The 60,230-nt window shown below is 40.1% G+C and overlaps 3 protein-coding genes and 3 long non-coding RNA genes across 11 annotated transcripts; 3 read left to right on the top strand and 3 right to left on the bottom strand.

Moving 5' to 3' along the window:
* Nucleotides 1–16,086: 16,086 nt before the first annotated feature.
* On the top strand, nucleotides 16,087–16,958 carry LOC124273521. The gene is made up of 2 exons (XR_006897671.1): nucleotides 16,087–16,212; nucleotides 16,720–16,958. It is a non-coding gene; the product is annotated as an uncharacterized LOC124273521 (long non-coding RNA).
* A 4,018-nt stretch (nucleotides 16,959–20,976) lies between these two features.
* LOC124273520 lies at nucleotides 20,977–22,896 on the top strand. Its single transcript, XR_006897670.1, has 2 exons — nucleotides 20,977–21,086; nucleotides 22,608–22,896. It is a non-coding gene; the product is annotated as an uncharacterized LOC124273520 (long non-coding RNA).
* Nucleotides 22,897–24,012: 1,116 nt separating this feature from the next.
* LOC124273522 lies at nucleotides 24,013–24,992 on the top strand. Its single transcript, XR_006897672.1, has 2 exons — nucleotides 24,013–24,830; nucleotides 24,901–24,992. It is a non-coding gene; the product is annotated as an uncharacterized LOC124273522 (long non-coding RNA).
* Nucleotides 24,426–35,704, bottom strand: LOC124273518 (tumor necrosis factor receptor superfamily member 5-like). 5 transcript variants are annotated; one of them, XM_046708803.1, is made up of 9 exons: nucleotides 35,357–35,415; nucleotides 31,755–31,946; nucleotides 30,351–30,717; nucleotides 29,616–29,777; nucleotides 28,979–29,153; nucleotides 27,020–27,078; nucleotides 26,846–26,989; nucleotides 26,023–26,109; nucleotides 24,426–25,893 (listed from the first exon to the last, which is right to left on the bottom strand). In XM_046708803.1, exons 1-9 carry the CDS (start codon nucleotides 35,369–35,371, stop codon nucleotides 25,640–25,642), a joined length of 1,455 nt encoding a protein of 484 aa, XP_046564759.1. In that variant the 5' UTR covers nucleotides 35,372–35,415; the 3' UTR covers nucleotides 24,426–25,639. The 5 variants fall into 5 exon arrangements, with proteins under 5 accessions (XP_046564759.1, XP_046564760.1, XP_046564757.1 ...); XM_046708804.1 differs by having other exon boundaries at nucleotides 26,846–26,996; nucleotides 27,054–27,078; XM_046708801.1 differs by lacking the exon at nucleotides 35,357–35,415 and adding an exon at nucleotides 35,600–35,704 and having other exon boundaries at nucleotides 26,846–27,078.
* A 1,207-nt stretch (nucleotides 35,705–36,911) lies between these two features.
* On the bottom strand, nucleotides 36,912–44,381 carry LOC124273519 (tumor necrosis factor receptor superfamily member 25-like). Its single transcript, XM_046708805.1, has 8 exons — nucleotides 44,236–44,381; nucleotides 42,171–42,301; nucleotides 41,091–41,442; nucleotides 40,168–40,326; nucleotides 39,130–39,301; nucleotides 38,848–38,954; nucleotides 38,158–38,244; nucleotides 36,912–37,716 (listed from the first exon to the last, which is right to left on the bottom strand). The coding sequence occupies exons 2-8, from the start codon at nucleotides 42,288–42,290 to the stop codon at nucleotides 37,418–37,420; spliced, it is 1,296 nt and encodes a 431-aa protein (XP_046564761.1). The 5' UTR covers nucleotides 42,291–42,301; nucleotides 44,236–44,381; the 3' UTR covers nucleotides 36,912–37,417.
* Nucleotides 44,382–45,151: 770 nt separating this feature from the next.
* Nucleotides 45,152–51,676, bottom strand: LOC124273517 (tumor necrosis factor receptor superfamily member 5-like). 2 transcript variants are annotated; one of them, XM_046708799.1, is made up of 8 exons: nucleotides 51,430–51,676; nucleotides 50,276–50,636; nucleotides 49,455–49,616; nucleotides 48,521–48,710; nucleotides 47,904–48,034; nucleotides 47,488–47,571; nucleotides 46,677–46,943; nucleotides 45,152–46,421 (listed from the first exon to the last, which is right to left on the bottom strand). In XM_046708799.1, exons 1-7 carry the CDS (start codon nucleotides 51,514–51,516, stop codon nucleotides 46,678–46,680), a joined length of 1,281 nt encoding a protein of 426 aa, XP_046564755.1. In that variant the 5' UTR covers nucleotides 51,517–51,676; the 3' UTR covers nucleotides 45,152–46,421; nucleotide 46,677. The 2 variants fall into 2 exon arrangements, with proteins under 2 accessions (XP_046564755.1, XP_046564754.1); XM_046708798.1 differs by having other exon boundaries at nucleotides 45,152–46,943.
* Between the last annotated feature and the right edge of the window lie 8,554 nt (nucleotides 51,677–60,230).

Here is a 60,230-nt window from a genome sequence, read left to right as displayed (position 1 = left end):
TACGGAATTTAACTTCCTGTGGTATCCATATCATTTTAACTGTAAGAGTCATCGAACTATGTAAGTCTACATAAACGACAAACACATAAATATATACATACCAAAACAATATATCAGCTATGAAAAAACTAGCAAGTAATTAAAAGGTAAATCAAAACTCTTTAGATGTCATTTTATTTTTCAAACGCACATTTTCGTTTGTTCTGAAAGGTTAACGTTATTGAAGACTTTCGACCACACACTATAGTTGAAATATATCTACTGTTTAGTTACACAGAGATATATGGTATTAAAGCAATAATTCGTCGTTGAATTCCTTATATTTTTTTCGCATTTGCCATGTAAATTTGTAAAAAAATTGTAGTAATGAGATAAATTGAAACGCTGCCCATGGACCTTAAAATTAATTCACAATATTGATTATCCCTTACCAAAGGAATAACGTACTTCGCAGTTGCATTTACTTTTCATCATGTAAAGGCAAGAAATGTCAGTTATATATGTGAATGTTCAAGCCAACAGGTGATTTGAATGTTTCATACATTGTGTGTCTTAGTACCTTAGTATCTAGTGTAACGGGACTTTGAACATTAGTAAATATCCTGAGTTAAATTCATCAATGCATGCTGTTGTTCATTAGAATTGGTCCGGTAATTAAGAGTACAGAAAGACTGCAAACTTGTATTCATCCAGTCTCCATCACAAAAATACCATATCTGCAAAACAATGTTTGCGCATGACGTCACTTCCGATGTCTGACTTTCACAAAATGGCGTATCCACTGTCAACAGTGTCTGATATGTTCTGGGGAAGATATACATACATAATAGTAATGGAAGTTTTGAGACTATGCATGCTTATTGTTATTTGTTTCTTATCCATCTGTGTTCAGTTGTAACCATAATTGTTTGAAATAAAGTCTGATCTCGTTGATGATGATTTTGTTCCTTCAGAACAGAAACTTTCGAAATTTTAATTATATTTCATCAAATCATTGTAATATATGTATTTTTTTCTAATTGATAAGTCACGCAGAAGATCCAGGTTCTATTCCTTGCATGGGTAAAATGTGTGAAGTCATTGTGTCCCCGCTGTGATATTGCAGGAATATTGTTAAAAGCGGCGTAAAGCCATATTGATAAGATAATGTTTCCAGTAAAGAAATTTCAAGGGATAGATTTCCCACAACAGGAGCAAAAGATACCCATGTCAAGTCGAAATGTGCATTGTGTACATTTACAAACAAGAGCCCCTTTTCTGAGCCACACGCTCGTTTGTCTACCTGATGTATTCCACCCTGCATGTTATTGGCAGAAAATATACACACGAATGACGAATTTGTGGAACGTGATTTTGCAACCGCAATCAAATACAATCGTAAGTTCACTTCGGGCAGTGGATAAAGCCTTATTTTACCTGGGCTCGATTTCTCGAAGGTGGAATTCACTGTCAGTGGTTTCAGTTCAGCGTTATACATTGTATTCTATCAACTATTTCATGTAGCTGAAAGCAACTTATGTACCTTTTGTCAATGTGAGGTTGAAACAATCTCCCACTTGTCTTAGTATTGTGAACATGTGCAAGCGCAACATGAAATAGGACCTACACCCATTGTGTTTGGAATGAGAACAAATGTATATACTGATGATGTGTTTGATTTAATATTGTTGTTAGCTAAATTCTCCATATATAAATGTAAGATTTAAAAACTACTCTTAGTTTTAAACATTTTGGATGTTATTTACAATATTTACATTATTTATTGAAAAGAATATATCCTAGAGTAAAAGTGAACAAGATAAGTTTATAAAATATGGATGTTATATTATGATTTTGCAAATTTTGAATGACTTTCTGAATTCCTTCTTCTTGTTCCCTAATGAAGAAAAAATATAGTCTGAATGAACGTGAACTTAGACAAACTTACTGTAATTGTTTGAAACGTGTAAGTGTGATTGGTGAGTGAACGTGTCCTGGGGTCATGTGTTGTTGTTTTGTGCTTTGTTAGAAAGAAATCCTGTTTTTCTGTTGTCAAAGTTTACTTGCCCTCGAGTCCCCTGGATCTATTGCCTTTTATTGTAACAGGGTAAACAGGAAATAAAAATTGTCAATTATAAAGAAAGAAAACAGTGTCAAACCCACCTGTGGTGTCCTCGATATGGACTGCTGGAATATTGCAAAAAAGCGACGACCATACCCACTCACTCACTCACTACGCCGTACGAGTAATATTTTCGAAATACTTCTAAATGTTTTTTATGGTGTTCTCGGACGTTTCGGATTAACATTTTGTGTCATTCATTTGCTTAACATTTACGCATTTTAACTCGGAATTATGGCTGTATTCCATTTTCTTCCTCACCAGTTGAACATAAAGCTGTTTAATAACATTCAGCTTTATTGCGTATGGTGTAATAACATCACGTGAAGGCGTGACGAGTTTTCGACAAGCTGCTCACTCGAATGAAGGCGTTGGATGCACATTGCAAATAATGTACACTGCTCTCTGGATCCTGACGCAAACCTGACGTACGTAGATTTATAATTGTTAACAGTAAGTCAGTCGGGTTTTAATACGCTGGCAGCAGTTTTCCAGCTGTATCGTGGTGGGGAACACCTGACATGGTCTTAACACATTGTATCCATGTGGGGAACCGAGCTCGGGCCTTTGACGTGATGAGCACACGCTTTTAAGACTCGGCTACCACTGTCCCTGTTAAAAAATCTAGCAAAGTCTACTCAGTTTATAGCTTTAACCCATTGAATTCCTTGAATATGTGACAGAATGTACAGATCCACTGTAACAGGACAAGAACAGTGCCGGTATTTTCGCCCAGTGATATTTCGCCAATATGTTTCTAAAACCTTTATGAATTGTATTTACATGTTATGTTCATCATGTTAGTACTCACCATTTTGAGGGAAACAAGCGCAATTTTCCTTGTGCAAATGTTAGGAAACCCGTTACAGAGGTGTTGCGGCCAATGCGACTCCGAGTAACGACCAGCAGTTTCTGCGCGTGATGTATTGGTTTTACAGGAGCCCACTATGTTTCTGATAAAGGATAATTCATTCCCTGCGTGCAGACACGTTGTGGGTATACTAAATCGTGTAGGTTACATGAAGACGGCCAAATAGTACGGTGAGACTCCAATGTATTGATATGGCAGATACCGTATCTCACGACGCAAAGCCTCAACGAGAACAAGAAACAACAACGAACGCTCTCGTGTGTATTTATTTTAAAGGTCACATGCAACATAAAACACAACTTTGCAGATTCTGATACCTTTCGGTATGGACTTACCGAAACAAATCATAAAAAAATGCAAATTCAACTTATAAAGTTAAAAAAATGACGCGATGAAAAAAAAAACCGCGCGAAATCAGAGTTCAAACGATTCACTAATTTTCCCCCGACTTTTCTGGGGAAAACTGGTTTCAACAGCTGGGCTGCGCTCATAGCACGTGCGCAGTGAAATAGGTTCGCGCAACTTGGAAGCGGGCTGTCCGGTGAATACTCGGTGAAGGCTTTGGTGTGAGCTATTTTCATAATGTTTTGTTGATATCTCACAGGCGCAAGCATTTTATATGTTATGACAGTAAATAAACTGTTTATATAATTTCATTTGTCTATTTCACCACACGTTCTTCTTACCGAGTCACTTTCTCAGTTCGATACTTAAAAACAATGTCATTATTTAGCGTTGACAGAATTTCTAACTGTGATATAGATATGTCGTTGTCACAGACAAAACTCAATGTCTTGTTTTATTGACACCTGTGTGTCTGCCTGCCTGTCTACTAATGACAATATTCAATACACAACTGCGATCACTGACCACATGCAATTTGAACTTAACACCAATCAGGCTATACACCATAAACAAAACGCATTGATTTATGGCCCGAGTTCGGTCTCTGTCACATTATGTAATTACACAGACAGGCAGGTGTGATACTTGAACACATGACATGTTATGATGTATGTTGATTGCAAAATGATATACACAAAAAATGAGCATGTATTTACAAAACCCAACATCTCTATATATACACACACAGGGCATCTGCAAATGAACCAGCCGTTACACTTGAGTGCACACTCACCCGCTCTGACTGGGTTCGGTATCCCGGCTGCTTCGTTTCTTTGGAATTAAACCCAAGTACACAATATTGCACTTTTGATTTGCGATTGTACGCTTATAATTTTGTTTATATGTTTTTTCATAACCAGTAATGTATATTATGTCATGAATAAGTGATAATTGTATTTTAGTTCTGTTTGATTTTTTTGTTGCATGTGACCTTTAAGTTATACCATTATACATTGTGTATAAGTAATACTGACTACACCCTTTTATGTGTGTCTTACTAGTTTCTCACAACTCTGTATAGAGTGGCTCATTGCATTTTCAAAAAATTATGTAATAAGCTAGCTGTCTCTCGAGCTTTTAAACGCATGCTAAATAAATGTGTCTAATGTCTGAAAGCAGAATTTCGAATGAGCGTCACACACGTGATAATGTGCGTTCGGACCGGGATAACTTTAGCGGGCATTTGTAGAATTCAAGTGGTGGACAAAAGAAATATAATATACTCTCCCCTAAAAGAAACGCATAGGTGCATTTTCACGAATTTAATCTGCTAACTTTAAAGTGAGATAACACATGTAATTCAGGATCAGTCGCAGTTCACAGTATAAAAAAATCATTTGTCTGTTAACATGCATAGCTTGTAAAACGTTGAAAAAGTGATGGTGACCGTTCCCAATTTGGGCGATGTCTTCATATCTGTGGTGGCCACCATGAGCCCCAAAAACTACTTTGTATCGTCTCGGCATGGTCAGAATAAGTCTTTGAATTTGTCCCTATGGAATTCTGGCCCATTCCTGTTGCAATTACTAAGACAGTTGATCTAACGGCTCGGGCCGAGGTCTTCCCACAAATGCTCGATGGGGTAGAGGTTGGGCGATTCGGAAGGTCGTGGAAGCACGGTCATGTTCTCATTCTGAAGATACCGAAAAGCAATTCCTCAGAACTACACCTGCATATTGCGAACCACTTCTTCTCATTTATGACGTCTAAAAAACGGTTTTTGGTTGACCCTAATGATGCAACCACGGGCAAGGTTAACATGAAACGTATCGTAAACATGCCCACACAATCACTATCTTATAATAAACGACTACCTCTCAACATTTTTATCATGTGAGCTAGCTTTTGTAAATCGAGAACATTAGACATACAATTTGTGTAATGTTTGTGTCGCTTTTCTTGTGGCATAATAGGCTGAACCGTAATGGATCGCCACAATGGTTATGCTTAGAAATGCAGTCTATTAAAATCTGTTGAAATGCAGTCTATTAAGAAATGTTAAAGAAATCGTGGTCACCTAGCCCAATCAGTGGGACACGCAACAAACTTCGTCGATGGCCCAAAGTATTAACAGGGCCTGTCGTGTAGAATCTCTCAGCAACAGTAGAAGTGTCAGCCACAAAATCAGTATGACACCGTCCACCCTCCAGAAAATCTTGTCGCTTTGGAACTAGCCACAGAATGTCCAGGTTACTGACAACAAACAAGGTTTACCCCAACTGCTTGTCTTACACAGTCCACGTCTAAGATATGAGGACGTGGGTGACAAGTATCCAGATTGAGATTAACAGTATCAACTACATGAGAATGGTGCAAACTGTAAATGTATTGTACATAAACAAATGGGCAGGGTTCAAAGCACGAGCTTGAACATGAACCTTGGAAAGTTATAAACTTTTGATATACAGTCAATTCCCGATGAGTCGAATGCCGGTGTCTCGAATATTATGCATAACACGAAGTACCTGTCGGTCCCGACCATTCCCTGCTATTTTTGTCATCATTTGATTTCCGGTTACACGAATTCGTCTCATAAATACACACGATGACTCGAAATTGAAATTTGGTCCCTTGAGATTCAAACAATAGTAATATTGTATACATAAGCCGAAGTCAGGCAATGAAAAGTTAATTGGTGATCCAACTACATGTAACTGATCCAATTAACAAACCAGCGCGGCACGCACCTTTCCGCTATTGTCGGGTGAGTTCAAAAGGAAGTTTAGTGATTTTACGGAAACCTGTCACAACGACGACTCGTCTGATGATGAAGACGAGACACACCCTGCCGTCAAATCCCCACCATCAGTATCGGAAGCGATAAAGTTCTGTGAAGGACTGGAGGAATTTCTCGAGTCGGTTCCAGGTACAAACAACGAACATTTTTCCCACTTGGCAAGCGTCCGTGAATTTGTGGATAAATGTATGGGAAATACATAGTACATAGTGTAACTGAAATATTACTATATTATGGTTAAAGAGAGCAGATATATATTTCCTTTAGATGAACATTTTATAAATATGTAGCTGATATAACAATAAGTGTGGTTAAGTCATCAGAGCAAACAGCAAAGGGCGACAATGGCTAGTGACTTCATGCAACAGCCATTCTCTCTCAACTCTGATCGATCAGGTACTGTAATTAATACGTTCTTTTGTAATTTGGTCGAATAAATACATAACTAAGACTGTTAGTGGTTGAACCCTCGGAGAGCGTTGAATTAGCGAAAAATATGGTCCTCCGAAGAGGGAATTAAGACCACATCATTTAATGTTTGTTGATCATGCTTCGCCAAAATTCGTCAACAGCCGAGGATATGTTGCGTTCCTTTCTGAGACAATACAAACTCCTCTTTCACTAAACCTGCCATGATGATGAAATGAAGCACTTTCAACATCATATATATATATGTTTCAAATTTATTAACTAACTGCTCCCTTCTCTACGAAATCTCAACTCTGCTAAATCTCTACTACTCTTCTGTTCCTCCAAAGTTCTTGGACTATTCAGTTACACCTATAAAGTACATTACAAGAAAAACAGTCAGGTGATCAGGATCATTATCGGTTGTTTCAGATCAGTGTACATCCTGGGCTATCATATTACCTAAAAAGTGGAGATGAGGAGTTGTTGTTTTAACAGTGTGTGGTAGTATTGAGATGTGGCTGTTTTGGGATGTGGAAGTTTTGGCATAGAACCGAGGGGATGATAGAAATCCGGATAGAGACCATACAGGTAGCAAAAGTAACGTAAGTCCCCATTGTCCCTAGCATGGTGATCTACCTTCAGTTGCTGGCGATCTATAGCCCGTTTTTATATTGTGTTGTTTTGAAATATTTTAGCATTTTACACTGAACTCAAACTAGTTTTTATTCATGTATGATAATCTTAATGATAATCGTTATGATGATAAAAAGTATATAATGGTCTATATATTTATTCTTAGTACATACTAGTACCTTTTTTGTCGTCGCGATATAGCAGAAATATTGCCGATGTGACGTAAAATTTTAAGTCACTCACTTGCACATTTTGTTTCCCGAAGTTTGTGATGCATTTATTGCAGATTTTGCGTTTTTGGTGAGTGCCAAGATATAAAGTCAAACAATATGGGGATCGTGAGGCTGGAACATAGCAAAACAAATTTGCTCGAGGTTGACAGATAATATGTAGAAAAACAAAACATAAAAACAGCTGCATTTGTATCATATTCTAGGTGATTCTACGTTTTGAATGCCACTCGTAGATATAGTATGACCAGAAATTATTGCGAATTTTAGGAATATGTTTCATTGGATTTCTAGTATAAACAACCTTGACCAGCTCTCAAGTGCTCCGTTTCATTCAAGAGAGACAACTCCGTTAATCCTTTTTCATTAGTTTGTGAAGAGTTATCCTCCTTTGTTTACTTGCTTGCAGACGACATTTTCAGTGATCCTTAGTATGGATGATTTAGAGAAGAAGAAGTTGATTTTAGGACATCAGATCAGCTAAAGTGATTTCAAGTAGAACAGGCATCCTTTTGTCCACTGTTTATCGTGTTTTGAAAAATATTGCAAATGGATATGGCGTTGAGCATCAGGGAGGCTCAGGTAGGCCCAGAAAAATTGACTGTCGTTGACAGGAGGCGGCTTGGGATTCGTGTTTCTAAAAACAAACGAAGGAGTTCAGAAAACGTACGGCTGCATGTGATTGATAGAGGAACTGTGGCTGTCTGTAAGGAGACAATTAGAACTCAGCTGCATGCAGTGGGTTGGCAGAAAAGTGGAGGAATTCCATCACCGATCATGAAACCTGAACAAAAGGAGCGAAGGTTGAACTGGTGCTTACAGCATAGAAATTTTAACTGGGACAATGTGATTTTCTCAGGTGAAAGTTTTCTGTGTCTGTTTCCTAATACACTGAAATTCTGGACCAAACAAACTGAAAAACCTTTGTATCAGCGCCCAAAGTACTGTCCAAAATTTAACGCCAGGGTTGGCATATTTGTGTTAGGGGCAACGCCCCTCTGTGTATTTGAAGGGAATATGAACAATGAGCGGTACACAGATATTCTCGAGGGACATTTACTGCCATCTGCTCACGTGTTCTATGGAAATGTTTGGATTTACCAGCAGGTCAACGACCCAAAACATCGTTCAAAGCATTCACAGGCCTGGTTTCGGACCCAAAATATGAGATTATTAGATTGGCCAAGCTATAGCCCTGACCTAAATCCAATGGAAAATGTTTGGGGACTAATGACGGAAAGTGTCAATAAGCAAAATCTGACAAATACTGCTGAAATGAAAGAAGAGGTGGTCCGATATTAGGACAGCATGGACCACGACTTTCTAAATTCTTTGATCAGTAGTATGCCCCGCCGCATTGAAGCCTGCATTGCTGCCCATAGTGACTTGACAAACTACTAGCTGTTCACCTGTCTTTGAATCTGGAGTTATGTTCTGCTAATATTCACATTTAATATGGGAGTAATGAGTGAAAAAAAGAAAAAAAATTACAATCTTAAATTCTCAATAATTTCTGGTTGTACTGTATACCCATTAGAACACCACACCATCCCTAACTCTACACGCATTAGTGTGTTAGATATATCCGTTAGAATCTCCCCTCTGTATATGTTTACGTATCAAAACCTCAACAGATATTTGCCAGAAAAAACATGATACAGAAGACAGTTGGAGATCTTATATTATATAATCAGGACGAATATCATTTTTCATCATATAGCTAAGAGCACCCTTGATACTACGGTTGTTATATTTTCCATAAGTATTTATCAATATGAAGGCAGCCAAATTCATCTGGTGTCCGCACATCGTGCCAACGCACCTGGGTACTACTTTTAAGCAAAATTTGTTAATTCTTTCTTGAGTTATCGCGCTAACAATTTTATATTTACAAAACCCTCAGAATTTGTTGCAAGGTATTTCAAGGTAACTAAATTCAACTGGTGTTGGTGAATCTCGCCACGACACCTTGGTACCAAATTTGAACAAAATCCCCAATAAACTTATATGATGTTTGAAATGCGTCGCGTATTAGACGAACACACGCGTATTTACGAATGATTAAAACTGTTGTGACAATTTACGTAAATATGTATTACATTTTACCGCAACTAAAATTATTTCAATTTTCGCTAATTTGCATCACAATTTGAGTATTACAATTTACGTCAAATTTTATTACACTTTACGTATTTATTACAATTTACGTCAAAGGTTATTACAATTTGCTGCAAGTATTACAATTTACGTTTTATTACAAGTTACGTCGTAACAAAAGGGCCTTCTTGAGTTAAAATGCAGTAAATTAGAAAAAACAACAACATGCGACCCCTGAAGACCCCATAATAACAGTGTTAGAATCGACGAGTCGCATCTCTTGCCATAAAGAACTTGCCAATCCATAACAAAGTCTTCTCTTCCTGAAAACAGCACAGGTACAGTTCAAGTTCATTTAAGAAACATGGAGCAGGGCGGTCAAAAAACCCACTTACATAATTTTCCCAAAAATGTTGGATTTTCTTCTTTTTCAGAAAAAAATTAACGTCTGCTTTCACAGGAAAGGAGATGATTATTTGAATCGGAATTTATAGAGGATACTAAACGACTTACCGTGCAATACCATTTTTTAAACGAGTTTATGATTTGATACTAAATCTTTCACGAGTTTGATAAAAATGCTATTTCAGTATTCTGTTTATTACTCTCAACATAAGTTGATAGAAACTGCCTACAGTGTGATGATTCTCACATCAATTTTCTGCGAGTCAAGCAAGCCCTAATGCCATTGCGACAGAGGCATTAGTATTGTGACGTCTTAACTGTAACTATTATGACGTCATATGTCGAGCGGTATTACACTGGTGTAATATTGCCATTAAAATATTATACTGCAGTATCTTCCACGGGCGAGTAATAAAAAGTGTTATTAATGTTGTTCCTGTATGTATTTCTTGTGTGACACTATGATCTCCATGTTTTCGTGTATGAAACTGGCGTTACTATAGACAAGCCCCATAATGGTTTGGTTTGGTTTGTTGTTTTACGCCGCACTCAGCAATATTCCAGCTGTATGACGGCGGTCTGTAAATAATCGAGTCTGGACCAAACAATCCAGTGATCAACAGCATGAACATCGATCTACGCCGTTAGGATACGATGACTTGTCAACCAAGTCAGCGAGCCTGACCACCCGATCCCGTTAGACGCCTCTTACGACAAGCATGGGTTACTGAAGATCAATTCTAATCCGGACCATCAGGGTTGCTCAGCATGTTACACCTAGACCTAATCGGGCAAACCAGGATTCCAATCTATACTCCCCATCAAAAGTGTAGACTCATTAGTGTAAATGTAGCCACGTACTTCAGTCAACTGTTCTGAACTAGATTTTGTAAAATATTCCATACAGTTTAGAGGTACTGTTTATACATGAGCTGATGTATTGTAAAATTAATTCGTGACGTTGAAAAGGTTATTGTCATGTGTTCAATAAAATGGGTGAAACTCGGTGAAAAATAGACGATTTTTATCCAACCTTTACACCTAAACGCAGCTGTTCACATGCACGATATTTGCACATGCTTTTCAGCAGTTTGATGCATGATCCTCGTGCAATTAATGTGCATACGTTTTGCAGGTTTTTCCCAATTTATTGGAAAAATTCATCTTCTTTGTAACCATATGTACATACATAACATATAGTGAATGATTTAAGCGAGGTTAAACTTTTGATGGGTAAAAATTCTTCAAAGGCTTTTAGAAGTTGGTGTAGTAATACAAGACAAATCTTATGGATTATCCACCTGACGAAGGGCAAGAACAAAGCCCAGAAACGTTGTGTAAAATAAATCAAGAAGTTGTTATCCATAAGATAAGATCTTGTATTTTGATGGGTAGTATATAATCACAACGTAACAGCAACACGATGAATGTTAACTGTTAGTGAGAGGCTGTTCGGTATTAATTTCACTGTGAAATATTAACTTTCCATTTTTCTTCACAAATTATATATTTATGATTAACGGAATTGCATGTTAATTTAATGCTTCAATTCTTCGTGTAAAGTTCATGGACAATTTATTCTTTTCGAATTTAAAAGCACTTTAACAGGAGGGTTGCTTGTGTTGACGTTCTGTAATGAAACAAAAGAAAACAGAAGAATTATATTTATCACCAAGATACCTGACGGCGGCAAGCAGTCTTGACATGTTCTAAATACACCGCTCAGGTCCACATAAGTTTAACACTGGTCGCGGAGACTAGATGTGTCGACGAGCTCGGCTCCTGTCCTTTCTGTTCATCAAGCATTGAATGGGTACCCGTTAGGATACGATGGTACAGCTGCTGTTAATTGCCAGCTCCTCACATGTAAACTGGGGTGTATAACCGAGAAGTGCAACCGAGTGCACACTGGGCTCTTGACCAAGATACAGAGAATCTCAGCCGAATGTCTTTTGATGTCAAACATATCACCACGAGTTGATAAAGTTACAAATATCCGAGGAATGCCGGGAATATATTTAATTTTATCAACGTGTGTTGATATATTTGATATCAGAAGACACGAGAGTGAAATTGTATTTATCATCAAAAATCACTCTTCATTAGTTTCCAGTGAAAAATTTACATCTCTGAACACTGTACTGGCATTATACTTGCAGTGCGGAGATGGCATAGCGTTGTGACGTCATCAAGTTCATGACGTCATAGCATTGTCGGGGCATTGAACAAAATCTACCGTCAAAATTATATCTCCCATGAGATATCGTTTGATCTCACACAAGCAATATCTCATGTGGAACACAGTTTTGGATGATAAAAATCATATTTATGCATTCTGTAGGTTTCGCTGTCCAGATCCACACGTACACACACAACACACATATTGTGACACACACACACAAACAGACATCCTGGTCCAGTTTTCATGCTTTTCGAAAAGAACATTGAAACTATTCGCACATCTTGTCCTTCAATTTGGATTCAAATACTTACAAGACACTCAGTTTCCAATGTCAGAGTGAATGCAACAGGCTGCTTCCGGCAGGGGCCCACAGATTTGTACCGTGAGACCCCTACACTGGACCATGGAGGTGTCAATGCAAGTCCCAGGGAGGGACAGGCATTCCTCAGTGTCTGGAACTAGAGGACACGACAGTGGTAACCATGGATATTACAGACAACAATTAATTCCCTGGAGCCATGCTTATCGTTTGTTAGTTTGTTTCACATGGTATTCTGCAGTGCTCAAATATACAGCCCTTTCTACATCTAGAAGAAATCTGTGCTAAAAAGAGCAGAGTCGATTGTACAATTGTGACTATATCATGAGTATATATTTGTTTCAGTAGTACTACAGCTGTACGATGTTGTTTGTAAACAAATCGAATTTTCGACATTAACACTCAACCCCAAAATTGTATGGAAACAGCGCAAAACGCATTCGACTGTGTTGATTTTATGATTTTTTTCGGCGTTATACATGCAGTCCGTTATAGAAAAAAAGAAAAGAATGATATCATAAGCAACAGCCAACATAACACGGTGTGTGTGTGTGTGTGTGGGGGTAGCCTAGTGGTTAAAGCCTTCGTTCTTTACGCTGAAGACCCGGGTTCGATTCCCCACATGGGCACAATGTGTAACCCGCCGTAATATTGTTGAAGCATTCCTAATGGCGGCGTAAAACCATACGCACTCACTCACTCACACAATACGACGAGGTACACATTCGACCCGCCACTGACCCAGGTCACGGGATTCTCTAAGTCTTCCACACCATAATTATTACTTGCTTGGGCGGTAAAATGGTCAGAAAACGCCCAACTAATATTTTTTTGTAATTGTTAAGCGGCGATCGCATTCACCCATGGTTAATAATTTATATATGTTTGAACACAATACATTTAATTGTTTTTATCAGTAAGACTTAATAAGAATAGTCTGTTAGTGTTCATTTATCACTTCTGCACCTGTTGCACTGGTGAGGCGTTAATAACCCTCGTCATGTCTCCCTCCGCTGATACCAGTAGCAGATTTATGCCCCAGAAGAGAGCACTGTCCAAAATGTATAGATCCTTAATGTCTATGTATGAACTGATATGTACATTTGAGCAAAAACAATCCATTGCAAAATAAACTCACTTAGTCGACGTGAAGAAAACCCATCAGCGCAGATCCCGGTACAAACAACAATCAACACTAAAGTTGACACTGATACCATCTTGCACGCAGTACAACACAATGGCCGACAGCAATGGAGCCTAATCAGATAAGACCCTCTCAAAAGAACACACGAAGACACTTGGTTGTCAGATATAAGCTGCCTGTTCTAATTCATTCCACATGTGAAAACCTTTTCACAATATTGAAGGAGATTTAAATGTTGAATAGAATTTGAACCAGTGACACCATGAGCTACATGTATACACATACAAATATGTAACGCAACACCTATGATGTTAACTCCATGTAGCCATTTATATTCCTATTATAATTATTTTTGTTAGTATGATTATTCTTACCTGATGCAATTTAGAAATGATCGTGCTACGAATGGCGAGCATTACATGCAATACGTGTACCGTCATTAAGCTACTATCAAGTTTCAGTAAACTGTTCATACAGCTCGATAACTTGGAAAGTCAATTAACTTGTTGATAAGCATATATGGGGCCACATCAAATGACAAAAGTTCAGAGATGGCAAGTTATTGCTATGCGGAATGCTTGTCTATTATGTCATTGAGGGCAATTGGAAAAGATGTTAGTTCTCACCCTTCGACTACGGGGGGGCGGTGGGGTAGCCTAGTGGTTAAAGCGTTGGCTCGTCACGCCGAAGACCCGGGTTCGAATCCCCACATGGGTACAATGTGTGAAGCCCATTTCTGGTGTCCCCCGCCGTGATGTTGCTGGAATATTGCTAAAAGCGGCGTAAAAACCAAACTCAGTCAGCCAGTCGACTACCGACCGTCAGGCCAGAAAACATCAGCAAACTTATAAACGTCAGCATTCTGATGGACCGCGAGTGACAGCATGTTATGGAGGATGCACCCGTTCTCAAAGTAGTTCATATCAAGTGGCGTGTTCAAAACAGCGGAGCTCCACATCGTCGTTTATCCAACAGAACGTTCCAAAATCGCCTAAAATCGGGCGGGTATAGCGGCAGACGACCTATCAGACGTCCGTTGTTATCTCCAGAGCACAAAGCATCACGGCCATCTTTGGGTCAATCTCGACGTCAGTGTAATTTGACGTCAGGGGAAGGGTGCACAGGTTGGACGAAAGTCGGTTTCTTTCGTACACAGCTATAATGGCCGACCTGGTAGTTGGGGAAACGCTGTATCTGCACAACGGAATATCTTGGAGCAAGTGCCGTTTGGTGGGGGTTCATTGATGGTGTAAGGGATTCTCACATTACTGTTAACTTGACCTTGTGAGGATCAGACAAAATCTGAATGGACAACGGCTCATCAATGACGTCACAAACAGGCCTGTTGTACCACATTTGGATGTTTATCCTCTGAACGCAAGTTCAGCCAAGGTACGATAATCCTGGGTCACATCGTCTTACGTCAAGAGACGGTAACAACTCGACCGTTCTGGCCGGGGAGTCTGTATCTCAATCCTATAGAACATATGTGAGACATTATGGGTCGCACAATACGCCAGAGAGATCCTCCAGTACAGCATCTTGATGCATTGCGACAAGCCCATACTGGTCGTACGTGGTGATCAGTCTCGCTGACTTGGTTGATGTGTGACATCTTATCTCAGTGGCTTAGCTATATGCTCATGATGTCAATCACTGGATTGTCTGGTCCCGATTCAATCTTTCACAAACTGTCGACATACAGTTGGAATATTGCGAGGTTAAACAAACAGACCAAGTAGTATGGTCAAGGTTCATCATGGATTAGCCCAAGGTCAGTAAAGGAGATCAAAGAGCATTTGCGGTGATAAAAATTATAATAATAATAATAATAATAATATTAGAGATCATTTGTAATGACTCCACAACACTTGGCCATGATCTAAGCGCAAACACAAGACAGTCAATAGCGAAGAAAAAAGAAATTTCTTTAGATGAGATTTAACACAATTCATCAGTAATTAATTCGGTAATTCATCACTGTAAACATTTCTTGTACGATGGCATGCAACAAACAAATCAACTGGTTTTCCTACAGATTTCCGTTTGTCGTTTAGCATGCATCAACAGAATCACCTGTCCAAACTACGGGGTTCCCATATACGCCTTTTACGACAAGCATGTGTTGTGAAAATCAAATCTAAACCGGATCAAGGTTCTGTGAAGACTGACTGACTGAGTTTGGTTTTACGCCGCTTTTAGCATTATTCCAGCAACATCACGGCGGGGGACACCAGAAATGGGCTTCACACATTGTACCCATGTGGGGATTCGAACCCGGGTCTTCGGCGTGACGGGTAGCTTTAACCACTAGGCTACCCCACCGCCCGTTCTGTGAAGAAGGTCCTCTGGAAATCTCAATTTTATTGTAACGGTTTCATCTCCATCCGTCATTCATCGTTTCTTCACTGTCTATCCCACATGACACACTTTTCACTATGGAGTATGGATCCAGCTGTAATATTGTTGTATTGTCGCACGTGATGATCCAAAAGAAAGACATCGATTAAAACGACCGTCGTATCGCCTGGTTCTTGAAGGAGTGTCGTCAGATACGAGATTAGAGCCAAGACAACATACATAGACACAAGCATGGCGTTTTCAACCACCTATGGAGCTGTCCTTCTATATTTTTGTATGACACTGTACTTTTCCCTGGTTACAAGTTACACACAATGTAAGTAACTCCATATTCTTCAATAATCTTTACACGTACATGTATATGGAAACCTTTGTCAAGAAGTCATCACGTAAAACAAATTTGTAACGCTAAAAACTAAAAATGACAAGCACACGACCAAAGTTTCGATTGGGAATTTTATACTTAGTACAGAGGAAAAGTCAAACATCGCAGCGGAATGCATCACTGGGACTAGTCTTTTGGTCCTGTTTCAAATACGGTTTCATTTGGTTTAGCAAAATTGAATCATATACATATACATTTATTAGAATATACTTTTGCTTCTTGGTGAAAGGGGGCGGTGGGGTAGCCTAGTGGCCTAGAGCGTTCGCTCGTCACGCCAAAGACCCGGGTTCGATTCCCCACATGGGCACAATGTGTGAGGCCCATTTCTGGTGTCCCCCGCCGTGATATTGCGGGAATATTGCTAAAAGCGGCGTAAAACTACACTCACTCACTCACTCAGCGGACGGTTGAAGTTGATGTTCGAATCCCATGTTCCAGACGTGACCACTGATGCATGTAAAGCTCTCAATGGAAACTGTGTGGACAGTCGGTTGGTCAGATGTGCCGGACTGGACTTTAACATCTGTGGGTCTGAACCGTATGCTGCTTGCTGCCCAGGAATAGCCATTGGCTAGCGGGATACATCAGAATGATGCGAACTCTTGTCTTTCCTGCTGAGTAGATGTGGTTATCATCATAATGATGTATGGAGTCAAACAATAAAGTATACATTCTCCTGCTAATGTTGTAACTTCATTGCCTAATCCGGGCTAGAATATTAATATTATACAGATGTCTTGTTTTGTGTATTCTGTTACGCCGCACAATTACAATATTAGACCCATGAATGTCCGGGATAGAAATGGTCTTCAGTAGCCTATGCTTGTCGTAAGGTGCCACTGTTGGGTGGCTACTCTCGTTGACCTTGTTGATGCAAGTCATCATACCCTAAATACGTGGGTCGGTGCTCATGATGTTAAGGGGCGGTGGGGTAGCCTAGTGGGTGAAGCGTTGGCTCGTCACGCCGAAGGCCCGGGTTCCATTCCCCACATGGGCACAATGTGTGAAGCCCATTTCTGGTGTCCCCCGCCGTGATATTGCTGGAATATTGCTAGAAGCGGCGTAAAACAATACTGACTGACTGACTTTGTTGATACAAATCATCATACCCTAAATACGTGGGTCGGCGATCATGACGTCAATCAATTTTGTCTGGTCAAGACTCGATTATTTACAGATCGCCGTCATATTACTGGAATATTATTTAACAACAAACAGACAGTTCTAAATTCTTCAATACCATCGGATATTGATCAACATGTCAAAATGAGAAATTGGTCGTTTTGTGTTATTCACAAAACTCCATTGTTTTCCCTCAAACCAAGCTAAATCCGGGTAGAATAGATCTTCAGCAACCCATGTGCTTGCCATAAAAGGCGACTATGCTTGTCGTAAGAGGCGACTAACGGGATCGGGTGGTCAGTTTCGCTGACTTGGTTGACTCATGTCATCGGTTCCCAATTGTGTAGATCGGTGCTCATGCTGTTGATCACTGGATTGTCTGGTCCAGACTCGAGTATTTACAGACCGCCTCCATAGCTGGAATATTGCTGAGTGCGGCGTAAAACTAAACTCACTCACTCACTCAAACCAAGCTTTTCTGCAATGGAGAAGTCTTAAATGATAGTCTAGGTTTCCTTCTGGTTCAGGATCACAGGTTCTGAATCTTCCTGTTTAAATGAAGCTATATATTTCTGTCAAAATTCATATATATTCTAGTCACGATATGGCTGAAATATTTCCGATGTGACTTTACACCTTAACTCACTCACTCACTCATACATATTCAAAGACTAAGCGTTAACCTAGTGATTAAACGAAAATCATATACGTGACGGCGGCATCGGCATGGCAAATGCCACAACTTCTCAGTTACATGTGGGAGGTATGACCATAACGAGGTAGGCACTGAACTGAAGTCCATGAATGAGTGAGTGAGTGAGTGAGGTGACATCATACGTAATCAGAACGTTTTGGGAACTTTAAAAAGGACCGATTTTGAATGAATGTGTGGGATTACTACGGTGTAAACAAATGAGAGCAAACTGATTCATTCTGATTCTTCAGTAAAGTGGACCAGGGTGCCGTTCCACTAACCGATCTTAGCCCTATGCCAATCGTAAACCCCTAAAATCCCAATCTTAGCTTGACGTTACGATCGGCATGCCGTTCCACTAACCAATCTTACCTAAGTCAATCGTAAAGTTAAGATTCAAAGTCTAAGTTGCTCATGACCAACTTAGGATAGCTAAAATCAATCGCAGAGAAACCAAAATGGTGGCTTTCCTATTCTATGTGAAAAATAAGAGCGAGCATTTCACCGTGAGCGTCCCATAAAGTCCCCCATGAAATGAATTTGTATATTTCTGTGATGTAAACAAACACTGCACTGAAGCCTTACAAATGTCAGGCCAGTCTGACCACTGTCGTCATAGGAACACAACCGAGCGAGTCGGTGTAACACATTTGTACAACAATATTGCAACGTCATGGTTAAGAATAGGGACAGCTGTGAAGTGAACAATGTTCTGAAGCAAAAAGATACAAATATGTTTGATTTCACTGCACATATTTGGTGGGGGATTCTAAAGGCAGGTCGCGTGTTATTCAAGACCACTGACAGATTCAACATACGTTATAGCCTCGTCACGCCTTGTTTATTCTGATTGACAAGGTTCAGGCACATATTAAAAGCTCTGACACAACTGACATTTTTAAAGTCCAGACTTAAAACCTGTTCTCAGTATATTACTTATAATCTCAGCTGTAAATATTCTCGTGTAAATTATCTGTACACAGCGCTTTGAGCATGCCCAAGGATGTGGAATAGGCGCACTATAAATATGCATTTATTATTATTATATTATGCTTGATACCCAGCGTTCTCGCGCACTTGCACCTGAAACCAAGGTGCTCACTACCCTAATATTTTGCTCTAGGTTTTTTCTCCACGTTTACACGGGGTTTGAAAAATACCCATGAAGGCCCGGGTTAGAATATTGAACTTCAATAACCCATGCCTGTCGTAAGAGGCCACTAACGGGATCGGGTTGTCAGGCTCGCTGATTTGGTTGACACATGTCATCGGTTCCCAACTGCGCAGATCGATGCGCATGCTGTTGATCACTGGATTGTCTGGTCCAGACTCGATTATTTATAACTAAGATACATAGCGTTCACTAACATGAACGCTCATGTTAGTGAACGCTATGTATCTTGGCTAGATTATTTACAGACCGCCGCCATATACTATTGCACTATTGCTGAGTGCGGCGTAAATCTAAACTCACTCACTCACTCAGTTGGTTCGTAAACTACTTTCTATCATTTGCTAGACTATGCAAAGGGAGATAACTCGTGCCTCGCTTTCCTGTATCTCTCGCACGAAAGAGTCTCGATCTAAGCTTGGATCGGATCGTAAGATCGGGACCGGCTACGATCGGCCTAAGATCGGCTAGTGGAACGGGTGTAACTTTTAGCTAAGACGATTGTAAAATTGGCGTAACTTGCTAAGATTGATCTTAGATAAGATCGGTTAGTGGAACGGCACCCAGGGTGTTGTTGTACAAAACAACCTTTGCGCTACGTGAGTGAGTGAGTGAGTTTGATTTTACGCCACTTTTAGCAATATCCCAGCAATATCACGACACCAGGAATTGACTTCACACGTTGTACCCATGTGGGGAAGTGAAAGCTTTAACCTCTAGGATAAAGCAGCCGCACATACACATACACACGCATGCACGTCGTCATATGAGCGAAATATTCTCAAGCACGACGTTAAACTCAATTCCTCCACCACCACTTGTCTTAAAATGAGACGAGTTGGCGTGGTTGAGTGTATGTCATCATAACCCGGCGGCGTGGTTTGTTGCTCATGAAAACAATCACTCGTTTGTCAGGTCTCGGCTCCATTGTTGACGAGCCTCGGTAAAATAACTGCAATATTTTGCTGCAGCGTTAAACATCACAACAGCGAAACTTAAACATGACGGTGGTGGCCTAGTGGTGATAGTGTTTGCCCATCAGGCCTGCCACGGGGAAACTATGAATGTGTCCAGTGTCGTTGTGTTCGTCGTGATATCTCAAATATTGTTATTTTATATATAAAACATAGTATGTATTCATCTAAAATATTAAGCATGTTATAACTTGGCTAACTTCTCAGTTTAATAAATTGCGTGTATGAAGCTTCTTTGTACATCACTGTCCCAAATTGAGAGAACAAAACGGACCAAAGCACATATTTTGTGTCTAATCTAGTTGACACATATCACTATCAAATCCCGGTTTAATCAGGCTTATCAGAGTCACTCCTTCACAGTAGGGACCCTTGGTAAACACTAACCTACATTTTACATGTTTGCTTGTCAAAACATATATATATCGTTGTAACTTCAACCCTTAACAGTACGTCAGCGTTTAACTGTTTAACCAATGACAATATTCATGACTGACTGACTGAGTTTGGTTTTACGCCGCTTTTAGCAATACTCAAGCAACATCACGGCGGGGGACACCAGAAATGGGCTTCACACATTGTGCCCATGTGGGGATTCGAACCCGGGTATTCGGCGTGACGAGCCAACGCTTTAACCATTAGGCTACCCCACCGCCCCATAATTCATGAAGAGTCCATAATGTGCAATTATGCTGTCGCTAAAATTCGTGAGATGACCCCTTGTAAGAGTGATAAATAAAGGTGTGGACTTGGCTGACGTTAATGATTCAACGTTCCTGGAAAATGAAGGCTGTGCTGGGACTTTTAGTGGCTTTAGTTCTGTGTGGAGTTATTCACGGATCGGGTGAGCATTTCAATATCATCGGTATTAAGAATAGTATACATGAAGAACAATCATAATTTGAACCCGCATTGCCTTATAATCTTACTTTGAGAATATAGTTAAGTGAGTGAGGGAGTGAGTTTAGTTTTACGCCGCCTTTAGCAACATTCCAGCACGGCGAGGACATCAGAAATAATTTTTAATAATAAGACATCAGAAATAATTTTTAGAGAGAGAGAGAGAGAGAGAGATCCACAACACCTTCTACTTCTGGCGAAATAATTCACGAATATCTAACGACCGACACTTTCAATTCCAGTTAACCCAAAATTGAGAGTATTTAGGACATCAGTCGTGAATAATGTGTTTTCAATTATAGTTATCCAGGTAAGTATTTTGACAGCATAGTATTAACAGCTCACAGAGTCTATCTATATGCATGAGTGAGTGACAGAAGGGGGCGACATTCACAAATTTATGATACCTCACTGAATACTTACTTTTCATATTTTTATCTAACTATTCTTAATACTCCTCAACTGGCAATATACGTTTTCACTAAGGACTGTAATTATACGACCGTGGAACACACTTAGCGGTGATAAACATTGTGAGGAAGATTCACGCCGTCAGGGGACACTGACACAATGTCATCCGAGTCTCAGAGTCTGAACCCCCGATTCACTAAGTTACCCGTGACTACCAGGATAGATTGCTGCAGTTCCAACCTGAAACCCAGGCAGTTTACCCATGCTGTGACTAAACACCCTCGGTTTGTTCTTGTTCCAAAGGACCGCCTCCGTGGTGTTGTGGTTAGAGCGTCCGCCCGGAGAGCGGAAGGTCGCGGGTTCGATCCCCGATCGCGTCATACCAAAAGACGTTAAAATATGGTATTCGTTGGTTCCTGCCTGGCGCTCGGCATTAATGGGTACAAGGACTGGTCGGCTCGGAGTCAGTATAATGATTCTGAGTGGGGTATTCATGCTTCACTGCGGCATGGTATCTCAGTGGGCCAGCACTATAAAACCAGCTTAAGTCTGGGCTAGTACAAGCAGCCGCACATACACATACACACGCATGCACGTCGTCATATGAACGAAATATTCTCAAGCACGACGTTAAACCCAATTTCACCTCACCTCATGTTCCAAAGACACCTGTCTAAAACCTATGATTGTAAGCCGAATCACAGATGTTGCCGTCTTACGTTTCTAAGTTTGCCACACCCATGTGTTTACCGAAGTGATAACTGTCTAGAACCTGCATCACTTAACGATTTGCATCACGTTAGGCTGAAACGACGACATGTAATTGAAGAACACTTTAAGATTCAATTCCATCGATTCACCCACCTAGCCTAGTGGTTAAAACGTCCGCTCGTCACGCCAAAGACCTGGGTTCGATTCCCCACATGGGTACAATGAGCGAAGTCCATTTCTGGTGTACCCCGCAGTGATATTGCTGGAATATTTACTAAAGGTGGCGTAAAAGTTAACTCTATGACTCGCTCACTCATTGGTCAACTCCGTCTATAATTCACAGCAATCCGTGCGTCCACGTGCGAGGGTCTGGGTGGCTACTGCTCTGATGCAACAAGGACTCTGTGCCGGTTTTTTGGCCCCGTAGGGTCATGCGACGGGAACCTGATGGTGTGCTGCCTGAACCACCCAATTGACGTCGTCGGGCCCCTTGGAAAGTGAAGACCGTGACACGTTTCCCCTAGCAACGTTACAACGCAAAGGCTGATTCTGTGTGAACATCAGTGTTTCTCGAAAATATATGTACCAGGGGTATTAAACTAAGTGCCTGTTTGAAAACAGGGCAATATTAACCTTCATCGTAATCATTTATGGGCGGTGGGGCAGCTAGTGGTTAAAGCGTTCGCTCGTCACGCCGAAGACCCGGGTTCGAATCCCCACATGGGTACAATGAGTGAAGCCCATTTCTGGTGTCCCCCGCCGTGATATTGCTGGAATATAGCTAAAAGCGGCTTAAAACCAAACTCAGTCAGTCAGTAATCATTTATATTTTTGGTGTTTGCGAGGATTATTCCGTTAAAGTGGAACATTTTCAAGTCGAACTGCTATGACGGTCAGAATCATCACATTTTAGTTTAGCACTCAGGATGTATTGAACAATAAATAATGTGATGCATTTTCTATACCAGAACTTCGAATACATCTTGGTATTCCAGGAACATACGGTATCACTGAGTGAGTGAGCTAAATATAACGCTGCTTACAGTAGTATGTACAACGGTACAAGAATCTGTATTGAAAAGTCGCACTCACGAATAAAACTGACTGACTGAGTTTAGTTTTACGCCGCTTATAGCAATATTCCAGCAATATCACGGCGGGGGACACCAGAAATGGGCTTAACACATTGTGCCCATGTGGGGAATCGAACCCGGGTCTTCGGCGTGACGAGCCAACGCTTTAACCACTAGGCTACCCCACCGCCCCCAAGAATAAAAAGAAGTAACTGTTCTTATCCATAAAGTTTGTTCTATATTGTACTTCCCAACTTCTAAAATGCCAAGAAGTTATGCTTACAGTAGTATTGAAGTCGTATTGCAGGGTCACAGCTTAACGTCAGATGATTGACCAGAGCGGTCTGGATGTTGATCAGTTTAGTGAGTATGGTTTTACGCCACTTTGAGCAATTTTTCTGTAATATCACGGGGGACACCACAAAAGGGCTTCACAGGGGTGGAAATACTCCATTGCCCGACGTCCGAGACCAGTGTTTTTTTCTGTCGGGCAAGCAAATTTGTATATCACACTGTACCGGTGTCCAGTTGACTTTCCAATGTTAATTATGGTGTTTATTTAAAAAATCAACAACAAAACGGACGGTATAGTGGAAAAATTATCAGGACAAGTGATTGTACATATGCCACTTTACCGGAGTACACTAGCAATTTTAAAGTTATTTCCACCCCTGCTTCACACATTGTACTCATGTGGGGAATCGAACCCGGGTGTTGGACGTGGAGAGAGAACGCTTTAACCGCTAAGCCACCCTATCGCCCCGTCTACGCAACGTAACCACGAACATGCATGTATTGACAAACCAGCAAACATAATCGGGCGTCCTGAGATTCAAACCCACTGTGATGAGTTTGGAGGAGTCAAGGTGACCTAACTCCGCACAGCGAATTGGGACGCTAGAGTGAGAGTGAGTGAGTTTATATTTACGCCGTTTTTAGCAATATTCTAGCAATATCTCAGCGCGGGACACCAGAAATGGCAAGAGTAAGAGTATAACCATGAGTATATCTCAGTTCTCCAGATCAAAATTAAAGAAGTACCACAGCCTAATTAACGCAAACTTTAAAATAATCGAATAAAAAAAATATGCGAACTATAATTTATTTCACTAACGATAGTAGAAGTTTACATCAGTCTTGGTAATGAAGGGGAGGACAATGATACCAAATTTGTGTTTCTCATCTCCGCGTTCAGCTTTAGAGGTTACGAGAAGTCGGAAGAATATGAGTCAAAGTACTTTTGGTTGAGTATAACCTGACACGCTGATTTAAAATAGAAGGTAAAGAAACTATGTAGTATTCGCCTATAACCTTTTGATAATGGTCTGTATTTAAAGTGCACACACTGTTGTATCAGTATAGAAAACTTTAAGTGCACCAAACTCAGCGGAGTATTTGAAAGAATTATTTCAAACATTAATTTTGGTTACAAAACAAGAGCTAAATGGTCAGCATCCTTCCCTCAATAAGCATCCGTGGTTTGTGTGAACAGAGTGAGTGAGTGAGTTCAAATTTATAGTCACATCGGCAATACTTCAGCCATATTGTGACTTGTGTGAACAGAATGTAAAGTAGAAGTTAGGAGTTGTTAAACTTCCAACATCCACAGATATGGTATGTTATTAGAATAAGTATTTCTTTTCAATATATATATAAAAATATAATATATTAATCATCACCGAAAAGCATCGATCATCGGTTGAACAAAACAGACAAAGTAGCGGTGTAATATGTAATGAATGAATCACTGGTAACGAGTAAGGACACCAGGTGTTCCCGAAAAGGGAAAGTCTGATCTGCCCTACCGGTAACATTAACTGTGTCGAAAAGTACAATGAATATAATACGTGATTAACTTACTGTCTATAGTATTGAATGGTATTGCATAATACATGTAAAGTAGATGCTTTGATTATCATTGACTTCTATGTATCTATAAAGCATGAGGACAGAGGTAAAACATCAAACATCACATTATCAATCAAAAATGGCAAATGTAGCTACAAAGTAACGAAAGAAATCAAACGACAGTATAAATAGTTATACAGATGAAAATTAAATGCAGTAATTAAACTAAAGTCTAAATTTCCAATCCGTAGAGGAAAATAAAGTTTAAAAGTGACTTTTTAATGCGACCGATTTCCATGAAATGCGTCTCGATTAACGTATGTCCGCATTAACGAAACATCGTTACGCAGATGAAATAATATCATTTAGCATTCATAAGTTAAATTGTCATGATCCGGAAGATGCGGTTTCCCGATAAAACGGGTTCGTTAAAGAGCTTGTCATGCATAAATATCTACCCGTTCTGGGTTTGTTCCGATTGTTTTTCGTCCAGCTTCGTTGCCTTCTTGGATATTTTCTCCCGCATTATCTCGCATCCATCAATGAATTGCAAGGAGCACAGAATGCTCTCCACCGACATGATGGGCCAGTCGTGAGCTTGTTTCCACTCCCTGAGAGCTGTATAGATCTGTTCCCGCACGTCGTTCCTGACGTCATCACAAATCTGTTCACAGCGAGCGTCGATACTAGATACATAGTCCTCGTCACCTGAGCGGCACATAACCAATATTAACAAAGATGAACGTTTTTCATATCCAACATTAAGAGATGAATTAAGTTTTTATGTACATGTACAAAGTAGACGCAACGCGCAAATTGATGATGTTCTTTAATTACCTGGTAAGTTTCGCATAAACATTTTCCAGTTTCCCGTTAGATGATTCTGCAGAATTGGGAAGATTTGTCTGGTCCATGTATCGGGGTCTGCAATTATTGGAAATAGACCGTTAAGTACACACAATTGTAAATTTATAACAGAGCAAAGGTTGCCTCAACAGGAAAGCTTATTGTCCCAGGGATGATGGGCTAAAGATTACGGATATGTATTCACTTTTATTTCACTGGTGTAATACAGAACACAAAATTAAAAAAAAAAATTTTATTATTTATTTATTTGTTCTAAACTAAATTACAATACTGAACATTATCATCAGCTTTTGTAATTCGCCATACGGCTCACAACTGTATTGTCATTGTTGACATTAAGAAGTTCACATTTTAGCTTCTACTTGTAACTAAAACCAGCTGTTAGGTACTATGACCCGAAATGATAAAAGAGAACTCCGAGGTGAATCAGGTTTGCTCTCTCACCACTTCGCTGAAATACACAGGCATGGAGGGTTCGATTATTTCATTCTGTCACGCCAACGGTTGATAACTGCGTCGTAGATCAAGATAACTAGTGTCAGTATATGGGCTTGAACGGCGTCCAGATCACAGGTGTATTACCTAGTCTGTCTCACAGTCCCTGAACCACATTATTTTCCCCACTGCCAAGCCCTCTCTACACTGCTAAAGCCCTAAATAAAGCAAGTCTAGATTTCCTCAGGTTCAGATGAATCTCTGGTCTTCCTGGGGCTCCTTTTCAATTTAAATGGGCTTGTTTGTTACTATCAAAATTATATATATTCAGAGACTAAGCATTAGTCTAGTGTATTACCTTGAAGTGAGGAAAAGTAGATCTGGGTGCTGGCGCTCACAACGCTGCTGTCGCTCAGTGTCCTTGACCGCTGTCGCTTCACTGACGCCTTCCTCACGTCGTCGGCCGTCACTGGCGACGCCGTAGTGGACGTTGCAGTCGCTGATGGCGTGGTAGTGGACGTTGCAGTCGCTGGTGGCGTGGTAGTGGACGTTGCAGTCGCTGGTGGCCTTACCACAAGCAGTGGCACGTTACTGTGAGCAAACAAAAAGCAGGGTAATTGAGATGTCTCCAGGCGTGTATACAAATAGTTAGAGATGTATACCAGCGGTGGGGCAGAACAACTAAATCCCCTTTGCATGAACACTTGCCATAACCTATTTTCAATGACTCACTGACATAATATTCTATTTTGCAATTTGCGGCCAATGATTTTTCTTTCGGTCGGTTAACTGGTCATGACGTGTTTATGGACTCAAATGTTTACTATTCGCATGAAGAACTCGAAATAGGTTCGGTGTAGACAAAGTATTGTCTATCCCAGGTCGTGATATCTGTGGTAGACTGTATAGTTAATAACGCAGCACTGCCTGGCACAGCGGAACATACACTCGAAAAATTAATTTCATAATAAGAATAAGTTTATGTTAATAATTATCAAAACAATGATGGGCTGAAAACAGTAACCGCAACACTGCAAAGAGAACATTGATACACGTATCACATGCATTTCCATCGAACGAAGACCCCGGGTTCGATTCCCCACATGGGTACAATGTGTGAAGCCCGTTTTTGGTGTCCCCTGTCGTACTATTGCGGGAATGTTACTTCAAGCGGTGTAAGACCTTCCTCACTCACTCAGTGAAAACACGGTTCTCTGGACCTCGTTAATCCGGTAACTCGGTATTCCGGGCGCTTAATCCTCGAAATGCTAACAAAAGTCCTAAACCTGTACCACTTTCCTCGCTTCACTCCCACATTAATCGGTCACGCCTTCTTATAACTGTTCTCGTATTTTTTAACCATCCTGAGGGGCAATGGGGTAGGCTAGTTGTAAAAGCGTTCGCTCGTCACCCCGAAGACCTGGGTTCGATTCCATACATGGGTACAATGTGTGAAGCCCATTTCCGGTGTCCCCCGCAGTGATATTGCTGGAATATTGCTAAAAGTTGCGTTTTACTAAACTCACTCATTCCAATAAATATTTTTTTGGTTTGTTTCGTTTTCGCTATCACGGCCATGTCTTCAGCTCTATCCAGTTCAGTAGAGCCCCACATATGTCAATGCCCTTTCAAGCAACGTAGAAGACCTTGCCCCACAAAACAATGAGTGAACAATGAGTGTACGGGGTTCCATTGTGAGAAGGACACGTGACACTGTTATCAACTTGGTCACGGATAGGTTTACTCAAACAATATAGATCAATGATCAGGAATCTAAAGCTATACTGCAGTCTGTTTGCAGTGAAAACGTACCGATGAATTTCACTTTAAACAAAAAGGTAAATCAAATAAAGTGAAATTTAGATTGCGAATCCTCATAATTTTACCTTGCCAATTGAACTTTTAAATCTAAAAATTTTATTCAACTTAGGATAAAAGTTGTTTAACACACAATTATAGTTTCACATCGCTATTATTGGTTTGCATTACAAGGGGCTACGCGCAGTAGTTGGAACAGTGAAACAAATGCACGTGCGGTGCGTAATGAGTGACTACCGTAAACCAACCCTTCTTGTTTTCGGGGTTTCATTTAATGTGCATACCCCCTTGTAATACACACCAATAATAGCGATTTGAAACTATGATCGTTTTATCCTAAGTTGAAAAAAATTCTGAGATTTAAAAGTTCAATTGGCAAGGTAAAGTTATGAGGATTTCCAATCTTAATTTCACTTTATTTGAATTACTTTTTTGTTTAAAGTGAAATTCATCGGTACGTTTCCACTGCAAACAGACTATACCTAAAAACCTTTCTATGAAAACAGTCTGGCGCCGTGGTTTTCGAAGTGACTGGAAGTGATTTTATGCAGCTTGTAGCAACATGAATGAGTAAGTATTTACTCCGAAGGGGGTTTGTTCCTCATAATTAAGAAGTTGGGATCCACAAAACTCTCTTCAGTAGCATGAAGGCATGTTGATGAATGTGATTTACCTCTTGTCGGTCTGTATAATAGAATCATCATTTTGTGGAGGGCGTTTTCGTTTGAAGATGATGACAACGATGAGAATGATGGAACCGCCACACCCAAAGATGCCAGCCGCAATGCTAACCAGTTTTACAGTGTCCGTGTCGTTTTCAACTTCATCAGGTACCTCAACGCCGGTGTCTAAACAGAGCAAATAGTCTTTAAATTCACTGTTCGGTTCACTGTAAAGAAAGACATGGGTAACAAGTTGGGAGTGAGTGAGTGACTTTAGTTTTACGCCGCACTCAGCAATATTCCAGCTATATGGCGGCGGTCTGTAAATAATCGAGTCTGGACCAGACAATCCAGTGATCAACAACATGAGCATCGATCTGCGCAATTTGGGAACAGATGACATGTGTCAACCAAGTCAGCAAGCCAGACCACCCGATCCGGTTAGATCAATTCGGCAACCCATGCTTGTCGTAAGAGGAGACCAAAACGTCAGTGAGAGCAAGTTTAGTAGTTTCCGGTATGATTCCGGCAATATCATGAAGGTATCGCTGGTACCTGTATGAGCTCTTTTCTTCACTGGGATTCTAAGTCTGCCGGAGAAGGCCTTCAAGATACTTTAACCACCAATCGAATATGTATAACACGTACCGTTCACTTGTTGAACTTTCGAGCACACCGTATCAGCTGTGACGTCACAAGGCTGCAGAACTGTGGTATTGCCACTGCATGAGCTACACGGTACACAGTTATCTCCCTTGGCAAAGAGTCCAGGTTCACAGAAGCCGCACTCCTGGTCAATGAAGTCCGTTCCTGGACGATATGTAATAGCGCACTTAGTGTTACGTCATAATTCTGAATATATTGACAATTACGGATACCTGGTTTTATCAACATTATTCTTGTTCATATGTCCGAACGTGACTTTTCATTTCCATAGACCCTTTCTTAAAGTGAGTTCGTGAGTGAGTTGGGTTTTACGCCGCTTGTAGCAACATTCCAGCAATATCACGGCGGGGGGACACCAGAAATAGGCTTCACACATTGTACCCCTGTGGGGAATCGAACCCGGGTCTTCGGCGTGACGAGCGAACGCTTTACGCACGAGGCTTCCCCACCGCCCCTGTTACTGTATGAATATGATTACAATTTCTTCGGTGTGACGACACAGCACCGACAATATTGTTAGTTGCGAAAACATGTTTTTATGATGTTTAACATTGAATGAATATAAATTGTACCGAAAAACAAAGGAGTAAGTTGATGAAAGTTTGTAAATATGAAACAAAATTAGAAATCAAAATATTTTACTATTTATAAAAATGAAAATGATCACTTTCGTGTTTCACATTAATTTTACTCAAATATAAATTAAATTATACAAACCTTTCTTAACAACTATTTGACCCGGCTCACAAGGCGTGTACGGAAAACAGGTGCGAATTATTCCATGTCCAATCTCATGTTCATAGAACCCTTCCCTGCACTTACAGACCAGATCTTCAGTAGCCGAGCACGCCTTGACTCCAATCATATTGTCGTCATGGAGACAGTGGGTGTGGCAGGGCTCACATCTCTTGGCCCGGGTGTAGTGGGTCTGGAAGTGACCGGGTGTGCAGGGTACGCACACCGACAAGTTGAAGTTACTTGTGCAGTGGCGAAGAAGATGGGTTCCTGGCTCACACTTGAAACAGGTATGTCCATTGTGTAGATACGTTGTCAGATGGTCGTCACGTTCGTCATCGGGAACAGGCTGTAATGTATTGTTTTTAATAATTTGTTGTAATGTACAAGCTATTCAGAAGCGTAAAACATTATTGTAGATGCATTTTACAAACTTGTCCGACGGCTGATTGAGATGGGCAATGTTTTTCAAATTGTCCATCGTTTACCATGCATATGCACGGACCAAGCCGGTGCAACATTGGATAATTTATCCGACGTCAACCAATCACGTTTCGCCATATTTCAGCGCTCGAAACTGCCAGAGTTGGGACAGCCTGGTTCCCTGGGTCCGTTACGCCTGCGCTACGCTCAGTGTCGGAGCGTACCGCAGGCGTAACGGACCCAGGAACCAGGCTGGAGTTGGGAGTCAAAATTTCGTTCGGGACGTGTGGAAATAATTTAAATAGGTATTCAAGTACCGAATCGAAAGAGTTAAGATTCGATTTTCAATGAATCTAACCAAATCGTTGAAACCCTAGTTGTAACCCGAGGTTACGAGGTGGTTAACAATTCGCCAAGCTGTTCCTATAACAGGCCCACGGTTTTTCATAGAGGTTTTTCCCAGTAAATGATATTCGATGTATTATGTATACGAGTAGTTTTAAATGAAGGCTCAACAGGAAACCGTTCAAGCATGCCAAGAGTCGTCTAAATTCACATTCAGGCAGACACGTTGCCTGACTGGATTGTTGTTTTACGCCGCACTCAGCAATATTCTAGCTATAAGGCCGCGGTCTGTAAATAGTCGAGTCTGGATCAGACAATCCAGTGATTAACAACATGAGCATCGTTCTACGCAATTGGGATACGATGTCATTTGTCAACCAAGTCAGTGAGCCTGACCACCCGATCCCGTAGTCGCCTCTTACAACTAGCATGGGTTGCTGAAGACCAATTCTAACCCGGATCTTCACGGGTAGCCACATTGTGAATAAACGAAACAAGTTATAATCCTCTGTGACAATAACACTCATTAGAAGGGGTGGATCTTCTTGCATCCTTATATTTGAGTTTTATATATATTTGTCATTTTGCAAATAGGAAATTAGCGTTGTCAGTACTCACAATAGCCGAGGTGGGTTGGATCTGCGCCAGCACAATCGTGCAAATTACACAGACTATGACGAAGCCAGAGACAGGGCACAGCATCAACGTTAGTGCTGTGCCCTGCTCTGACTGCTGGGATGTGGGGTGCTCTGTATATCTGACTGCCGTCGTTGTTAATCTGGGATCATCACACATCAGCAAATATTTATTCTGAAATAGAGTTTGTGAGTGAATGAGTGAGTTTAGTTTTACGCCGCTTTTAGCAATATTCCAGCAATATTCCAGCAATATCACGGCGAGGGGACACCAGAAATGGGCTTCACACACTGTGCCACAGTGGGGAATCGATCCCGGGTCGATCGAACGCTTTAACAACTAGGCTACTCAACCGCCCCAAAATTTAGTTTGTATACTTCAGGCTGTTGATAAAAGGACATCTGGACCAGACAATCCAATGATCAACAGCATGAGCGTCGATCTAGGCAATTGGGATACGATGACATGTGTCAGCCATGCCAGCAAGTCTGACCACCCGATCCCGTCAGTCGCCTCTTACGACAAGCATATGTTGCTGAAGACAAATTCTAAGCCGGATCTTCAACGTTTCTGTGGGTACGTGTATATGTGCCTTGGGTGTGTTTTTAGCTGTGTGTGTCTTTTTGTGTATCGAACCGTTGTTTGTGTTCGTGAATTTCGTGTTTGTCTTCATGTGCCTTTATGTCGTTTCGAATCTGTCTTGATGAGTGTTTGGGGGTCTTTTATTTGTGTGAGTATTGTTCTCTGAAACAAAACCTGCAACACGTTAAGAAGAGCAAGCACTTATATTGATAGCTATTGTTATGATGCCTAAAATATGGTGCTAGTTCTCGTGATGTCATAGTTAATACAGTAGGATCTACAATCACTCACAGTCATGTATTTTGTGTTAAACAGGGTGACTGTTCTCGTTTTGTCATAGTTAATACGATAAGATGTACAATCACTGATAGTCATGTATTTTGTGTTAAACAGGGTGACTGTTCTCGTTTTGTCATAGTTAATACGATAAGATGTACAATCACTGACAGTCATGTATTTTGTGTTAAACAGGGTGATTGTTCTCGTTTTGTCATAGTTAATACGATAAGATGTACAATCACTGACAGTCATGTATTTTGTGTAAAACAGGGTGACTGTTCTCGTTTTGTCATAGTTAATACGATAAGATGTACAATCACTGATAGTCATGTATTTTGTGTTTAACAGGGTGACTGTTCTCGTTTTGTCATAGTTAATACGATAAGATGTACAATCACTGATAGTCACGTATTTTGTGTTAAACAGGGTGACTGTTCTCGTTTTGTCATAGTTAATACGATAAGGTGTACAATCACTGATAGTCATGTATTTTGTGTTAAACAGGGAGATTGTTCTCGTTTTGTCATAGTTAATACGATAAGATGTACAATCACTGACAGTCATGTGCTTTGTGTTTAACAGGGTGATTGTTCTCGTTTTGTCATAGTTAATACGATAAGATGTACAATCACTGATAGTAATGTGTTTGGCGTTAAACAGCGTGACTGTCGGTACTAATGCGTGGTGATGGTTTTCGAAGATTCATGTTCTTTAACGTACCTCCGGTATCAATTTACGGACACGATAAAACATAAAGATATTATTCATAATTCGGATTCTCTAAATAAACCGTTTCCCCATGCATTTGAAGAAATCAGCTCTGTAAATCAGTATATTTTAATTTTATGTCTTAATGCAGATGACAATCAATTTATAAAAAGGTATTTACAAATACCATTAAAAACTGAATAATAGGTAGTTGTCTTTTGTATCAAGGGCATTTGAATAATATTTTTTAATTTACTTTTTCTGCACCACAGAATTGTAACATGGAGGTAAATACACATGAAATGATACAGATAGCATTAACGCTAGTTTTTTTAAAGACCAATGACACAGACAAATCACTAGTATTGAATCATTCTAGATTAATAGCATAAGTGACTGACAACTGAAACTCCAGAATCCCTTACCTTGTGTATTATCTCACCCTCAAGTCACAATCTTCTGTGTATGATCGATGATAACAAATCGGTTATCTGATACCCGATCAGAGGCCCAGATAAGCTGCGTATCCGGGTAAAATACGCATATAAATTTCCAATTACGAATTGAAAAATAATTGTTTCGTACCAATTACGCATTAAAAATGTTAGATACGCAAAAAGTTTAAAACAAATGCGTACGGAATATATTTATAAAAATCGCTTGCGTAATGAAAAAGACATCGATTGCTATCAAGCTGTACTGTTAGTATAGGACAAGTGTTGTACTGTCAGTATAGGATGAGTGATTTTTTATGAAATCATTTCCATTATACAGTATTTAAGTTGGTTTTGATTAAGTATGACATAAGGCAGAACACACCTGCTTAGTAAACTTACTCAGTCACATAATACTTAGGTGAGTAACATGACTGAAATACGCACATATTTGAAAGCAGTGGGTAACGGAAAATGAAATACCCACTCAACATTCAAAATACCCACTCCAAAAAAATAGTGGGTACAGTACCCACATGAGCTAAATGCTATCTAGTGGAGCTCTGCCCAAGGACACGTACAGACTGTGATTACGCATTCAATATATATAGATCTCTTCAAACATGATGTGGCAGAATGGTTTATCATTTTATTTTTTTGTACCATTAGGTTTTTAATGTGAAGAAGGTAATTACGTATAAGAATTCATAATGTAATATATATATCGTATGTGTAATGGATACAATTATTTGTCCCGTGCCAACAAAATCAACTTAACATACCGATTGACAAATATAGGCAATTGTTCAAATTATATCTGATATAACTGAAAAGTAGACATTTCGCAGAACTGATACCTTAATTGTGATTAGGTGGGTTTAAATAAATAAAATATGAATGTAATAATGTATAAATATACATATCAACAGGCCTATTTCCTTGCTCATGTTTTTCATTCGTGACAAAACACTTTTAAAAGACACTTCAAGAAGAATAACGGTCTGTTTATATTACCATTTAGTTCTACGGTTGTCAATTTCAGTTCCGAGGTTTGGAAAACGAATTAATAAACACGACGACGCCTGGTACAGAATTCCACCTATATAGTATTCATCGGAATAGCGATTAGAAACGAACATAAAATCTTACCTAGGCGCGTCTGCTAGCATTAATGGTCGAAAGTGTTTGACTGCCGCGCCCGTACAATACTTACACAACATGTCTTCACTTGTTATTCATTTGCCGGTAGCTGATATACACCGGGGTTTTCACAACCAAAGTGGGTCACGTTCATACATACTGATTTAACTATGCTGATTGTATACAGAATTCAACACTATCCTGGATTTTGTAAACGATGTTGAACTGTCCGTACTGTTGCCGCAATACCGTTCTCTCACATACCCGTTAGTCGGTGACCGACAGTTCACACTACACGCTTATACACCTGCGAAGCGTGTGAGCAAGCGGTGATATTATATATGTACGCCATCGCTAGATTGAAAGGTCATCTACATTACAGTGAAACAACTTGGTAATACAGTATTGTTCACCTGGTAACATATAATAACATATAGTTGCAAAATTGCAGTTCATTTAGTAGAGTACATCAATGGTATCCTCACCTTCTGAAGCTTGCCGGTGGGATAATGCTACCCGCACAACTATTTGTATTGAAACTATAGACATGCGAACTGCGTACCGCAAATAAATGACTAGTGGTTAGGGGACCCGCCGTGCGTGTTGAACTTTTGATGTTGAACAATGATCTTCGAATAATGCCGATTTTAAGTAGATTTGTCAATAGTTTACATATTAACTTACTTTGAAACAAACAGTAACAAACTGTTGTTACGGGATCATCTTCCTTGCGTCATCTCTATTTTCCTGCGGGTGGCGTGAGTGAACAGACCCGTTGCTTACGTGACAGTAAGTAAAATGGGCAATGATTTCAGAGCATGCGTGACTCGTACGGCTCGGCTGTTTTACAATTTCGCAATGCACTTTTTGAGTAACCTGATATTAATTCAGACAGTTGCATTTATCTGAGATTGAACAAGATACTGTGCAATTTATCTATCACCTTCTGAAGTCCAAGATATATTCTGTGATTAATAAGGCGGTTAATTAGTGGAAATTGTCAAAATTTTTGTTTCAGTAAAATTTTGAGAATTGTATGATTGGTCGTCAGGGGTGACCATGACATGAATAAACTTTAAATGAAGCCTGGCAGTATTCTGGAATAAATACGGCGCAAGACGTTCCAATTTATTCACGTTTTCTTTAAATGAGTCATTTGTTAAATCGTTGCGTGTATTATTAATCCTTTTCGAAAATAAGACATAATCATTGCAATAAATTTAGCAACATGTGTGTGTGTGCGTGCGCGCGTGCGTGTGATATATATATATATATATATATATTCGTATACAAGTATATATATATATATTCGTATACAAGTATTTGTAATTTTTCGATTTGGATGAGCTCATCTCTGTTCTGACAAAATTGATATCTTCGCAAACAAAGATGAAATGAATATGTTATTAGACAATTCAAATGTTTTGTTTTTTTAAATATTATATGTTTTCCACTGATCAACAGGTTTCTACTCTGACAAACAGTACATTAGTTTTTGGTGTATTTTATCCCGAGTACGATGTGACTGATATTTAGTCCAAGAAGTACAGAATTTCGGTGAATACGAAAAAATTGTGAATCTCCAGTACAGGTGATCGTGGAAGGCTATGACGTCGTGCATGTATCATGACGTCATCACATTGCGATGTCAGCTTTATATTTAGATGTAAACACTGTATTTCTAAATGTGACGTCAAATTCTGTGTGTCATGAATGTACGTATTTTTGTTTATTGGTTTTTAATAGTTTAGCTGCAATCTTCCTTTATGCCCAACGGGATCGGGTGGACTGGCTCGCTGACTTGGTTGACACACGTCATCATATTCCAATTGGGTATATTGATGCTCATGCTGTAGTTAACTTGATTGTCTGGTCCACATTCGAGTTTTTAGACATTGCCGCCATATAGCTGGAATATTGCTGAAAGCGGCGTTAAAAAACAAATAAACAAAACAAACCAAAGGAACAGCAAAAAAAACAACCAACAACCCAGGCAGATTGTTTGTCATTTATTATGTACTGTTCGTACTTCGAAATCAGTCAAGCATAAAATAAACACACGCCTGTCATAATGCGTGTCAGTCATGTGACTGTCGATTTGTCTTGAAATCGAAATGTCAACAGAGTTTGTCTTAATTTTTTTTAATATTCTGCCCTCAAATACTACGAACCATTGATATACACATGGCTACTCACAGTGTGGAAAATCTCAAATGAGTATCTCCAAAAGTCAATATATTTATGTCGTGTTATTAGCAGACGAACAGGTGTTGTTAGAAAGTTCGACTAAAACTTAATTGTCAATTGTCGTCCACCCACACCAGCTATGACGTCATTAGTGTCCCACTTTGTTATGACGTCATCGTTGGCCACTCATTTTCAGCTGTGATGTCATACGTGTCCTAACTTCTGCTATGGCGTCATTGTTGTCCATTCATTCTCTGCTGTAACGCAATTAGAGTCCTGCTGGCAGCAATGACGTCATTGTTTCGACCAACTCTGCTATGACGTCATTAGTCTACCACTTTCTGCTAAGGCGTCATTATTATCGTTAGCGCTTGAATTATTCTTTGCTTTTCTTCTTGTTAGTTTTGAACAGTGACGTCTGATTTCTTTTTGTACATCTTCACAGCCGCCGATTTTATGAAGTGTGTAGAGTATATTGTCCACTGAAACGTCAGGCCCAGACTGGGATACTGACCACCACTGTAACATTTGATACACCCGCTCAGGAATCCCTTGAACATCCAGTTCTACTTGTTCACACTTGTAGTGAACCTCAGCATTGTAGGTAGCATCGCCTGAAACCATTATATGGGTGTTAATTATATTACAGATCACAATAGTTCGTATTTGAGGGTGCATGTTTGTGTAGTCTTTTTCAAAATATATTTCGCTTATGAAAACACTTGCATGGAAAATACTTCTAACACGTCACAATTTAATTCTGGACTCATAAAAGTCCAGAAACTCTCCGCATTGTGGCCACTTTCTGACAAGGGATTTGTTAAAATTAAACATGCAGTTGTTATGAATATATGCTCAGGATGAAAAAATGAAAAATGTTTCTTTCGAAAACTAATAACTCGCTCGCCCATGGGCGAACAGTGGTCCATGGGCGTGATTGTTTAGTTTCGCTCAGAATTCATCTGCTTTAAGGTTATGTTTAAAAAAAACTTCGTTGGACATCATTTTATGTATGCTGAAGCAAAACAAACATTCCATCCATCCGATTCATGTACCTGGTAGATTCCGCATAAACGCTTTCCAGTTTTGTGTGAGCCTTCGGGATAATATCAGAAATACTTCCATTGTCCATGTAGTCGGATCTGCAATGAGTGAAAGGAACGACGAATGGCCAGGTGTCAATTTAGTATTACATCTTAGATTTTGTATCAACATTTGCATGTTACAAGTTACATTATCTACAGTGTATAAACAGTGCTGCTGCTACACATCACTTTGTAATGGGTGTCGCCATGTGTGAAAATAGAAATTAGTGATTAAGGTTCTTGATGCTCAACGTATATGAAGTTGAGTGAATGACAATTGGAAAAGTTGAAAGGTCACGGCCGATGACAAAACCGACAGGCCAATAATTTACAGTGATTTATCATATCACAACAAAAAATGGAAACAAAAGTCATACCGCATGACCCTTAGACACACAGACGCATGTATAAAATACCACGGCGTGTCACCTTGTGTGAATAAAGGCGCATGTCTCAGACGTGTAGGGCTAGTTTAAGACCCACAAGCATTGGAAACATAATCAGGGCGAACGTGAGATTCGGATGCTCATTCCCATTTTCTGACATGTTCAAGGGACACAACTCTGCAGAGGAATTTGACGACTTGGACAACTAGGCCACGAATGCTCCTGCACCTATGACAGGTTTGTGTGCCCAGATAAATGATGATAGAGTGCATACCCGCAAGTTCCGGGAACTCTGCAGGATGATATGTGGACGAGGAGGAAGACACTTGTCGTTGAGCAAGAAGTGGTAAAGATGTGGCATCCGGCTTTCCAGGGTCGGGACTGAAACAATAACAAGAAAAACTAATTACAATAATCATGAATTAATAATTAATCTAATCGACTTCTAACAGATACCATTTAATAAAGTTAGAAAAGATGGATTTGGGGGGTATTTTTTGTTAAACCTTTCATATGACCTTAGTGGCTGCTTCATAATATCTGTATTGGTGTCTACCTTTCTACATTGAGCGGCAAAGTGATGGTGTGCTCCCTTCTCTTGTAGTGAAATATAAGAGCCAACGCTGCCACAACAACCACAATGGCGACTCCCAATATTCCAGCAATGATGAAAGGAGTGTTGTTACTTTCGCTTGGATTGTGTGCTGTCATCTCTGTCACTGACGTGCCTGGAAGGAAGATGAAATGATAGCTTATAGTAAGTGAATCTGAATCCACGCCGCTTTTAGCAATATTCCAGCAAAATCACGGGGCACTGCAATGGGCCTCACACATTACACACCTATGGGACATCGAACCAGGCTTTAACTACTAGGCTACCCAACCTCCCCGGGGTAGCTTATAAAGTAAAAGGAATAGTAGATGTGGAATGAATATATTCTCTGATATTCCGGCTCAGCTATATCTCGTGTCATCAGTTCACCAAACCAAAAGGAAAATGGAATAAGATCCCCGCTGGTGTTCCTGCATCAGTTCAAATATTGCTAAAAGCGGTGTAAAACTATACTCACTCACTCAATTCCCCATCTGAATTCAGCAAGACGAGTGATGGTGTTAGGTTTGTTGGGAACAGTATTTCAGGTATAGCACTGTGTGTCGACTACACGTGGAAGGGGCAACATATGATGCATGTCACTGATGTTTACCACTTTGGTGAAACACACCAACACGGATGTCGCACTGATGCCGTATACTGAAGACGTTACCGATGATGTCGCATAGTTGCAATGTTAGATCCGTGAAGATCCCGGTTAGAATTGGTCTTCAGCAACCCATGCTTGAGACTAATTGGATCGTGTGGTCAGGCTAGCTGACTTAGCTGTCATCGTATCGATGCTCATGATGTTGATCACTGGATTGTCTTGTCCTGACTAGAGTATTTACATACTGGCATCATATAGCTGGACTGTTGCTGAAATCGGTGTTAAACAAAACACAAAACAAAAGTTGCAATGTTCACGGAGTTTCATTACTCAGACTACTGATGTGTTGAAAGAAAGGACGCATCAAAGCCTAGTGGATTAACAGTACTTACTCTGTGTTTCGTGACATGTTGCATCCTCATCAGAACTACATGGCGTCAGTTGTGTCTTGTTCATAGATTCACAGGATGTACACGACACACACTGTCCTTGACCTTTGTAGAACTGATTCTCTGGGCACATGGAGCAGACGAAGTCCGACGTGGCTGTGCCTGCAAATAAGATTGCGAAGTAAGAGGTTTGTGAATAATATTTTATTGGCAACCGTTGAGAAAAGGATTTGTCCTTACTTAAGATCGTTGAGAAAAAGTTTTATTATATTGTACACCATTGAGAAATATGTTTGTACCCTATTGGACACAGCCTGGAAAAAAGTTTTATCCCATTGGACACCTATGGGAAAAGAGTTTTATCCCATTGGACACCTATGGGAAAAGAGTTTTACTCTATTGGACACCTATGGGAAAAGAGTTTATGCCATTGGACACCTTGGCAGAAGAGTTTTATTCCATTGGACACCTCTGGGAATGTGTTGACCGATTGAACACCTCTGGGAGATTTTTTTTCTCCCATTGGACACCTCTGGGAAAAGAGTTTTATCCCATTGGACACCTCTGGGAAAAGAGTTTTACTTTATTGGACACCTCTGGGAAAGAGTTTTATTCCACTGGACACTTTGGGAAAAGAGTTTCATTCCATTGGACACCTCTGGGAATGTGTTGACCGATTGGACACCTCTGGGAGAATATTTTTTTCCCATTGGACACCTCTGAGAAAGGAGTTTAATTCCACTGGACACCTCTGGGAAAAGAGTTTTATCCCATTGGACAACTATGGGAGAATATTTTTTCCCACTGGACACCTCTGGGAAAAGAGGTTTATCCCACTGGACACCTCTGGGAAAAGAGGTGTATCGCATTGGACACGAGTTATCTTTGCGGACACAACTGAGACACTATTACATCCTTTAACTTACCATTTTGTAAAGTGTACTGATCCCTATCACAGGGTGTGTGCTTCTTGCATGTGTGAGTGAATCCATCATTGTGCAGGTAATACCCATCTCTACACTTGCAAGTCAGGTCAGCTGTCCTGCTGCAGGCTTTCACAGCCACCATGTTGGTGTCGTGTAGACATTCTTGAAGACAGTTTTGGCACCGTCGAGCCTGTGTGTGGTGGGACTGGAAGGTTTGAGGCGGACACGGTCGACAGTCGGAGGATGTGAAGTTCCTTGAGCAGTGTCTGTATCTGAATGTTCCTGGGGGACATGTGAAGCACACGGTTCCACCATGGAGATATGAGACCTCGTGATGCTGGTCCTCTATTGCCTGTTATATCAGGGTGTTATATCAGTAAAGTACAAATGCGATGACTTTCAAAAAATGTCTGGTCGCCTTGCCATCACACTAATACGGCTAATATACAGTATTTTGAAATAAATAAATAAATAAATAAATAAATAAATAAATAAATAAATAAATAAATAAATAAATAAATAAATAAATAAATAAATAAATAAATAAATAAATAAATAAATTCGAAATGAATATATGCATAAATACATATTACATTACTGTAGAAGAAAACAATTCTTCGTCGAGGACCAATTAACACAATTGAGTCCTAATGCAAAACTGAACTTATAAATGGTCGGAATAAGATACTTTAATACTTTTGCCTGTATATATACTGTACAAAAAACTAAACGCATAGGCCAGAAATCAGTTGCGAAAATGTTGTATTTTCAAACATTTATGACTCGTCCACAAATAGACTTTTGTGCATGAATTTTTACGTCAGTTGAGAAGAAGGAAATGTCTATACAAGTTGATAATTAATAACTAATTAATAGATTTTTAAAAAATACAAGACACTGACGTCACATGTTAAAGCGTCCGCTCGTTATACTGAATATCCGTATTCGATTCCACATGGGTACATTGTGTGAAGCCCATTTCGGGTGTCCCCCGCCGTCATATTGCTGGTATATTGCGAAAAGCGGCATAAAACCATACTCAATCTCTGACATCTCTCATGGGCGTTAGCAAATACTTACATTACAAAAGATAACATTGTTCCATACATGAAACAGCAAAACTAACACATAAGGGCGTAGTAGATAGCTGACACTAAACGGCTTCATGATCCGTCTTTTGTGTTTGTGCAGTGAGCTCATCTCCTCAAGACCTGAAAGCAGATAGTCTTCAGTGTATCCGTCTATACGTTGAATGAACAGCTATCATATATCAACTTAGGTGGCCCGGTGTCAGTGGCGCATTGTCGTTACGGTGTACTGTTATGAATGGTTTGCAAGTCGGAATCTTCCTTTAACTTTTCTTCCTCACTTGGACTGACGTGCAGTGGTGAGTCACTATAATCGGAATGTAACCTGTCGTAAACATATTCTGACGTCAATATTCCTTAGCTTGTCATGCCTAAATTGAGGTTAACATTGTGGGACAATATGTAGAAAATAAAATATGATATACACATAGGAAACAAAATATTTCAAAATATTAATAACATACATGGGTGTCTTTGTTTAGTTTTGTTTGTTCTCTTAATCCGCAGTCAGTAATGTTTCACACGCCGAAGACCCAGGTTCGAATCCCCCACATGGGTACAATGTGTGAAGCCGATTTCTGGTGTCCCCTGCTGTGATGTTGCTGGAATATTGCTAAAAGCGGCGTAAACCTAACTCAGTCAGTAATATTTTAACTACTTCAGCTACGCGTGTGTCAGTGAATAACCAAGTTTAACCAATGGTTGATATTATGCATATGAGTAACTCCCAACGCCAGGAACAGAATGGCGAAGGGACCTTTTCACAGGCGCGCGGTTTATCTATAGATAGTGAAACCTCATTAAACTGGAGTCGTTTACTTAAACAGGTTCCTGCATTACACGTTATTACCACCGGATCCAGAATCAGTAGAATGGCTGAGATATTTTCGTTCCTAGACAGGTTTACCACATTTGCGGAATAATGATTCACGAATAATTAGTGATGTCCAAGTGCGCGCGCGTGTGTGTGTGTGCGTGGAGTCGACCGGGAGATCGTGTCCCGATTTACCGGGATCCGGTATACCGAGGTTTTACTGCAGCCGATGTCATACGGAATACCAAAAAGCAGCTACGAATGATTTCTTCGTAGATTACTAACATCATAGTCATGTGAATGTGTCAGCATGATTGAGCTATATTTACCTTGTAGTGACAGTCACTGCATATACGGTGACCCAGCTTTGGCACTCGAGTGATAATAGGTACAAAGGCTATACCTCTCATGAGTCGCCGGTCTATGAGTAAGTAACCGAAATAACCTGTGTTTTAATAACAGGTCTTGGTGATTTCGGTCAGATAAACGAGTCATGGGAAATATGTGAGGAGAGGTGAAATTGGGTTTAACGTCGTGCTTGAGAATGTTTCATATGACGACGTGCATGCGTATGTATGTGTTTGTGCTGCTGCTTGTACTAGCCCAGACTGAAACTAGTTTTATAGTGCTATCCCACTGAGATACCATGCCGCAGTGAAGCTCGAATACCCCACTCAGACACATTATACTGATTCCGAGCCGACCTGTCCTTGTTGTACCCATTAACGCCAGGCAGGGACCAACAAGTACCATATTTAAACGTCTTTTTGGTATGACGCAGTTGGGGATCGAACCCGCGACCTTCCGCTCTCCGGGCGGACGCTCTAACCACTACACCACAGAGGCGGTCATATGGGAAATATGTTAAAAATCACGTTGACTTCACCTTCAGCCATCACCCAGAATACGGTGATGGGGATACACCTTGAAAGGTTTCAGAACGGTAATTAATTCTTCACATCACATCACATATTGTCTCGGCTCCAAACGAAATCCCACGACACAGTCAACATATAACCTATAATGCACACGGAAACCAAATTGTGTGAATGTAAAGTTCTGCCGAACGTCAAAAGAAAATAACAAAATAATGAATTTTGTGAATGAATGTCTAAAATCAATCGTATAAATCTGGTTGAAAAACAATGAATAATGGCGGTTCCCACGGATAAATGTTCCTTGACAATAGTAACAATGGAACTTTCAGAACAATGCGATTGCCTTGCCACATCAAAGACCATACCTTATGTCGTCATTCAAGAGAGACCTAACGTAACACCGTCCCGTCCAATTCAAGCTCAAATAGTAAATGTAAATATTCTAGATTCTTCTCCCCCGCCGTCCTCATTGACGTCGTAAAAGAACCTAAATTGTTGACACATCATACAGGCTATATATAGCTCTCGCTGAATCAGTAGGAGTGTCGCTCTGTGCATGAAAGGACGACGAACCAGATACACCTCTGTACTAAAAATCCAAATAGATATGTCTACTCAAGCTAAGGACACAAATGGGTGGTAAGGTAGCCAAGTGGTTAAAGCGTTCGCTCGTCACGTCGAAGACCCGGGTTCGATTCCCCCTATGGGTAAAATGTGTGAAGCCCGTTTCTGGTGTCCCCCAGTGTGATATTGCTGGAATATTGTTAAAGCCGACGTAAAACCATACTTACTTACTACTCACATGATTCCGAAACAATTTATGTCAGTCGACATTGCGAAGGCAGATGGCGATCTCTTAAAAGTTCAAAGCAAGCACAACATACCCTACAATCGAGTTTCAAACATATTTGAGTACTTTTCTAACGGATGCCTCTGTATTCGTCTTTCCCCCTTATCATTATAGACTGATCGGAAATAATTATGTAATGGTTTGTTTTTGTATCATATATTTTACAGTAAATTGTGACCTAATGTTTAACTCCGATAACAGCAATAGATTTGATTCACTCCGGGTTAGAATTGGTCTTCAGCAAACCATGCTTGTCGTAAGAGGCGACTAAGATGACTAAGACCAATTTGAAGAAACAATTCTCTTTAAATGTTTGTACATGCAAAACAGAATGATACATTCCTCTAGCAAATAATTCCGAACGCACACATATGTCTGTCTTCAAGTTGTGTATGTGGGTGTATATATTAACATATAAAGCCATTGAGAAGTGTGTTTCAAATTGTTTATTTTTACAACGAATGTAGATCAGTGTAAAATAACACTCAGATCTCACTAACGGGAGTGTGAGATTATGTATGAAGACATTGTAAAAGTGTACAAAGAAAGGCGGAGTATCGTTCAGGCGGACAAGCTGTCTTCCCCCTAAAGACACAGAAATAAACATACACAATACTTGTGGACATAAATAATTGTGGCTCTAATATATGTACACCAACAGTAGCTAGCCTTAAAGCCTGTTTCCACATTAACGGGATTCGAACTTATAAGGGTTTGCGTGTAATCCACATCGATACATACGTGACTAGAACATTCTAAAGTTACCACTTAATACCCATAAATGACGCCGTGGGAACAATATACAAAAATAGTAAAAACATTTCAGAAACAGATACCTCCCGCATTTTTGTAAATATATGAGTAAAATAACACAGACTAGGTAATACCGGATTAAATCCTGTCGGAATTATAACATGATACATATTTGCACATGTCCAGATTCTGAGAACAAAGAATTATGTGGAGACCTAGGTATTCCAATGGTGAACTTTGAAGTCAGGTCAGTGTCAACATATCTTATTATGATATACTATTGGTTATCCTTGAGGATACGCTGAGATCCAGGTATTCCAATGGTGAAGTTACGTCAGTTTCAACATATGTCATTGAAATATACTGTTGGTTATCCTTGAGGATATGGGTCAGCTGAGCATGGCCAGTGATACCCAATGTTAAACATTCCGGCTGACACAGCTACACATTCCATTAAGGCACAGATGATCACTGTAACAAGTTCTTCTTGTAATTAGCACAAGTCACAGTTTGTTATCCTTGAGGATATGGGTCAGCTGAGCATGGTCAGTGATACCCAATGTTAAACATTCCGGCTGACACAGCTACACATTCCATTAAGGCACAGATGATCACTGTAACAAGTTCTTCTTGTAATTAGCACAAGTCACAGTTTGTTATCCTTGAGGATATGGGTCAGCTGAGCATGGTCAGTGATACCCAATGTTAAACATTCCGGCTGACACAGCTACACATTCCATTAAGGCACAGATGATCACTGTAACAAGTTCTTCTTGTAATTAGCACAAGTCACAGTTTGTTATCCTTGAGGATATGGGTCAGCAAATCCAGGTAACCATTCTGGCTTCAGAAAGCTACACATTACATCACAGCACAGAACCGATATTCACATGACCATTGGTACCCGGGTAAACAATCTGTCTTTGAAACAGATACATATTCCATTACAGCATAACAGTCACATGGCCAATGTACAAGGTCCTTCCAGGTATTAACACAGGTTACAGGTTTAGTATCACAGAATTACATCTATCTGAACGAAGCATAGCTTGCATAATGAGTACTTGTTCCATGAAAACCATTTTGAAACATCTGTAAATTAAATTCCAGCACAGTGGTAATTTCTTGAGGAATACCCAGACCACTGGTTCCACACATTGGAACCTTGCACGTTGTCTTTTTTGTTCATAGTACTTCCGGAACGTCAAACGATATCATTTGGAATATTTCGCTGTTTTTGTTTTTTGGCCAGGTCACAACACAAGTCCCAAATATCCTTGTATAGTTTACCATCTTGCTCAAAGACTTGTTCTATAGTATCCAGTATGCTATCAACCTTAACATACTCGTCTGTATTCCCCTGGGACCACTCTTGCAGAGCCTTGTGGATCTGTTCCATAACAATTCCCTGTTCTTCTTTCTCAATTTGTTCACATCGACTGTTCACACAAGCTGTATAATCGGCATCCCCTACACAGTGAGACAAACACAATGTATTTCAAGCCATGACTACCGTATATAATGTATTAGGCGACATGACAATGTGTAGGTCATACAGGATAATCCTTAAAGAAGCACAATATTCAAAGTTGGCCATCACAACAAATGGGAATTGTGTTTCAGAACCTACCATTATTAGTATGATGTTCTTAGAAGCGTTTAGGAGCTGGACGAACATGAATACATGACCCTTCATCAGGTGAACGAGGGAGCACGAATTAGCTTAGTGAATGAAGGAGCAAGGATTAGCTCTGAAACGTCGTATAAAGAATAAAAAGAAGTTGTTATCCATAAAACGTGTCATGTATTCATTATTAGTATGAATAACCAGATACAATTAAACAATGGTCCTACTTGGTTGAGACGATTTCTTATTTTGAGACATGGCTTTACTGCGAAACGCAAATGGTAATGACCCGTTAATTGTATCCTGTATAGGAATATTGAAATATTAGTTTACTGTATCACTCTTTCAAAAATTGGTTATTTGTGAGACAGGGCTGTTGATACATACCTGGAAGGTGCCGCATGAACCGTTTCCAGTCTGTGAGTCTTCTGCAGAGTAAGTCGAATACCGGTCGTGTCCACATGTCTGGATCTGCAAAGGTAAAATGAGACAATGCTATCTCTCCGAAAGGTGATGCAATGGTCACATAATATTCATCTGAGTACTGAATAGAACACAAGTTTGTAAAATAGTCTGGGATAGTTACAATATCCACTATTTCTCTGGGACGCGCCTTCCATAATCATTGTTGAATGACCTAGGCTGTATTGAATTCCACATGGTATAACAAAAGCAATTACCAAATATTTTCAAATAGGGATAAGCAATAATAATGTTCGTAGCTTATATACCAATATGTAAAATTTATCCCTTATACACACGCGGGAACTCTTCACTAAGAAAAGAGTTAAGTTTTGACGTACCATTTAGATCTGGGAAGGATGAAACAGGCCTGGCACTGACAGCGCTGCTGTCGCTGAAAGTTCTCTGTTTCTTCTTCAGAGGTTGAGTTGAACATGTGGAGTCGGATCTGTCAATTAAGGGGGCGGAGATTCTGAAAAATACATCCAAAATATTTGTCGATATCCACAGTTATACGCTGATACATAATACCACACATAGACATGGAAACAAGTCATCACATTTTCTTTTGTCAATGGAAAGTGAGTAAATTGATGTAGCGGTCAAGGACACTCAACGGTCGTACAGCTCCATCTTCAGTGAGTTTAGTTTTACGCCGCTTTTAGCAATAACATCACGGCTGGGGACACAGAAATGGGCGTCACACAATGTACCCATGTGGGGAATCGAGCCCGGGTCTTCGGCGAGACGAGCAAACGCTTTAACCACTAATCTACCCCATCACACTAGCTCCATCATGACCGGGAGAGGTTGATGGAAAAGCTTGTAACATCACAGTAATGATAAACCCATGATTTAGGCAAATTGTGTTAATTGGCTGCTACCGGTAGCGTGTGTGAGTGCGTGGGTGCGTGCGTGCGTGCGTGTGTGAGATCCTAACAGCGAGGTTTATCATTACCTTCTTTCGTTCAGCTCAATGCTGTAGATGTCCTTAACACCTTTTTGTCTAACGACATAGCAGACTACTAGAAATGCAGCTACGACGAGGAACATCAGAACAACGGGGACAGCCACGACTGCAACGTTTACATTGCCATCCTTCTTGTGAGTCGGTATTTCTGTGATCTCTGTAACTAAATCGCTACTATCTGAAAAAAAGGAAAAATAACTATATTTTGCATAAATTACTGCTAACACTTAATCCCCACATGTAGTATGATTTTGTCATCATACATGGGAGGTAGGGGGGGTCATCAATTTTGTACACATGTTCTAGGGGGGTCATTAATTTTGTACATGACATGCAGGGGGGAGTCACTTACTTTGTACATAAATGTTAGGGGGGTCAGTCACATTGTACATGCTTCTGCATAAACATCATTATCACCCCCCACCCTCCCTAGTCATAACTTATGAACGGTCCCTTAGTCGCAACGTTTTCAAATAAGAGCACTCTTTAACAAATAAGACATGTACAACCGAGTAGTAGGTGTACAGATACAATGATAGATTTCATGAATGCATACAGGCGTGTTATCATTAGTAAAGGGGAAGTAGATAGCCTATATGTTAAATAGTTCGATCGCCATGTAGTGCACTATATTTGAAGCATTTATTGTGTCCACTGTTGGGATATTGCTAGAGTGAGTGAGTTTGGTTTTACGCCACTTTTAGCAATATTCCAGCAATATCACGGCGGGGGATACTAGAAATGAGCTTCACAGATTGTGCACATATGGGGAATCGAACCCGGACCTTTGTCGTGACGAGCGAACGCTTTCACCACTAGGCTACCCCATCGCCCCGGGATATTGCTAGAAGCGGCTTAAACCAATATTACTGTTTTTGAGTTTGTAGGTCTGTCGATATATATCGTGTGTGTCAGTTCTTACCATTTGTGGGATGATGTTGACATGTGGCATCAGAGGTTGCATTGCAGGGCGTGACCAGCGTTGTGTTCTCCCCAATACATGAGCTGCACGTCCAGCATTGTCCATCCTTGGAGAACTGGCCATCTGGACAATAGCCACACTCAATATCTGAAGTTGATGTTCCTGGAACGGGAAAGGAGAGAAATGTTGATCACCGTTATCATTACACACTCTCTCTCTCTCTCACACACACACACACACACTGACAGAGAAAGACAGACAGACATACACACATACACAGATACATACAGACAGACACACACACCTACCTACCTACATACATACATACCTACCTACCTACCTACCTACATATATTACCTACATACATACATACATACATACATACATACATACATACATACATACATACATACATACATACATACATACATACATACATACAATACATACAATACATACATACATACATACATACATACATACACACATACACAGATACATACAGACAGACACACACACCTACCTACCTACATACATACATACCTACCTACCTACCTACCTACATATATTACATACATACATACATACATGCATACATACATACATACATACATACATACATACATACATACATACATACATACATACATACATACATACATACATACATACATACATACAATACATACAATACATACATACATACATGTAAGACAGATAGATCACATTACATTATATTTCGAAAGCACTGATGCTTTAAATTAAACGTTATTGTTATGCTTTGATTATAAAGTGGTTTTAGTGAAAATGCAACTTCTTACCACTTTTTATGATAACTTTTCCTTGGGTGCAGGAACTATGTTTTTTACAAGTTTTTGTATCCGAGAACACGTCAGCCACGTGTAAATAATATCCTTGTTTACATTGACACTTCAAATCCTGGATGGATGTACAATTCTGTACCACCTCCATGTTGTTGTCATGAAGACAGAAGGTGTGGCAAGGGGAACACCTGGTGGCCTGGCTGTAGTGAGACTGGAAGGTGTCGACAGGGCATGGATTACACAGAGAATATGTGAAGTCCTCAGTGCAGTGTCTGTCCAGGTAGGTTCCAGGTTGGCACTTGAAACAGGTTAATCTATTATGGGTGTAGGTTCCTAAGTTGGGGTTGTCCCGCATAATCTGTAATCACAAGCATGAACCAATATTACATAGACTGTCCAGTTTGAATAAGTGTGAGTGTGTATGGTATCTGTAACTGTTATTTTGTATTTGTAAGATAACCTGTGAATTATAACAAGCTGTATTTGCGGAGAGAGAGAGAGAGAGAGGGGCAGCAGAAAGAGAGAAAGACAAAGGTATAAATAAATAGAGAGAGAGGGGGGCAGCAGAAAGAGAGAAAGACAAAGGTATAAATAAATAGAGAGGGGGGCAGCAGAAAGAGAGAGACAAAGGTATATAAAAATAGAGAGAGAGAGAGAGCAGCAGAAAGAGAGAAAGACAAAGGTATATATATCTATATATATATATATATATAGAGAGAGAGAGAGAGAGAGAGAGAGGCAGCAGAAAGAGAGAAAGACAAAGGTATATATAAATAGAGAGAGGGGGGCAGCAGAAAGAGAGAGACAAAGGTATATATAGAGAGAGAGAGAGGGCAGCAGAAAGACAGACAAAGGTATATATATATATATAGAGAGAGAGAGAGAGAGAGAGAGAGAGAGAGAGAGAGAGAGTCATATGTCCAGAACACATTCTACTTGAATTAAGGTCTAGCATTAAGGTCTCACAGAGTCTACATAGGAAACTATTGGACACTCTTGCCTCGGGAAGCGGATACGTTTGTCTTTATAATATGGACCGTTGTCTCTTGGTGTGGTATAGCTATGTGATCTGACCCCGCAATATTAGGAATTAACTATTACGTATATCATTATGAATTGTTAATTAAATGATTACAAATTAACGTACTTACCGCGGCTTCAGATGTAGTCGACAAAGTCATCATTACACAGAGGGCGGCAAGTAAGCTCATACCAGTGCGAAGATATGTCAACGTCATTGTCGCGCTATGTCCCGATGGCAATAAAATAGGTAATATATGATGGAATATCCTTAAAGAATCACAAGCCTTGACACAAGTTGTAATCACAGAGACGTCATGTATGTTAGTAATGAATCACAAAATCACAGTGAATATTCAGTCATTCACAGAAATAAATGGGCTGTTATGGCAACCACACCCACTGTTAGTTGATGGCGCTGTTATATATCATACTCTATTCTCGTGTGTCTTCAAGGATCTGTCTTCAATGATAAATACATGTTACTTTCACCAAGTTGTTGTCTTCAATGACCGAGAGCCGACTGTTAATACAGGCAAGCGTTCACGTTTCATGTACAAAGAGCTCAAATCTTTCCCGTCTGTGTCATACCTTCGCCTCAGTAGTGTTTGAGGTAAGCGATATCAAGATGTCTCATTGTTATCTAGCTCGAATTACAATGTCAACAGCCATTCACAAGCAATGTGGTGAGTCACGTAACGTTACCTTTGCACCCTTCACATGTCGAACCTTCTAGATCACACGACTGTTTACCTGGTTGGTGTGTACTGTGCAATCTTAATTTCTAAGGTTATCTATACAAGTGTTTCTTTCACCGTCAGTCGGTGTTTCGCATGCTTTCAGAATTCGAGGACGGCTAATCGTCTATGCAATATTGTCCCAGATATATTTTGTATATACGTATTAGGCAAACAGGAGAGGTTACATGGCACGTCTCATTGGTGGATATAACGGGACATGATATAATGCTCTGTATACCCTGAGCTCACCAGAGACCAGTGAATGTCCCGGTTAGAATGAACCTTCAGTAACCCATGCTTGTCGTAAGAGGCGACTAACGGGATCGGGTGGTCAGGCTCGCTGACTTGGTTGACACATGTCATCGGTTCGCAATTGCACAGGTCGATGCTCATGCTGTTGATCACTGGATTGTCTGGTCCAGACTTGATATTTACAGACCGCGGCCATATAGCTGGAATATTGCTGAGTGCGGAGTAAAAACGGAACTCACTCACTCACTCTCTGAGCACACCAGAAACCTGTCATTGTAGGTTCGAATCCCGTTTCGGCCCGATTATGTCAGTAGGTGTGCCACCACCATACCCATCCTCTGGGTGCAATTAAACTCGTCAACACCTGACACACTCCGGGTTTTCTCAACATTAACGGGCTAATATAACTGGAACACTGACTGTTCAAGCGGCCATAAACACAACTTACTCACTAACTCTCTACTAGGTATTACACAGACTGGTCGGCTCGGAGTCACTATATGGTGTTTAATTCTGGTATCTTACAAAAGGTGGTGTCACAGTGGGTTAGCGCTATCAGTTCATGAGCCTAGATTTGTCTAAGACGTAACAGTACCGTGTTTAAGGGCAGTATTCAGCAATTAGAAAAGTCTTGCGTTACAAATAGGAGCATTACAATGAATTGTTAACTACCTGGGTGCCGTTGTATATAGCGATCGTAGCGCTAAGGTGACCGGACTGCGCCACCTGGTGGTTATACGGGTCGGACGTGTATTTGTAGTGCTCCGTGAAATTGCTTGAAAAGTGCCCTAAACGTAAGTCTGGACTTGTAATTTCACTCCAAAAACGTGTACAAGTGTATGCAAGTACGATGGGATGTGATAACGAAACATTTCGAGCCAGAACTGGATGCTTTTTAAGCGTATTTATGGCCTTCATGTCGGTGAGAGCGAGACAAGCTGCCATCCGAGTTCACGGGCTGCACGTGCCAGCGGGACTTAGACTCTATCTTCATATGATCCTGCTCTTGTCGTTGCTACTCGTCATTTCCAACGACATTGAGTCAAACCCAGGACCACGAAGACGAACAACTATTGAGGGAGAGGTTTGTGATTCCGAAACGCTAAAAGAAATTAGGGATATGAGACGAGAGACACAGAAAAATTTTGAAAAACTTTTCGGTCAAATAAAAAAAATAGAACAGGATGTGGTTACACTAACAGAAGAAAATGAGGAACTGAAAACAACTGTGAAACGTTTAACAAATAAAATTGACCATCTGGACAATAACTCAAGACAGAACAACATAATACTGTACAACATCAAAGAGACATCTGGAGAATCTAACGATGACGTTACAAATAAAGTTCTCGATGTTAAAATGAGTATCACAGAGAATTTGACCGTGTCATTCGCCTTCCATCGAAGTCACGTGGTGCCAGACCGGTGCTAGTTACCTGCCTAAACTTCCGACACAGGACAAGGATTTTACAGTCAGCCAAACTTCTTAAAGGACACGGTATCTCCATTTCACAGGATTTCACTGAAAAAGTACGGTCTACCAGGCAAAAACTCAAAGGATTCATGACCGAGGCCAGGAACGAAGGTAAATTCTCTACTCTTAAAGGTGATAAAATCCAAATTGAAAACAAACTTTATCGACTGAACGACACTGAAGATGAATTAGTTCTGTTAAAAACATTTCCTCTTCGATCTCCTAATACTGACTCTAATAAATAGGGGCGTGGTCAAGGGCCCACGTGCAGTAACTAAGTCCTGGACTGCTGTTCTGTGGAATGTAGAAGGTCTAAAGAAGAAAATTTGCCGGGAACATATCATCAACTTTCTGAAAAAATTCACCTTTATATCTCGTGGAGACGTGGTCAGATGAAAGTGAGGAGTTATTGTTTCAAGGATATACAGTGTTTGGGAAGTGTAGACAAAAACATGCCAGCGCCATTAGAAATTCGGGTTGGAATAACTGTATTAATCGCCGACACTGTCTCAGAATTTGTGTCATTAATCTCGACGGAAAGTAACAACATACTATGGTTACGTGTGCGTGTACCAGTTTATCATTTTTCCATATTTATGGGTGTTGTTTACTATTCTCCTGCAAGGTCCAGTGCACATGCTGATGAAGCTATTTTTACTCTTTTGGAAGATGATGTAAATAAATTCAGATCAAATGAACCTGATTGTAGAATTATAATTCAAGGTGATTTGAATGCACGCACTGGGAATGGATGTTACAAAGATTATATTGTTAATGATGACCCGAGGTATCTCCCGATTGATGATGACATAGATTATATAACCGACGACGCCATCGAACCACGTGCATCACGTGACACTGTGATCAACAAACGTGGCTATGCCCTATTGAACTTCTGCAAAACATTGGACCTGAGAATATGTAATGGCCGTCTATTTCATGATAAAGGTAAACGTAACATAACATGTTTTGCCAATAATGGACAAAGTGTTGTTGACTATATTGCTTTTGTTCGGACAATGCTTTTGAACTTTTGATGATTTTAAAGTGTCCGATGAAGTTAGTCGACTCATCTGCCAATAACATTTTCGTTTTCATTGACACTGAATAATAATGAACGTTTCCACAATCTTTCATCTAAAACTAGATATCGATGGAACAGTGACTGTTTACTAGAATACCTGCACAACTGGGATGTATTACCACCCGATGTTATAAACCAGTTTCATTCCTTTATTGATAACGGTGATGTTCAAGAGGCCTCGTTACTTTTTAATACGGTTATGCAATCATGTGCCAGTTTCTGTAAATCTTGTGTATTGTCGACAAATAATGTTCCAAAGGGAGACAGCTGGTATGACGGTGAATGCAAGAGTGCACGTGATACCGCTCGGCGCCTTCTGCGTGCTTTTCAAGCAAGTAACTGTAAATCTGATAGACAACGTTATGTTGAGTCTGTGTCACACTATAAACAGTTGTGTGCTGTGAAACTGTCTTCATCATGTTCAGATTACACACATAAACTTAGTAACGCACTCTCTACTAAAAACAGTAAATTATTCTGGAGAACTGTGAAATCGAAATCATCATTTGTAAACAATAATATTACACCATTTGACTGGATGAATCATTTCAAGAATGTTTTTCAGTCTTCCTATTGTTCAGCCGATGAAGAACACTTCTATATTTCTGTCAATCATTGATTCAATCAGTGATAGACTTATTGATTCATCTGTGGACAATGACTATTTGGATAAAGAAATATCCTACCAAGAAATAATTAATGCTATTCATGAAATGCATAATGGAAAAGCACCAGGACTCAGTGGCATTCCAATTGAATTTTTTAAAAATGCACCTCATCATTGTATTGATTTATTGAAATCTCTTTTCAATAGCATTTTGTCTACAGGTATTTATCCATCTCAGTGGACGTATGGAGTTATAATTCCTTTGTATAAGAAAGGTAAAACTGATTGCCCTGGGAATTATAGACCTATTACACTGCTTGAAGTAACTGGTAAAATATTTTGTAAAATTATCAACAACAGGTTAAACTCTTGGGCTGAAAGGGAAGAATTCTTCGTTGACGAACAAGCTGGGTTCAGGTATGGTTTCCAAACACATGATAATATATTCATTCTTAATGCTATAATTGATAAATATCTTTCACTTTACAAAGGTCGCCTCTATTGTGCATTTATTGACTTGAAGGCCGCTTTTGACTCAGTCGATAGGTGTGGTCTCCTTTACAAACTGTGGCTTGGCAACGTGAAAGGTAATACCTACAGGCTATTGAAAAATATGTACCAAAATGTTAAAGCTTGTGTGTCGATGAGAGATGGTTACACACCGTTTTTTGATTGTTTATCAGGAGTTCGTCAGGGATGCCAGTTATCTCCCTTTCTCTTTTCCTTCTTTGTCAACGATATTGTTGATTGTCTATCTGCTGATGGTCAGAGGGGTATCAATCTAGACTTAGTTGAGCTGTTCATCCTATTGTTTGCTGATGATATTGCGCTTTTTGACTTTACAGTTATAGGTCTGCAAAAGAGGCTAGACAAGCTAGTTTCGTATTGTAACAAGTGGAAATTGAAAATAAATCTTGATAAAAGTAAAGTTATTGTATTCAGGAAGGCCGGTCGACTAAGACATTATGAAAAGTTCCATTTGAATGGACAGTTGCTTGAAATTGTCGCATCATATAAATACTTGGGTGTTCACTTCTCTTCCTCTGGATCATGGTATATTACACAGAAAACTTTGGCTGACCAAGCATGGAAGGTGTTGAATATTTTCAAATCATCGGTTAAGAATTTTTATAATCTACCAATTAATGTTTTGCTCCACATATTTGATGTCAAGGTTCTGCCATTGTTACTATACGGAAGTGAAGTCTGGGGTTTCCACCCGTCGCCATCTGTTTTGAATGTACACGATAGGTTCTGTAAACAGGTTTTGGGTCTCTCAAGATACACGCCAAATATTGCAGCGCGTGCTGAGATTGGTCGTCATTCATTAAAGGTAAATCAGTACATTAAGATTGTTAAATATTGGGTTCGACTCCTGTCTCAAGTTGAGAATGCAATCTTAAATAAGGTATATGAGTATCAGTATTGTCTTGCTGAAAAAGGTATAGATTGTTGGGCTTTTAAGGTGAAATCTCTTTTGTACAGTTATGGTTTTGGCAATGTGTGGGCCAGTCAAAGTGTTCGAAATATCTCTACCTTCATATCATTATTTAAGCAAAGATGTATTGATATAGATAACCAGTTGTGGTCATCTCGTATTATACTTGTTTCGAAATTGGATTTTTATCGCAGGCTCAAAGAAGGTATATCTTTCGAGTTCTATATCGATAGTGTTAGTGTAAAACAGTTTCGAATCTTCTTAAGTAGATTTCGTTGCTCAAACCACAATTTGATGATAGAGTACGGTAGACATTTAGGTCTTAAAAGGGAGGATCGCCTGTGCCCGCTTTGTATCATACCTAACATAGAAAATGAATATCACTTTTGCCTGGAATGCCCTTTTTATGGGAAATTAAGAAATGATATCCTCCCTAAATATAATCATATATATCCATCTGAAGTGAAATTAGCCCAGTTGTTTACATCAAAGAATACTTATACTATAAATTGTCTTGCAAAATATCTATTTTTTGCCATGAAAAAACGAAATAAATTTATTTCAGCCTCCGTACCCACAAATGTATAATTGTGCAGCTCTCATGATGTTGTACGGTGCTCAAATAATTGTATATTCTGTACACCTGATGTATAATGGGCCTGTGGCCCCTTTACTGAATAAAACTCTCTCTCTCTCTCTCTCTCTCTCTCTCTCTCTCTCTCTCTCTCTCTCTCTCTCTCTCTCTCTCTCTCTCTCTCTCTCTCTCTCTCTCTCTCTCTCTCTCTCTCTCTCTCTCTCTCTCTCTCTCTCTCTCTCTCTCTCTCTCTTTGGTGATTATTCTTGGATATTGCACATCGCCAAAACGCAGCAATTGAATTGCCCGTTTGGTGCGGTTGCAGAAGTTTTTCATGAAAATCATGATGCGCATTTTGTCACTGACACATAGGGGTATAAAAATGCCCTCAAATCAGTTTGAAATCGCTCCCGACAAACGCCAACCAAGAATACCAAGGTTAACGACGCAACAGAGGGAACAAGCCATCGGCCGTCTTGAAGCTGGACAGAGTGTTGCAGATGTTGCCAATGCATTCCATGTGCACATAACGACCATCTACCGTCTTCAGGAACGTTTTGCTGCTACACTGACCACTGCTGTCCGCAAACGTCCTGGACGTCCGAGAGTCACAACACCACGGTAGGATCGACACATTCAACGTTCCCACATCGGGGATCGATTCTTATCTGCCAACGAGACTGCCCGACAGACTATTGGACGTCACAACCGAGCAATAAGCGGAGATACACTTCGGCGCAGACTCAGAGCACTCCACCTCCGTTGTCGTCGTCCAGCTCGACGTCCTATCCTCACACCGAGACATCGTCAGAATCGTCTGCAGTGGGCTACGTTGCATCGAAACTGGCGTCATCAACTGTGGAGACTGGTATTGTTCTCTGATGAAAGTCGGTTTTGCATTTCTCATGCCGACAGACGAGTTCGAATATGGCGAAGACGAGGTAAACGCTTTGCTGACGAATGTGTAATGGAAGTTGATGCATGGGGAGGTCCGAGCGTTATGGTATGGGCAGCGATTGGCCTGAATCAGAGATTAGGGCAATTATTTTCCAGAATATCGGGGAAATAGGGTCGCTGCCCAACGTTATATCGACCAGATCCTCCGACCCCAGGTTGTGCCATTTCTCATCCGACACCAGCAAAACATTTTCCAGCAAGATAATGCCAGGCCCCACGTTGGAGTCACTCAGGTATTTTTCCCGCAGCACAATATCCGACTGCTGTCAGACCCGATTTAAACCCTATCGAACATTTTTGGGACGAGCTGCAGAAACGACTGAATGAAGTCCGACAACTGCAGCAGAACTCCAGGCAGCCATCATCCGGACATGTGCGGCAATCCCTAGGGCCTTTATCAACCATCTGATTCACTCCATGTTCAGGCGGTGCACAGCTGTAGCGAATGCATGAGGTGGACATACGCGCTACTGACTTGTTGGGTCAATTTCGATGTTGTCTTCAATGCAAAGTAAACCAACAATGTTTCCATGCATTGACTGACATGTCCCAATCATCATGCAATAAGTGTTGATTGTTATTATGTACCTGTTTTTATGCATTATCTGTCAAAAGTAAAGTTTTTATAAATCTGGATTTTGACTTGCGTTTCTTTTGCGGTCCAGTATATTTAGAGACAATGTGATTTAAAGTATAGGATATACCGTGAACACTTGTATCACCGTTGAATGAAACAACAGAATAAAGTGTTGCTTATTTCAGTATTCATGTGTAACGCACACATATACTATTTCCGACAATGGATTCGTAGGGAAAATAACGACAATCATGGGAGCCTTTATCTACATCCTGGTTGAAACAGAACCGTGGTATCCAGGGGGGAGGTATCCCGTAGAACGACAGAAGGTACGTTTTTACTTCTTGAAACAGAATAGAACCAATTGTACTGACACAGCTGTAATACTGCTGAAAAAAATATATTCTTATGATAGAGTCACAATTGTACACTCGACTCTGCTTTCAGCAGAGTCTTCGTATGAATGTGGAAAGGGTTTTGTCGCTTGTATTAATCAACTTCGTACATTACTTTTTCACATGACAACCGTACAATAATTCATTATTTGTTATATTCATGATCCATAGGGTATATGGTACCAAATGTAGGGAGGTGAGATAATTGAATGAAAAAGCCAAAATACTGACACTATAAGTTGTATGCTTCTCTCGAGGGTAATACGGTCTGATGTAAGCCTTTTCGTAGCAGTGTAGCCGGTAGGCGAGGAATGACACTGTACAAAGTGGCGTACATCAGACCATATTACCCGAGGGAGCAGCATACAACGTATTTATCTTACCGCCATGTTAAATGTACAAAATATAATTTTTATTTTATTTGGAAGATCGCTACCGACTATATGACATGTAAATAAAATGGCGTCTGACTCTGAACTGGATTTTTAAAATCAGTGAAACATATTCTGACACTCTTGAAACTTATGTTGACTGTGCAAAGGATTCAATGTAAAAAATAGTTTTTAAAAAGTAGTGAAAGTCGGAGAAATAAATGTCTACACAATGAACTCAAAACAGCTAATCGAACGGTTTTCGAACTCCGGACACTTTATGCGTTATATTATGATGTCATACGATTGTTAGCGATACAGCTTCTCGGTGGAGAGTTTGGTGGTCACCGTAGCAGCGGGTAATATTTTTCCAGTTGTCACCCACCTAGGAGTGTTGACACGGAAACTTGTTAAAGCGTCATTGAGCAATGAAATTAAAGTATTTTACATGAAGGTAAGATAA

This window comes from Haliotis rubra, unplaced genomic scaffold (assembly GCF_003918875.1).
Source record: "Haliotis rubra isolate DU_JTF1 unplaced genomic scaffold, ASM391887v1 Scf181, whole genome shotgun sequence".
NCBI lineage: Eukaryota > Metazoa > Mollusca > Gastropoda > Lepetellida > Haliotidae > Haliotis > Haliotis rubra.
Note: the sequence above shows the minus strand (reverse complement) of the source record. Positions and strands in the feature narration are given on the sequence as shown.

Bases quoted from the DNA above. Each gene is read 5' to 3' on its own strand.
- LOC124273518 (XM_046708800.1), bottom strand. The intron at 27,079-28,978 runs GTAAATCACATT...GTTTGCTCACAG, and splicing joins ATTATACAGACCGACAAGAG to TAACGTGCCACTGCTTGTGG. The intron at 25,894-26,022 runs GTAATTAAAGAA...TGTGCCGCTCAG, and splicing joins GTTTATGCGAAACTTACCAG to GTGACGAGGACTATGTATCT.
- LOC124273519 (XM_046708805.1), bottom strand. From the start codon at position 42,290: ATGAGCTCACTGCACAAACACAAAAGACGGATCATGAAGCCGTTTAGT. The intron at 38,955-39,129 runs GTAGACACCAAT...TTATTGTTTCAG, and splicing joins TTGCCGCTCAATGTAGAAAG to TCCCGACCCTGGAAAGCCGG. The intron at 38,245-38,847 runs GTATGCACTCTA...CACTCATTGCAG, and splicing joins AGAGTTCCCGGAACTTGCGG to ATCCGACTACATGGACAATG.
- LOC124273517 (XM_046708798.1), bottom strand. From the start codon at position 51,516: ATGACGTTGACATATCTTCGCACTGGTATGAGCTTACTTGCCGCCCTC. The intron at 49,617-50,275 runs GTAAGAAGTTGC...TTCCCGTTCCAG, and splicing joins AAAAGTTATCATAAAAAGTG to GAACATCAACTTCAGATATT. The intron at 46,944-47,487 runs GTATGTATCAAC...CTCACTGTGTAG, and splicing joins GTTCATGCGGCACCTTCCAG to GGGATGCCGATTATACAGCT.